The 62,871-nt window shown below is 41.3% G+C and overlaps 1 protein-coding gene across 1 annotated transcript; it reads left to right on the forward strand.

The window, feature by feature from the left end:
* The first annotated feature begins 6,435 nt into the window (after positions 1-6,435).
* LOC132476620 (cytochrome P450 3A28-like) lies at positions 6,436-49,227 on the forward strand. The gene is made up of 13 exons (XM_060078699.1): positions 6,436-6,506; positions 8,938-9,031; positions 10,887-10,939; positions 13,528-13,627; positions 19,553-19,666; positions 19,928-20,016; positions 21,343-21,491; positions 27,092-27,219; positions 31,131-31,197; positions 34,001-34,161; positions 36,832-37,058; positions 45,861-46,023; positions 49,132-49,227. The coding sequence occupies exons 1-13, from the start codon at positions 6,436-6,438 to the stop codon at positions 49,225-49,227; spliced, it is 1,512 nt and encodes a 503-aa protein (XP_059934682.1).
* The last annotated feature ends 13,644 nt before the right edge of the window (positions 49,228-62,871 follow it).

Below are 62,871 nucleotides of genomic sequence, written 5' to 3' on the forward strand. Positions count from 1 at the left end.
TAGTAAACACCTATCTACCACCTTCTGGACTGAATAATTAGCATTTTGCTTTCTCTGTTTCATCACCCATCTTCCCATCCCTCTATCCATCCATCAGTCCATTTCACTTTTTGACTCAATTCAATGTACGTGCAGAATGAGAATACTTTACCCCTGAACACTGCAGCATGAGTGTCATTAACTAGATGAGCCATGATGACTAAATAAAACTGATCTACTGATACTATCTTTCTTTAAAATTTTGATATTTTGTTCTTCCTAGATTTTTTTGCATTAATATTGATTTTTTAAAATAGTAGGTTAGAATATAATTTGTCTTGATCACAGATTTTTGGCAATTTTCTGCTCAAGTGGAATGCCTTACTTTCCTCGCCCTATTCCCTGCCCTGCCTGGAAGTCCTGACTAAATTTTATAAATAACACTGTGTCTGTAAGGAAGGAATGAGCTCTCCTTACTCCTGTTTTTGGTTCCTTTGGGATTTGTTTTTTCTTTGTCAACAATGCACTCACTTTGGGAATTTTTAGAAATAATTTCTGCCCCAGGGTAGGAGGAGGAGAGCGGGAAGGATTTCAACCCAGGGTCTTTGACATCCTACAGGGTTGGGGAGACCTGGGGCTGGAGGGCCTGCTCAGGGCCCTGAGCTCACACAGCTGGACAGACACCCCCAGCCCCAATTAGAATCCAGGAAATGATGTCCTGAACATTTATGACTCAGTGTCTCCACACACAGCAGATGGTAAGAGGAGCCATTTAAACACGATCAATAAGAAGGAAAGGGCTTCCCTGGTGGCGCAGTGGTTGAGAGTCCGCCTGCCGATGCAGGGGACACGGGTTCGTGCCCTGGTCCGGGAAGATCCCACATGCCGTGGAGCGGCTGGGCCCGTGAGCCATGGCCTCTGAGCCTGTGCGTCTGAAGCCTGTGCTCTGCAACGGGACAGGCCACAACAGTGAGAGGCCCGCGTACCGCAAAAAAAAAAAAAAAAAAAGACAAGAAACAACAAGTGTTGGCAGTGAAATGGAGAAAGGGGACTTTCCTGCACAGTTGGTGGGAATATAAGTTGGCCCAGCCACTATGCAAACTAGGATGGAGGTTCCTCAAAAAACTAAGAGTAGCACTACCATATGACCCAGTAATTCCACTTCTGGACATTTATCCCAAGAATATGAAAACATAAATTTGCACACTGCAGCAATATTTACAGTAGCCAAGCTATGGAAGCAACCTAAGTGTCCAACAAGGTTCTTGAGTTGCCACCACAAGGCATTTGGATTTTATCCTGTGGATGATGGGAGTGGTTGGAGAGATTTGAACAACAGAAGAATGTTATAAGTGTAACGTTTTAATGGGTTTTAACAGGTTCTGTCTGGTGGCAGAGTAGGGGGTTCTCAGGACGAGGCCAGCGTAGGGTCAAGCAAAACTCATTAGGTGGTTACTGCAAAAATTAGGAGAGACTGTCAGCCCTTCACCCCCTCTTTTGCAAAATAACCTGCGATGTTCATCTTTCCCTTCATCTGACACTTGCTGTTTCATTAATTACCTTCCTTGTGGTCTTCTGAAATTTGCCTCCTGGCCTGTGATTCCCCTTTCACTCACTGATTTCTTTTTTTTTTCCTTTATAAATTTATTTATTTTATTTTTGGCTGTGTTGGGTCTTCATTGCTGCGCACGGGCTTTCTCTAGTTGCGTCCAGCAGGGGCTCCTCTTCACTGTGGTGTGCGGGCTTCTCATTGTGGTGGCTTCCCTTGTTGTGGAGCAGGGGTTCTAGGCATGCGGGCTTCAGTAGTTGTGGCTCGCAGGCTCTAGAGGGCAGGCTCACTAGTTGTGGCGCACAGGCTTAGTTGCTCCGTGGCATGTGGGATCTTCCCAGATCAGGGCTTGAACCCATATCCCCTGCACTGGCAGGCGGATTCTTAACCACTGCGCCACCAGGGAAGCTCCACTCATTCATTTCATCATTTTTTACTTCCTGCTTCTTGGAAACCCAAATGATTCTGATTGCTACATGTCAGAACTGTTTGCAGCATCCCCTATCTGCTGGCACCATGAGTTCAGTGAATACATAAAATTTAGTAGGCAGAAGGGTGTGCTGTCATTTTTGTGGCCAAAATCACCTCTGTAGCATTTGCACAACAGTGGAAGCATGGTGGGAGGAGTGGAAGGAAATATTTATCCCATGTGATAAGTTATAACCTGCCAAGTTATTTCAGGAGACCCTTTGGAGCCCAACCATATATGCCACTGGCACAATTTTGAATCACAAAATGTGGCTCTATTTCCTGGATTCATGATTTAATTGCTTAGGCAAGAATGCCTTCCCCACCCTGAGCTTCTGTTTCCACATCTGTAAAGTGGGAATTAAATAATCCCAGCACTGCTTATCTCACAGAGATTTCATGAGGATCAACTAAGAGAGACATGAAAGAACTTTATAAACTGTACTTTGCAGTAGAGCTGTTAGTGGTTAGTTTATAATGATAAAAATTCTGGGATTGTGGAGAAAGTGAGCAGCCAGAGGAAGTCCTCCTCCTCCTCTTCTTCCCTTTGCTGTAAAGTCTATGAAAGTGCTTCTGCTTCTGGGCACAGGGGAGGAGGTGTGTAGCGGGGCTTTCTGCATGGTGAGGTATGTGTGGGTCAGACAGAGCATAGCCCTACCTTACCCCAGTCCCCACCGACAGGCTTGCTAGGGGGCCTTGCCTCGTCTCTATGTTGGGGCAGAGCACTGGGTCACTGCCCTCTCAGAGGACCTGGGCTCTAGACCCAGTCGTTCCACTAATTCTTGGGCAAGGATGGGCCTGGTAAAGTTAAGACTTTGGGTTATAAAACTAGAAGATCTAGGTTTGAATCCCAGCTCTGCTAGTAGTTAGTTATGCGTCCTTGGCTGGTCACTTAACCTTTCTGTGCCCCCAGTTTGCTTATTTGTAAAAAAGGGACACATATTTTGTAAGTTTAAGGTGCACAACATGCTGATTTGATACATGTATATATTGCAAAATGATTACCAAAATAAGGTTAATTAAAATATTCATCACCTCACATAATTACAGTTTTCGTGTGTGTGGTGAGGACATTTAAGATCTACTCTCTTAGTAACATTCAAGACTATAATACAAAATTGTTAACTCAACTTTGATTACTCAGGACTGAAAAAGCAGATAAGCCATTTACAGTTGATGAGGATACTGTGTTTCTTATATCTATATAATTACTTTAACTTGGTTGTATTGTACTATAATTACCTGTTTATTTGTCTCTATCTTCAACCTGATTATTGTCTGGGTCTTAGTCGTATCCGTACCCTAAGCACTGAGAACAGAGCTTTGAAAGTACATGCCGAGCCCATTAGTGCACAAATGAGTAGATGAGAAATGTGGGGTGTGGGGTGATCTTCAGGCACACGTCTTCCTTCACAATCTTAGTCTGTCGGACTTTTAAGTTAGGTGTGCCCTGCTGTGGAATGAAGGGGCACAAAGATCATGCCTTCTATTATTTCCCCTTGCAGAGCAGGGCCATTTGCATTGATTAGAACAGGGTACTTGCAAAATTTTAGTCCTAAACAATGACTAGCCTATCGCCTCTGGGATAGATTCCAACCAGCTGGACCAGGTCCTGAGGCGAAAAGGGTAGCAGGTGGTCCTGTGGATTTAGTGAGAAAAATCACTGTAGCCCAGTATGTGTTTTGGAGGAAGATGAAGGCATACAGTTTCCACAATCGTTTTGTTTCCAAGAAGAATAAGAAAGGCTGTGGGTTTAGTTGAGTGAACTAACTTGTCAGAAGTTATCAGATGACACCCCAGTCATCCCATGTGGGATGTATTTTGTGTTCCTCTCAGTTGGGAACATAGAGAGGTGGATCCTACACACAAGACCCTAGTGTCCTCATGACCTGCACCTGTCTTTATTCCTGGTGAGGTGAGATAGAGTCCTTGGTTCTGGAGACCCTTGGGGGAGCTCCTGGGCAGGGGTATCTATGGAGGTAGGAGCCAGAATTTTAACCAATTTGCTGTTGTAGTCTTGGGTCTCACTATTTCACATAGTGACCCTCATCGTGAAACAGCAAACGTTGAATACTGGCATTTCAGTGCAGAAGACTTGCCAATCTATCTTCATGTTAGCTTACATATGACATGTTGTGATCAATAGCTGTTGAGAAGCCACCTTCAGTCCCTGAGCCTCAGTTTCTGTATCTATAAACTGGGGATTGTATCATGACCCTACTTAACAGCGCCCAGAGAAGGTACTGAAAGAGGGCAGAAATGTGTCAGAATTTGTGGGACTTTCTATGCTACTTTTCCTCAGGATCATCTTCCAGCTTCCCAGGCCTGTCCTTTGTTGGTACTCAAACTTGTATCCACTTCTCTCCTTCATCACCTCTCTGTAGGGCTCCATTATCCTAGAGGTTCCAGAGGTATGCTACATACTAATCTTGGTTGTGTGTCTCACTCCCTCCTCTGGGAAGCTGCTCTCAAGGTAGGGGAGTGTATGAGCTTCTAGCCCCCAGCCCAGCACAATACCTGCACCTGACATTCACCCACTTGGCCTTGAATCAATGAGTGGATGAACAGATATATTCAGGCATTGTATTTCCAGTGGCAGCTATGGATTTTAACAGGTGCCTCCTGGAGAAAGTCTGAACCCAAAGTTGACAAGCTATGATGGTGGAAATTTCATGTTGCATGACAAGGTCCCAAGGAAATAAAAATGGCAGGTGACATAGTTGGGACTTACTGTAATTTACCAATGAGACCTCCACCCACTCGGGCCAGTGTTGGGCAACCCTGGCGACTTTCAGGCCAGAGGGATGGAATGTATTGGCAAGAGGTGAGTATTGCTTGCTCCAGAAGGACTGAAAATGAGAAGGATAAAGGGAGAAGGAAGTGCACAAACACAGCTTAAATGTCCTGTGTTTCTATTGAGTTTTAAGAACCTTTGAGGTTTTGTTTTTCATATAATTCACAGTTTCTCAGGCCAAGGAGATACAGCATTTTGGTCAGAGGGAAGACAATGAACCAGTGTAAATTTCAGACCCTCAGTCCTCTAATTTCTCCCATGAGGAATGGGGTGGGGGCTCACAGATGCCACTGACTTCTACTACAGACCTTCTGCTTATTAACACCTTGCTACCCCTTAAATATTTTCCATCTAGTCAATGATAAGGAAGCATCTGCTCTGATCCGCCCCCCCTTTGCCCCATAGAAAAACCTCACGTCATCTTTATGGAGTCTTGTTTGCTGTATGTGCCACATCACTGGTGGATAAGGAGGTTGGAGGTCCACTCGGTCACTGGACTGCTTTCTCCACTTCACTCCCTTCACTCTCATTGATTTTGGACTTGTGGCCTTTCCAGGGAGAGGGGGTCATTCTTTGGTTAAGAATCTGTGTAACTGCTGTCCACTGAAGGACCCTCTGAGGGGCAGGACAGGAAGACTGAATGGATACCCCTTGGTGCAGCCATCACCACATGGTCCATGTCCTGTCTCTCCTTCTGGGGCCCTCTTATCAACAGAACCCTGATGGATCATCCTGAATGTGCAGTGATGGTGGCCAAGGCACAGCCAGGCTCTCTTGTTGTATTAACAATACAGGAAGATGATGCGGTCACCAAATAGCCACAGGAAACAGACACACAGGGGCCCAGAGTTCTCATACTACCAACTCAAGTCCACCAACCTTTCTGATTTCCATACTGCAGAAGGCATTCTGTAAGGTACCAGGGGCATAATGGTGACTAATACTCAGACTGTAGCCCAAACTCTCAATCCGTTAAAGGAAATAGGTGTGGAAACCAACAATGGTTCTGGAGGATAGAAGGACAATAATAGAATTGTGTGTGTGTGTGTGTGTGTGTGTTGGGGCAGGGGGATGGGGCACGATAGAAGTCATCCAGAAGAGGAAGTGGTTATTCCTATTGGTTAGAGAAGTCTCTAAAACAATGTTCTTTGTGAGCTGGGATTTGAAGGATGAGTAGGTGCCTTATGGGAAAACAAGGATATCTAGGCAGAGGAAACTGCATGGTAAAGATGAGTAGACCTAGCATGTCTGAAGGATTTCAAGTTTTGAAGTTCAGGCAGTTACAGAGAAAAGTGCAGTTTAGAGGATATTTGTGGCTAGTGGTTTTATTTGAGTTTCTGTAACCTTTGAAATTACTGATAACACTGATTGAGTTGTTATTGAATGGCCACCGAATATGAAGTCAAGGGAGTTTAAACTGGACTGTCTGTGATGCTTTGCCAACCATCAAGGCAGGGAGGGCTCATGCAGGTGGAGCACAGGTAGCCCTTCTATTGGCTGCAGCTCCAGCTCCACCCCCTTCCCAGGACATAAACATTTCAGCCTCAATGAGCCATCACTGGGTGTGAAAGGAAGCAGGCAGGCAAAGAGTAACACACGCAGCTGGAAAGAAACTCAGAGGAGAGAATCACTGAGGAAAGTGGCCATGGACCTGATCCCAAGCTTTTCCATGGAAACCTGGGTTCTTCTGGTTACCAGCCTGGTACTCCTCTATCTGTGAGTATCTGTGATTCTGATCGCCTCTGTAACCTTGGACTTGGGGTGCTCATCAGGTCCCACTTTCCCTTTACTGTTTTGAGGATCAGTTAATGGAGGGAAAGTTGCTTAAGCTGTGGGTGCTACAAACACCAAAGGGGTTATTATCGATCTTAACCCAGTTCTGTTGAACGAGTAACCAACCAACACCCCCCACCACCACCACCCCGCAAGTTTTTATCTTCTGTAGCTAGGAGGGTTTAGTGACATTATTTGCTCCTGGGGATGATTGACTACCAGTTTCCATGGACCCAGACTAATCAACCAGAATCCACCAGGGGAAGATTTAAAACAACTGGTCCCTGTGCAGTGGGGTGCTGTCCCCTTTCCAAGCTCTGGGGATCCTGGAGACATGAAGTAACTTGGGATTTGTCTCATGACCTTCACCTTCTGGGTTCAGTATCTGCTGCAAGAGTTGTGTAGAAGGAATGGCCCCTGTGTCACTCAGGGGTTCCTGCTTCCTTCCCTCCCTCCCCAGATGTCATTTACACAGGGCACCTTGTCACCCAGGGGCTGGAAATTGATCGCCCTTCACTTCAGATCAGCTCTTCCCCCTTTCCTGTGTCCCTCCTATGGCACCCTCTTCCAAGGCTCAATTCCCCCACCCTGTACTATGCAGAACTATCTACCCCCAAATGAGAACTCTTTAGAGGAGAGGACACTTGGCAGAAATCTTGAAATTATATTCATTTCTTTCAGCTCTTCCTCTCGTCTCTGAGAGCTTTAGCATCAGCATAGAAATGTGAGAGTTCATGTAACACATTGAAAGTTCAGAAAGGGAAATTGATTTGCCTTGGTTGTGAAGGTGATGGAAGGAACTGGGGTTGGAATAGCCCAAGTCACTCCCATTTTGGAAGTTGGTGCTCACACCTCCACCAGCTTTTCTGGAGGAAGGATCTAAACACCCAGCTGGGCTTGGCCAAAGTGCCTCTGCTGCCTCTTCAAGCACAGTTTCTTCCAGGCAGTTTTGGGGTTTATTTGATCACATAAGATTTGATGGGTTTGTACAGAATATTTGGAACCTGTAAGACCTTAAAAACTAAGCTTCAAAGAAGAAAAAAGTCTTAATCAAACATTCTGGAACACTTTATGGTTATTCATTCTGTGTTGCACAATGCCTCTTTTGCTATCTTCAGGGAGGTACCTGAAGTTTGCAAGGCCCACTTTTAGCTAAAAGTGCTTGCAGAGCATGTTGAAGCATTTATACATAGCACACTTTTCAGCCATACCTTTCTAATTTGCCCCTACAGAGTTAGTTTTGGTGGCCTCACAGCTTCATCACTAAAACCATTACCAGCAACCTCTTCCCCTCAACCTCTCTTTTCCTCCACTCTGTCAATTCTCAGAAACACCAGACTGAGAAGACCTGCAAGATTTCAAACCCCCCAGTTGTGGGATTCCACAGAGAACACATGAAGATGAGTTTCATGTACACCAACTGTAGGAAGCACCAGCCTTAATGGCTTTTTGAGGTAGTTGGTGCACAGAGGCAGTAAACAAACTAATCTGTGATTGAGGATCTTGAAAAACATGAGCGTGCCTGGTATTGTGTTTAGCAGGTGAGTATCACAGCTTGGAGGACCAGATACCATTTGAGAAAGAATGGTCTGGAAATGGATCCTTTAGTCATTGGTTCACTTATACAGTTATAGTCAGGGAACATATGGTCAGTCACCCTTCTCTGTAGGGCAAGTCAAGCAAATTGCCTGACAACAGAGACTTGAGTGTAGCTGAAAGGTGCTCACATTTCTATGATGCCAAAGGAAGCCTTGAACACAGTTTGTATTTTATAGAAATAAGGACACTGTTATTCTCTAAGGCTTGATTATGAAGTTGGACTTAAGAAGAATTAAATCCTAAAATGGGGTCAGGACATAGAGGGAAAGAAAAGCATAAAAATCTCCATGCAAATTGTAAGAACAATGTCACAGTAGGCTCTCAATAACTGTTATTTTGCAGACGAAGTTAAGCAAAACCTCATTATTGGAACAGAAAAAGAAATTTTCCCTTTCTACCTAGAATGAGAATCTCCAAATCATCTAAGAGTCAAGTTACTAAATAAATATGAATGAATTCCCTGGAAGAATTCCAGCCTGAACCTCTCAGGACTGCTCAAATTAGAAACATTTATAAAGTATTCACTCTAAGATTGGAACCATGAAGACTTCAGCTGCCTTTAGCTAATCATCATTACCTTTTATGGGTCGCATATTGGTGGTGGGCAAGGAGATGATGAGTGAATGTAATGATTGCTTTTGGAGCTGCTGGTATTATTTATTGCCTACATGTTATCTCCTTAGGTTGACTGTTCCAGTTCTGAGTCAGTGACTGGCCAGCTCCAGCACCAATATTCCACAATTCCTGTGACCTGGTTTCCTCTTTCATTTTATAGATATGGGACTTATTCACATGGACTTTTTAAGAAGCTGGGGATTCCTGGGCCGAGACCTCTGCCTTATTTTGGAAATGTTCTGTCCTACCGAAAGGTGTGTGTTGTTTGAACTCCAGCTTTGTTTCTTATGGTGGCAAATCTCAGCTGAATAGTATAGTAAAACTGTCCCTCCTCAGGAGGAAGTTTTGAGGTTTCACACTTTCCAGAAATATCATGGGCCCCACTCAGCACATGGCCAATTTTACAACACGCCTCTATTTTTAGCTGTTTAGGAGCCTCAGGTTTTGCCGCCTCAGACAGCCCAGCTCTCTAGCTGATTCAGCACAGGACTTGATGTTCCATCTGGTGGGTATTGTGAAGAGGATTTTCTTTCTGCCAGGTGCAGATTCCCAGGAAGGCACCATCCCCTTAGTGTTAGGAGAAAAGCATGAAGAGGGTGCCTGGTCGTGGCTTATTAAGCTGCGTACACTACAGTCAGGCTTTCCCGTTGATAGCGTAAGCTCTGGGTAGCATCTTTTTCTTCCTCCTGGATTGCTTGGTAACTTCAGTTTCTAACGCAGCCTGAGTATTCAGTGTCGGGTAATCTGCACATACTTGAATTATCTCAAGAACTACTAACGCCTGCAGTTATTTCTGTGGTTCTACTCCATTTTTGCTAACCCTGACATCTTTTGTGTTTCGAGGGGTGGAAGAAGAGCTTTTTGCTTTACTTCTGTGTCTCCAAAGAAAGCACCTTATGGATGCATCTGAGCAGTGAGTAGGTGTAATGGAGACAAGATGGTGGTTGTCTAGTTACTTCAGGTATTTAACCACTAAATAAGTTGTGGGGTTTAAAAAAAAAAAAAAGTAAGGCAGAATCACATATACAAAATCACTAGAAAGGATATGATTTGACAAAATTATTAAAAATTGAACTGAACTCAATAGAATGTACTAGGTGGCATATGGACTATGAATTCTGGCCAAGCCTTGATATTAATCCAGCTCTGATGCCTTGCCCAGGGCCTGGCCCCTGAAATGAAGGTCATGAGCTACATCCATGTGTCCAGGGGGCAGAGCCTTGTGTGCAGGCTGCTCTCTGGCTCAGATTTCCTTTCCTGCAGACATAAGGCTTGTTTCTCAGATCCTGATTCTCCCAACTGAGGTCTTCATTGTCTCATTACTGCCTATGAATTTCATGAACTTTTTTCTCTTTGAAAAAGCAATAATTTATTTTCCACCTTTCCCGGATGAACTCCTTAGTAGATGCACTCCAAGACCCATGTTTCTGAGACCTTCACTTTCATAGGTAAACCATCAAATATCACAGCAGAAACTTAGTAACAGGAATATTTTTTTCCTTTAAGCAACAGAGGGAAAATTCAGGGCAAGTGTTTAAATTGGTGTTGTTGTTTGTAGTTGTGGTAACTCTCCATCTTTTCTGTGTTGAGCTGGAAAACTAGAGGTGATCTACTTTGTCATTCATTCATTCACTCATTTATTTTCTCATCAACACACACCCCTTAGACTTATTTAAATCTGCTGGACTAAAAAGGTCACTGGTGTCTTTAACTTCCTAATTCTTCTAGAAATCTAGAGAGGGCTCATGAGATAAACGAAAAGGCTGCTTAACAAGGAGATGAAAGTGTGTACAGGCCGATCTAACTTACCCTTCACTTTAGTTTTCTCACGAAAGACAAGGAGGTACTTAGTATTATTCACAGGCAAAGGTAAGCATTTAGTATCTGTAATAGTTAGAGAAAATGCAAGAGTGATTTAAAATTCTCTGTTCCAATATCTCCTTTTTTTTTCCTTCATTTCCCCTAAGAAGTCTCTGAATAAGAACTTCCTTCCAACTGCCAGTGGAAAATAGTAAGCCTGATTTCATGGGTTTCAAGGTATTTTTGTCCCCAAAAGAGGTAGGGTTCAATACATTTAGTTTAATAATCTAATTTTGTTTCTCCTTGCAGGGTATTTGGGAGTTTGACAATGGATGTTTTAAAAAGTATGGAAAAATATGGGGGTGAGTATTCTGGAAAGTTCCATTGGATAGACTTGTTATGATGTGGCGCCCCCCTGTGGCATGCAAGACAATATCAGTCCAGAGCTTCTTGGGATGAAGTCATCTATTGTAAAGCTTTGGAGTCTTGTTCTTTCTACCAGGGATCCCTGGTGTCAGCCAGGTGTCCAGGTCTACAGTCTGAATTAGGCCTGGAGATTTGCAGGTCATCACTTTTCTCCAGACTTTGAGGCCCAGGGACTCCTAGCATCTCTTTCTGTCCAGAGTCACTCTTCCCCCCTTCTCCATTTTTCTTTCCTTAGGTTGCATTTAATTGCATAAAATGCATTATTCCAGAACATTCTAACATGTGCCCATAAATGCATTTTTTTACCCTTTCCCACATGATTCACTTTTAATTAAAAGCCAAGAATCCTTTATTTAAGTTTTGCATTTAATATGTCCTTTTGGAAAAAGAGCTGGGGGTTACAGGTAAAGAAAATAGGAAACAATTTCTGCTCAGCTTTTTACATTCTCTACAAGTACGGAGGATTTTTTTTTTTTTTTTAATTTTCAGCCAAGACTTTCCAATGTAATTGTATTCAATTATTGTTTTATCTACTACTTTTCTCTGACTTTGAAGAGATGTGGGATATATCTAACCCAGAGTGTGTCATGTGGGCTCACAGATTTTAGGAGTTTTGTAGGTTTGATGAGAGCAGCAGGAGAGGTGTAATGTAGTGATTATTTGCCAAAAGGAAGTGGGAGAAGGCTCTGCCTCTCTGAAACTCTTCATCTTCTCTGATCAAGTCCTCAGAAACCATAGGGCCCTGCTGAGTTGCCATGGCCCCAAAAGTCAATGTGATTGAGTGGACAGAACACATAGCCGTGGATCACTACTGGACCAGCTCCAACTGCCCCTCCAACATTTAATACTTGTGAGCTCTGGATAGAGTCACTTTTTCATCGTGGATCCCAGTTCTCTCATTAGAAAATGGTTCTCATGCCTGGGTGTAAGTGAGAACCACCTGGGAGAACTTGTTATAAATACAGAACTTTGACCCCACCCATCAGCATACTAAATCAATATGATCTGGGATGGGGCCAAAAATCTGAATTTTAACTGGTAGTATAAGAAATACTAAGGGGCCTCCCTGGTGGCGCAGTGGTTGAGAGTCCGCCTGCCGATGCAGGGGATGCGGGTTCGTGCCCCGGTCTGGGAGGATCCCATATGCCGCGGAGCGGCTGGGCCTGTGAGCCATGACCGCTGGGCCTGCGCATCCGGAGCCTGTGCTCCGCAACGGGAGAGGCCACAACAGTGAGAGGCCCGCATACCGCAAAAAAAAAAAAAAAAAAAAAAAAGAAATACTAAGGCTGGAGTGACATCTGAATATAAAGCGTCACCCCAAACCACTATCCCTTCTCCACCCAGGTGTTTTTGAAAAAACATGATGGGAAAAAGGGAATCATCCAAGTAATATGGTCAGTCAGATGGAAGAGCAGATTAAGTGCCTCTTCAATCCCTTCCGTCACTGCTTCAACACTAAATGCACATGACACCCACTTAAACCCTCTGAGTTTTAGAATTTTGGGGGAGGGGGGAAATAATGCACTGGTTCTCATCCATTTTTATATGGGATCACAAAACCATTTGAAATTCCTGTGTGAAGTCAGAGGAATAATAGGTAACATGTAGAAAACCTTCCATTGTGTTCTAGCCATTGCAAACGATTGATAGAGGAGACAAAATGCTGGAAGACAGTGTGATTAACTTAGAGTCAACCTCATGCCAGTGTCCCATTCCCATGAACGGGCATCCTGACAGTCAGGAGATCAGGCCAAATTGGGATGTATCACATCTGAGGAGTTGGCTTTATGTGGTTAGGTGGGTCAAACGTAGGCCTGCCCTGCTGCTAATGGCTGTCACCTACACGGAGCCTGAGGCCCACTTGGGACCCATGTCAAAGAATAAATATAAGTAATGAAAAGAAAATATTTAAAAAATGAATTATACATGCTCTTCTGAATTTCTTTATTCTCTTTGTCCCTTTGTTTCAAATTTTTCTAAACTTGACGCTACCAAGGATATCTCCTTATTAGTTAATATAATATTTCCTTTTAAAAATTATGAACTAGAAAGCAAATTTTAGAAAATAGAGCAGAGAAAATCTTTCATAATCCCACTCTCACTTGTGGAGTATTCCAAATCTTCTTCCATTTGCAGACACATTTTATGTATTTATGATCAGTGTGTCTATAAGTTTCATAGGCCTTTTTCATGCTTTTGATATATCTTCAGAAATGAGTGGGTAGACGCTCCTTAATTAATTATTTTTTCATTCTTAGACAATTTACTTGCCTTCAGTTATTTACTAAGCTAACTTCCTTTTTGATAATGAAATATTTTAAACCTATAAAAGTTATGGAGAATGGCATAGGAAATACCCATGTAAACAACACCTAGACTTAACAAATGTTCTAATGTCATTTCTAACCATGATCTCTAGGAGTAAGGATTATGTGATGTCAGAATGAGAGTCTGGACTTAAGCTGTGACTCCAGCTGCAGAAACCGGATCATTAAATTTAATCACATCTCTTTTCCCTACACAGGTGTTATGAAGGTCAACAGCCTCTGTTGGTTATCACAGATCCAGACATGATCAAAACAGTGCTAGTGAAAGAATGTTATTCTGTCTTCACAAACCGGAGGGTAAGCATCCATTTTTTAAGTTTAAATATTATTTATTTATTAAATATTTATTCTGTAATAATTATAAATTCACAGGATATTGTCAAAAGAGAAAAATACAGAAAGGTGCTGTGAAGGAAACCCTTCATCCTGTTTCCCCCAAAGGTTAATATCTTGCATAATTATAGTACAGTATCAAAGTAGGAAATTGACATTGATACTATCCACATAGCTTATTCAGATTTTATCAGTTTTATGTGCATTCATTTGGTGTGAGTGTGTGTGTGTTACTCTATGAAAATTTATCATAGATGTAGATTTGTGTAACTACCACCACAATCAATGTATAGAAATGTTACTTCCCCATCAATCTCTCTCTAGCCATTCTTTTTTAGTCACAGTGAGTAGCTTGTCTTTTCCTCTTATCAGGGTCTTAGTAGAGCAATTTTTTTGTATTTTTATAGTTTATTATTTTATCCATACTAAAACACTTCATGAAATCCCTTACTGTTTTTCTGTTTTGTTTTTACATCTTTATTGGAGTATAATTGCTTTACAATGATGTGTTAGTTTCTGCTTTATAACAAAGTGAATCAGTTATATATACACATATGTCCCCATATCTCTTCCCTCTTGCATCTCCCTCCCTCCCACCCTCCCTATCCCACCCCTCTAGATGCTCACAAAGCACCGAGCTGATCTCCCTGTGCTATGCGGCTGCTTCCCACTAGCTATCTATTTTACGTTTGGTAGTGTATATATGTCCATGCCACTCTCTCACTTTGTCCCAGCTTACCCTTCCCCCTCCCTGTATCCTCAAGTCCATTCTGTAGTAACTCTGCATCTTTATTCCCATCTTGCCCCTAGGTTCTTCATGACCATTTTTTTTTTTAGATTCCATATATATGTGTTAGCATACGGTATTTATTTTTCTCTTTCTGACTTACTTCACTCTGTATGACAGTCTCTAGGTCCATCCACCTCACTACAAATAACTCAGTTTCATTCCTTTTTATGGCTGAGTACATACATATACATATGTTTCCATTGTATATATGTGCCACATCTTCTTTATCCATTCATCTGTTGATGGACAGTTCGGTTGCTTCCATGTCCTGGCTATTGTAAAAAGAGCTGCAATGAACATTTTGGTACATGACTCTTTTTGAATTATGGTTTTCTCAGGGTATATGCCCATTAGTGGGATTGCTGGGTCGTATGGGAGTTCTATTTGTAGTTTTTTAAGGAACGTCCAAACTGTTCTCCATAGTGGCTGTATCAATTTACATTGCCACCAACTGTGCAAGAGGGTTCCCTTTTCTCCACACCCTCTCCAGTATTTATTGTTTGTAGATTTTTTGATGATGGCCATTCTGACCGGTGTGAGATGATATCTCATTGTAGTTTTGATTTGCACTTCTCTAATGATTAATGATGTTGAGCATTCTTTCATTGTGTCTGTTGACAATCTGTATATCTTCTTTGGGGAAATGTCTATTTAGGTCTTCTGCCCATTTTTGGATTGGGTTGTTTGTTTTTTTAATGTTGTGCTGCATGAGCTGCTTGTAAATTTTGGAGATTAATCCTTTGTCAGTTGCTTCATTGGCAAATATTTTCTCCCATTCTGAGGGTTGTCTTTTGGTCTTGTTTATGGTTTCCTTTGCTGTGCAAAAGCTTTGAAGTTTCATTAGGTCCCATTTGTTTATTTTTGTTTTTATTTCCATTCCTCTAGGAGGTGGGTCAAAAAGGATCTTGCTGTGATTTATGTCATGGAGTGTTCTGCCCATGTTTTCCTCTAAGAGTTTGATAGTGTCTGGCCTTACATTTAGGTCTTTAATCCATTTTGAGTTTATTTTTGTGTATGGTGTTAGGGAGTGTTCTAATTTCATTCTTTTACATGTAGCTGTCCGGTTTTCCCAGCACCACTTATTGAAGAGACTGTCTTTTCTCCATTGTATATCCTTGCCTCCTTTGTCATAGATTAGTTGACCATAGGTGCGTGGGCTTATCTCTGGGCTTTCTATCTTGTTCCATTGATCTATGTTTCTGTTTTTGTGCCAGTACCATATTGTCTTGATTACTGTAGCTTTGTAGTATAGTCTGAAGTCAGGAAGTCTGATTCCTTCAGCTCCGTTTTTTTCCCCTCAAGACTGTTTTGGCTATTCAGGGTCTTTTGTGTCTCCATACAAATTTAAGATTATTTTGTTCTAGTTCTGTAAAAAATGCCATTGATAATTTGATAGGGATTGCATTGAATCTGTAGATTGCTTTGGGTAGTATAGTCATTTTCACAATATTGATTCTTCCAATCCAAGAACATGGTATATCTCTCCATCTGTTGGTATCATCTTTAATTTCTTTCATCAGTGTCTTACAGTTTTCTGCATACAGGTCTTTTGTCTCCTTAGGTAGGTTTATTCCTAGGTATTTTATTCTTTTTGTAACAATGGTAAATGGGAGTGTTTCTTTAATTTCTCTTTCAGATTTTTCATCATTAGTGTATAGGAATGCAAGAGATTTGTGCATTAATTTTGTATCTTGCAACTTTACCAAATTCATTGATTAGCTCTAGTAGTTTTCTGGTAAAGTCTTTAGGATTCTCTATGTATAGTATCATGTCATCTGCAAACAGTGACAGTTTTACTTCTTTTCCAATTTGTATTCCTTTTATATCTTTTTCTTCTCTGATTGCCGTGGCTAGGACTTCCAAAACTATGTTGAATAATAGTGGTGAGAGTGGACATCCTTGTCTTATTCCTGATCTTAGAGGAAATGCTTTCAGTTTTTCACCATTGAGAATGATGTTTGCTGTGGGTTTGTCATATACGGCCTTTGTTATGTTGAGGTAGTTTCCCTCTATGTCCACTTTCTGGAGAGTTTTTATCATAAATCAGTGTTGAATTTTGTCAAAAGCTTTTTCTGCATCTATTGAGATGATCATATGGTTTTTATCCTTCAATTTGTTAACATGGTGTATCACATTGATTGATTTGCTTATATTGAAGAATCCTTGCATCCCTGGGATAAACCCCACTTGATCATGGTGTATGATCCTTTCAATATGTTGTTGGATTCTGTTTTCTAGTATTTTGTGGAGGATTTTTGCATCTATATTCATCAGTGATATTGGTCTGTAATTTTGTTTTTTTGTAGTATCTTTGTCTGGTTTTGGTATCAGGGTGATGGTGGCCTCATAGAATGAGTTTGGGAGCGTTCCTTCCTCTGCAATTTTTTGGAAGAGTTTGAGAAGGATGGGTGTTAGCTCTTCTCTAAATGTTTGATAGAACTCACCTAAGAAGCCATCTGGTCCTGGACTTTTGTTTGTTGGAAGATTTTTAATCACAGTTTCAATTTCATTACTTGTGATTGGTCTGTTCATATTTTCTATTTCTTCCTGGTTCAGTCTTGGAAGGTTATACCTTTCTAAGAATTTGTCCATTTCTTCCAGGTTGTCCATTTTATTGGCATAGAGTTGCTTGTAGTAGTCTCTTAGGATGCTTTGTATTTCTGTTGTGTCTGTTGTAACTTCTCCTTTTTCATTTCTAATTTTATTGATTTGAGTCCTCTCCCTCTTTTTCTTGATGAGTCTGGCTAATGCTTTATCAATTTTGTTTATCTTCTCAAAGAACCAGCTTTTAGTTTTATTGATCTTTGCTATTGTTTTCTTTGTTTCTATTTCATTTATTTCTGCTCTGATCTTTATGATTTCTTTCCTTCTGCCAACTTTGGGTTTTATTTGTTCTTCTTTCTCTAGTTCCTTTAGGTGTAAGGTTAGATTGTTTATTTGAGATTTTTCTTCTTTCTTGAGGTAGGCTTGTATAGCTATAAACTTCCCGCTTAGAGCTGCTTTTGCTGCATCCCATAGGTTTTGGATCATCGTATTTTCGTTGTCATTTGTCTCTAGGTATTTTTTGATTTCCTCTTTGATTTCTTCAGTGATCTCTTGGATATTTAGTAATGTATTGTTTAGCCTCCATGTGTCTGTGTTTTTTACGTTTTTTTCCCTGTGATTGATTTCTAATCTCATAGCGTTGTGGTCAGAAAAGGTACTTGATATGACTTCAATTTTCTTAAATTTACTGAGGCTTGACTTGTGACCCAAGATGTGATCTATCCTAGAGAATGTTCCGTGTGCACTTGTGAAGAAAGTGTAATCTGCTATTTTGGGATGGAATGTCCTACAAATATCAATTAAATCTATCTGGTCTATTGTGTCATTTAAAGCTTGTGTTTCCTTATTAATTTACTGTTTGGATTAAGTCTGCATTTAACTTCAGGTGATATTGTACTTTGTATCTAGTTGTTCCCCATCATGTCCATTGGTGTAAGTGAGGTGTTAAAGCCCCCCACTATTATTGTGTTACTGTCGATTTCCTCTTTTATAACTCTTAGCAGTTGCCTTATGTATTGAGGTGTTCCTATGTTGGGTGCATATATATTTATAATTGTTATATCTTCTTCTTGGATTGATCCCTTGATCATTATGTAGTGTCTTTCCTTGTCTCTTGTAACATTCTTTATTTTAAAGTCTATTTCATCTGATATGAGTATTGCTACTCCAGCTTTCTTTTGATTTCCATTTGCATGGAATATCTTTTTCCAACCCCTCACTTTCAGTCTGTATGTGTCCCTAGGTCTGAAGTGGGTCTCTTGTAGATGGCATATATATGGGTCTTGTTTTTTTTTGGGGGGGGGTTCTTGTTTTTGTATCCATTCAGCAAGTCTGTGTCTTTTGGTTGGAGCATTTAATCCATTCATTTTAAAGGTAATTATTGACATGTATGTTCCTATGACCATTTTCTTAATTGTTTTGGGTTTGTTTTTGTAGGTCCTTTTCTTCTCTTGGGTTTCCCACTTAGAGAAGTTCCTTTAGCATTTGTTGTAGAGCTGGTTTGGTGGTGCTGAATTTTCTTAGCTTTTGCTTGTCTGTAAAGCTTTGGATTTCTCCATCGTATATGAATGAGATCCTTGCCAGGTAGAGTAATCTTGGTTGTAGGTTCTTCCCTTTCATCACTTTAAGTATATCATGCCACTCCCTTCTGGCTTATAGAGTTTTTGCTAAGAAATCAGCTGTTAACCTTATGGGAGTTCCCTTGTATGTTCTTTGTCATTTTTCCCTTGCCGCTTTCAATAATTTTTCTTTGTCTTTAATTTTTGCCTATTTGATTACTATGTGTCTCAGCATGTTTTTCCTTGGGTTTATCCTGTATGGGACTCTCTGCACTTCCTGGACTTGGGTGGCTGTTTCCTTTCCCATATTAGGGAAGTTTTCTACTTTTAATCTCTTCAGATATTTTCTCAGGTCCTTTCTCTCTCTCTTCTCCTTCTGGGACCCCTATAAGGCGAAGGTTGTTGCATTTAATGTTGTCCCAGAGTTGTCTTAGGCTGTCTTCATTTCTTTTCATTCTTTTTTCTTTATTCTGTTCTGCGGCAGTGAATTCCACCATTCTGTCTTCCAGACCACTTATCTGTTCTTCTGCCTCAGTTATTCTGCTATTGATTCCTTCTAGTGTAGTTTTCATTTCAGTTATTTTATTGTTTATCTCTGTTTGTTTGTTCTTTAATTCTTCTAGGCCTTTGTTAAACATTTCTTGCATCTTCTCGATCTTTACCTCCATTTTTTCCCCAAGGTCCTGGATCATCTTCACTATCATTATTCTGAATTCTTTTTCTGGAAGGTTGCCTATCTCCACTTCATTTAGTTGTTTTTTGGGGGTTTTATCTTGTTCCTTCATCTGGTACACAGCCCTCTGCCTTTTCATCTTATCTATCTTTCTGTGAATGTAGTTTTTTTTCCACAGGCTGCAGGATTGTAGTTCTTCTTGCTTCTGCTGTCTGCCCTCTCCAGATAGCTATTTCTCTGGAGCTTCAAGAATAGGCTCCCAGATCTGGTCAGTCACCTTGAGACAGTGCCAATAAGACTCTGTGTTTTGCTTTTGACTCTAGTTTCTTGGTCCAGTGGGAATTATGAAAAATGCCATCTCTTTGTCTGAGGATGAACAATGGAAGAGGATACGAACATTGCTGTCTCCAGCCTTCACCAGCGGAAAGCTCAAGGAGGTAAGAAAAGAAGAGGACTTTCAACTAGAAACTTAAGGAATGACTCTAGGGACAGGTAGAAAATAATATCATAGTCCCTTTCCAAAGAGAAGTCTGCTGAATTTGAGTTTTCTAATGATGGTCTTTTATCTTTACATCCTAGAAGAGACATTTTAAGATTCCTTATAAAATGCCACTTACTGCTCCATGCTTGGGAAAGCCAGGTCCTTCTAGGACTTGAGTCTGCATTTAACTTCAGGTGATATTGTACTTTGTATCTAGATGTTCCCCATCATTAGCCAGATTGGAGACATGTTGGTGAGGAACCTGAAGAAGGAAGCAGAGAAAGGCAAGCCCATCAACATGAAAGAGTAAGTAGGGGTGAAGCTGCTGGTACCTGAGCTCCATTGAGACCCTCCAGCTGCCTGCCATGGAGCCAGATTCACACTGCTGAGTTACTGTAGTGACCAGACAGAAGTAAGTATGTGGTGGTACCACTCCAATGGGCCACCCCAGAATGAGTGGTGGCTCGCCAAAGAAAGCAGGGCAGCCAGGAGAGAAAGGGTCTCCTCCTGTGTACATGAGCCAGGGTGAACTTATCTGCTTAACTGTCACTTTGGATATTCTGGAAGACAAAAACACATAGTTTAGAAAGGAGAAACATTGTTGTGCACAGTACTGAGTGTAGAGGGTGTGGAGCGGAGGTGGGGAAGGCTCTTCATACATATTGGCAGGCAGTGCACTGGGCAGGAATGTTACAGTATGGAACTTGAAACAACTTAAATCTCTTCACAGTTTTCCTGAGGAAAAGGCTAAATATTAATTCTTAACCACCATTTGTTCTTCCTTCAGCCTCAAAAGAGAGAAGGCCCTGTATAGGCTATGGGTAGAGTGATCATAGCATTTGTTGTCTAAACTGAGATTTTTTTTTTAATTCTGCTGTAACAACAGGTATAAACTGAGAATGTCCTGGGAAAACTGAGGACATAAGATCACTTAGCTATGGGATTCCCTAAGTCAAATTTGGAGTAATTTATTATTTTTTTAACTAGAAATATTTTTAGTTCTTACATTTCACAGAAATGAGTCTGCCCTCAGGTCAACCACAGACCACTGAAGTTGAGGAAGTGTGGGTCTTTTAGGATCCTTAGCAGGGGTGTAAGACAGTGAGGGATGATGTTCCTGGCAACTCAGAACAGGGTGCCGCTGTTCTGTAATTCACTGAAGAGGAATCAGCTCTAAGTGCACGTTCTATGGTGAGGCAAGACCCAGATCAACGTCCCCTTTCTTGACTCCCCCAGGATGTGTTAAATTTATACCCTTGGTTCTGCTCAGACACAGTCCTTATACACTTATTATTGCCTGTAGTCAAAACACTACTGTACTTTGTCTGATTACGGGTGTCTATCCCTCTATGACTGAGTTCCTTGAGTTTGTGGGGGGGATGTCTAACTTGCCTTAGTGTCCCCATCCCTCCTGGCACAGGGCCAGCTGCATCACTGGCACCTCAGACACACCTCATGAGTGAGTGATAGTAGCACAGACTCTTCCATGGTCCAACAGGTGGTTCTGAAAGAGTGTGGCTCTTTACCTGCCTTGTCTGGGCATCTGATTTTACATGCACTTCTTGTTATATGTGTTGAGTAAGGAGAGTAAAGAGGTGTTGACTTTAGTTGTTCATATCTTTCTCTACTCAGCTTCTTTGGGGCCTACAGCATGGATGTGATTACTGGCACAGCATTTGGAGTGAGCATTGATTCCCTCAACAACCCACAAGATCCCTTTGTGAAATATAGCAAGAAGATTTTAAAATTTAATCTCCTCTCTCCATTAATTCTCTCAATAAGTATGTGGACTACTTTATTCCTTTTTCTTTATTCCTTCTTCCATCCTTCCTTCCCCCTCTCCTTTCCTCCCTCTCCACCTTTCTTCCTTTATCTTTCTTTTTTTAAAACTATTTTTGTTTTTATTTATTTATTTTTGGCTGAATTGGGTCTTCGTTGCTGCACGCAGGCTTTATCTAGTTGTGGCAAGCAGGGGCTACTCTTTGTTGTGGTGCGCTGGCTTCTCATTGTGGTGGCTTCCCTTGTTGTGGAGCATGGGCTCTAGGTGTGTGGGCTTCAGTAGTTGTAGCACACGGGCTCAGTAGTTGTGGCTCGTGGGCTCAGTAGTTGTGGTGCATGGGCTTAGTTGCTCTGCAGCATGTGGGATTTTCCTGGACCAGGGCTCGAGCCCATGTCCCCTGCATTGGCAGGTGGATTCTTAACCACTGTGCCACCAGGGAAGCCCTATCTTTCTTTTTTAAATAATAGCTTTATTGAGATACAATTCACATGCCATATAATGCACTAGTGTAAAATGTATAATTCATTGGTTTTTACATCCTACCTATCCATCAACAGATGAAATGGACAGGCAAAATATATACAACATTCAATATACACAACTGGATATTGTATGTGCATGTGTGTACATATACACACACATATATATGTGTGTATATGTGTGTATATATATACATATATATATATGAGAAAGCCAGGTTCTTCTAGGACTTGAGTCTCCATATATATATATACATATACATATATATATATACACACACACACACAATTGAATATTATTCACCCAGAAGAGGAAGAAAATCCTGCCATTTGCAACAAAGTGGAAGGACCTAGAGGGTATTATGTTAAGTGAAATAAGTCAAACAGAGAAAGGCAAATACTTATATGTAGAATTAAAAAAAAACTAAACTAAAAAAAAAGAAGAAGAAGAAGAAAACCAAACTCATAGAAAAACAAGATCAGATTTTTGGTTACCAGAGGTGTGGGTTGAGTGGTGGGAGAATTGGATAAAAGTGGTCAAAAGGTATAAATATTCAGTTGTAACATAAAAAGTACTGAAAGTGTAATGTACAATGTGAGTATAGTTAACACTGCTGTGTGATATATTTGTACATTACTAAGAAAGTCGATCATAAAAGTTCTCATCACAAGGGAAGATATTTTTTTGTAACTATATGAGGTGAGGAATGTTAACTAAACTTATGGGGTTAATTTCACAATATACGTATGTTAAGTCATTATGCTGTACCCAAACTAATACAGTACTGCATCTCAACTATAACTCAGTAAAGTTGAAAAAAAAAGCGTTTTAGTACATTCAAAGATATGTGCAACCATCACTACAGTCAATTGTTGCACATTTCTGTCAACTCACAAGCCCTGTACCTGATAACTATAACCTCTCACTCCTCTTAGCCCTAAGCAACCACTAATCTACTTCCTACCTCTATAGATTTGCTTATTCTGGACACTTCGTATAGATGGAATCATATATGTGGGCTTTTGTGGCTGGCTTCTTTCACTTATCATGATGTTTTTCAAGGGTAATCTAAATTGTAGCATATATCAGTACTTCATTTCTTTGTATAGCCAAATAATATCCCATTATATGGACATTCTGCATTTTGTTTATCCATTCATCAGTTGACAGACACTTGGGTCATTTCCAGCTTTCGACTGTTATGAACAGTGCTGCTATGCCCATTCATGTACAAGTTTTCGTTTAAATACCTGTTTTCAATTCTTTGGGTATGTAGTCAGAGGTGAAATTGCTGAGTTATATAGTAACTCTGTTTAACTTATAAGTAACTGCCAAACTGTTTCCCCACAATCTTTTTTAGATAAATGTCTGTTCAAATATTTTGCCCATTTATAGTTGGATTATATTCAATACTTCTGTTGTTGAGTTGTAAGTGTTCTTTATATATTCTAGGTAAGCGTCCCTTATCAGACATGATTTGGAAAGTTTTTTTTTCCTTTCTGTAGGTGTCTCTTCACTTTCTTGATAGTTTGCTTTAAAGTGCAAAATTTTTAATTTTCATCATGCACAAATTCTTTATTTTCCTTTTTTTCTCTGTGCTTTTGGTGTCATGTCTAAGAATCCATTGCCAAATCTGAGGTCATGAAGATCTACCCATTGGTTTTCTTCTAAGAGTTGTATAGTTTTAGCTCACATGTTTAGGTCTTTGATTTATTTTGAGTTTATTTTTGTATATGGTGTAAGGTAAGGGTCTATTTAATTCTTTTGCATGTAGCTATCCAGTTATCCCAGAACCTTTTATTAAAGACTATTTTGTCTCCATTGAATGGTCTTGTAACCCTTCTCAACATGCAGTTTACCATAGACAAGTGGATTTATTTCCAGAGTCTAAATTTTATTCTATTTATCTATATGTCCATTCTTATGCCAGTATGACATTGCCTTGATTATTATAGATTTATGATAAATTTTGAAATCAGCAGTACGAGTCCTACAACTTTATTCTTTTTTTTTTTTTTCGAGATCGTTTTGGCTCTTCCGTGCCCCTGGCAATTGCATATGAATTTTAAATTCAGCTTTTCGATTTCTACAAAGAAGCCAGCCAGAATTCTGATAGGGAATGCGTTAAATCTGTAGAGTTGCTGTCTTGCCAATGTTTACTATTCTTATACATGTACATGGGATGTTTTTCATTTACTTAGATTTTCTTTATTTCAACAATATTGCAGTTTTCAGGGTAGATGTTTTGCACTTCCTTTGTTAACTTATTCCTAAATATTCTTTTTTTATGTTATTATAGAGTTATTTTCTTAATTTCACTTTTGGGATATTTATAACAGTGTATAGAAATCGAATTGATTTTGTATATTGACCTTGTTTCCCGAAACCCTGTTGAAATTGTGTATTAGTTCTAATAGGATGTTAGTGGATTATTTAGGATTTTTTATATACAAGATCATGTTATCTGATGGTAGAGGAGTTTTACTTCATTTTCTATACGGAAGCATTTTATTTCCTTTTGTTGCCTAATTACCCTGGCTAGAACCTCTAGACTGGAAGTGATGAGAGAGGTTTCCTAGTGTTGTTCTTTTTTTTCCTTCTTCAAATTATACATATGTATTTTATTTACACTTTGTATTTGATATATTTCATGATAAACAATTTTTTTCCATCTTAACCATTTTTTAAGTGTGCAGTTCAGCGGTATCAAATACGTTCACATCGTTGTGTAAAAATCACCTCTGTCCATCCCCATAAATGTTTTCATCTTGTGAAACTGAAGCTCTATACCCATTAAACAATAACTCCCTGTTATTCCTTGCCCAGAGCCCCTGGTGACTACCAGTCTACTTTCTGTCTTTATGATTTTCCTAGTCTTGTTCTTAAACTTAGGGAAAGTTTAAGCTTAGGGGAAGCATGCAGTCTTTCATTATTAAGTATAGTGTTAGCTTAGTTTTTCATAGATGCCTTTTCTCAAGTTGAGGAAATTCCCTTCTGTTCCTGTTTGTTGAGTATTTTTATCACAAGAGAGTGTTGGGTTTTGTCACATGCTTTTTATGCATCTATTAGATGATCATGTGGTCATCGTTTTTTATTCCTTTGACATGGTTTATTATAAAACTTTGTATTCTTGGGACAAAGCCCACTTGGTTATGGTGTGTATCACTTTTTATATGTTGCTAGATTCAGTTTGCTAGTATTCTGTTGAGGATTTGTGCACCCATGGTATAAGATATGTTGGTCTGTAGCTTTCTTTACTTGTGCTGGTTTGAATGACTGATTAATTGATTGATTGCTTGATTGACTGATTGAAGCAAAGTATAGTGACTTTATTAGGAAAACCAGTAGACCAGGAAGATGGTGGACTAGTGTCCCAAAGAACCATCTTATCCAATTTGCCTGGTTTTAGTACAGATTCATACAATTTGGAAGTGTTCCAACATCTTCCACTTTTTGGAAGAGTTTGTTTAAAAAAATGGTGTTAATTCTTTAAATATTTGGTAGTATTCACCATTGAAACCATCTAGACATGAGCTTTTCTTTGCCAAACTGTGGGTGGTTTCTTGATTACTAACTAAAACTTTGTACTTCTTATAGGTATATCAGATTGTCTATTTCTTTTTAAGTCAGTTTCTATAGTTTGTGTCTTTCTAAGAATCCATCCATTTTATCTAAATTGTCTAATTTATTGCCATACTGTTGTTCATAGATTACTTTTTTGTCTTGAAATAAAGTTAATTTACAATGTTGTGTTAGTTTCAAGTGTACAGCAAAGTGATTCAGCTATGCAGACACACACACGTATATGTATTCTTTTTTATAATTAATTAATTAATTAATTTTTGGCTGCGATGGGTCTTCGTTGCCACGCACGGGCTTTCTCTAGCTGCAGCGAGTGGGGGCTACTCTTCACTGTGGTGTGCGGGCTTCTCACTGTGGTGGCTTCTTTTGTTGGGGAGCACGGGCTCTAGGTGCACGGGCTTCAGTAGTTGTGGCTCGTGGGCTCTAGAGTGCAGGCTCAGTAGTTGTGGCGCAGGGGCTTAGTTGCTCTGAGGCATGTGGGATCTTCCCAGACCAGGGATCAAACCCGTGTCCCCTGCATTGGCAGGCAGATTCTTAACCACTGCACCACCAGGGAAGTCCCTGTATATGTATTCTTTTTCAGATTCTTTTCCTATAGGTTATTACAAGTTATTGAGTATATGTAGATTTCTTTATAGTCCTTTTCATTTTTAAAATGTCAGTAGCAATTTCTGATGCTAAAAATTTGAGTGTTTTCTCTTATTTTCTTGGCCAATCTATCTAAAAAACCTTTTCAAAACATCAACTTTTGTTTTCACTGATTTTTCCATTGTTTTTTATTCTCCTGTTCATTATAGTTTCTTCACTTATCTTTACTATTTTCTACCTTCTGCTTACTTTATGTTTTGTTTGCTCTTCTCTTTTCAGTGTATTAAGGTGGAAATTTAGCTTCTTGATTTGAGATCTCTGTTCTTTTAATATCTAAACATATAGCCATAAATATCTCTCTGAACACCACTTTTGCTCCATCCCATCAGTTTTGGTATATTGTGTCTTCATTTTTATTTATCTAAAAGTAATTTCTGATTGCCTTTTGATATCTTCTACAACCTATTGGGTATTTAAATGTGTGTTATTTAATTTCTACATATTTGTGTGTTTCCCAATTTTCTTTCTGTTATTGATTTCTAATTACATTCCATTGTGGTGGAAAGACACACACCATATTATTTCTATCATGACTATTATTTTTTAAACTGCATGATTAATTGAAGTAACAACAGATTACAGTCTGGTTTATCCAAAGAGATGCTAGTCCAAGAATTAAAGGCCATGAGGTCCCAGAATGTAACCCAGTTCCTTTGGTTAATCCAAAGATGCAGAAGGGGCCACTGATCTCACTGTTGTAGTGATGGCCCCTATATGTGGACTTGGCCTTGCTCAGTCATTGGCTTCAAAGTCTGAGCAAAGGTCATAGAGGCAATGAGTCATGATCGAGTATCCTGGTGGTTTTACTTTTTTGATTGGTAGAGCAAATTATGATTGCTCCAAGTAAACTTTGCATTTTAACTGTGCTTCCTTTTATCTTTTTCCCTACAGTATTCTTTCCATTCCTCATCCCAGTCTTTGAACTATTAAATATTACTCTGTTTCCAAAAAGTTCTGTGAATTTTTTAACGAAGTCTGTAAAAAGGATGAAAGAGAGTCGCCTCAAAGATAAACAAATGGTAAAGTCTGGTGGTGGTTACATGAGGGTGTTCACTTTTTGATAATTTATTGAGCTGTACACCTATTCCTTATGCATATCTCTACATTTTTTAAAGGTAGGTAGAAAACTATAGAGTTTAGAATCAGAGGGCTCTAAAATTTGGGGGGAATGAATAAGGAGGAAGTTGGGGAAGGAAATAAGAGTATGAGCTAGAGAGCAATATTTAAATATAATAATAGGCATGCCAATTAGTATGTCACTGCATAAATATTATTGAGATAAGGAGTTTACCACTTTTTTTCAATAAATGGTTAAGGGATAAAAGTTACTGATTAAAAATGATTTCACTGGTATTTCACCAAATATTAGCTTGGCAAGAATCACTTCAGTTCCAAGCTTCCTATTTCACAGGTTGTCCAATGGAAGGCCCTGTCAGGCACCTGATGCAGTGTAGTCATTTTAAAAGTTGAGTCCACTCATAGTTGGAGTGGACAGGAGTCTTCTCTGGCCAATGAAGCCACAAGTGGGTTAACCCAGATTTGCCTTCATGAGGGCTGGAGGCCAGCACAAGTATGTCTGCAGGTCAGGGGACAGGGCTGGGTACTCAGGATGTCACTGAAGAATGTGTAGCATTCTGGAAGGGTGAAGGGCTTGAAGATGCTTCTACAAAAGCTGCCAATGAACTCTGCAAATATCAGGGGATTAATTTATGTGGTCATTCATTAAGAATTAAAGTTGCAGACAAGCCTCTTAGACAGCCTCATCTACCAGAGGGCAGACAGCAGAAGCAAGAAGAACTACAATCCTGCAGCCTGTGGAACAAAAACTACATTCACAAAAAGATAGACAAGATGAAAAGGCAGAGCGCTGTGTACCAGATGAAGGAACAAGATAAAACCCCAGATAAACAACTAAATGAAGTGGAGATAGGCAATCTTCCAGAAAAAGAATTCCGAAAAATAATAGTGAAGATGATCCAGGACCTTGGAAAAAGAATGGAGGCAAAGATCAAGAAGATGCAAGAAATGTTTAACAAAAACCTAGAAGAATTAAAGAACAAACACCTAGAAGAATTAAAGAACGAACAAACAGAGATGAACAATAAAATAACTGAAATGAAAATTACACTAAAGAATCAATAGCAGAATAACTGAGGCGGAAGAACAGATAAGTGGTCTGGGAGACAGAATGGTGGAATTCACTGCCGCAGAACAGAATAAAGAAAAAAGAATGAAAAGAAATGAAGACAGCCTAAGACAACTCTGGGACAACATTCTCATTATAGGGGTCCCAGAAGGAGAAGAGAGAGAGAAAGGACCTGAGAAAATATTTGAAGAGATTATAAGTTGAAAACTTCCCTAACATGGGAAAGGAATTAGCCACCCAAGTCCAGGAAGTGCAGAGAGTCCCATACAGGATAAACCCAAGGAGAAACATGCCGAGACACATAGTAATCAAATAGGCAAAAATTAAAGACAAAGAAAAATTATTGAAAGCAACAAGGGAAAAATGACAAAGAACATACAAGGGAACTCCCATAAGGTTAACAGCTGATTTCTCAGCCAAAACTCTATAAGCCAGAAGGGAGTGGCATGATATACTTAAAGTGATGAAAGGGAAGAACCTACAACCAAGATTACTCTACCCAGCAAAGGTCTCATTCAGATTCAATGGAGAAATCAAAAGCTTTACAGACAAGCAAAAGCTAAGAAAATTCAGCACCACCAAACCAGCTCTACAACAAATGCTACAGGAACTTCTCTAAGTGGGAAACCCAAGAGAAGAAAAGGACCTACAAAAACAGACCCATAACAATTAAGAAAATGGTAATAGGAACATACATATAGATAATTTACCTTAAACATGAATGGATTAAATGCTCCAACCAAAAGACACAGGCTCAGTGAATGGATACAAAAAGACCCATATACATGCTGTCTGCAAGAGACCCACTTCAGACCTAGGGACACATACAGACTGAAAGTGAGGGGTTGGAAAAAGATATTCCATGCAAATGGAAATCAAAAGAAAGCTGGAGTAGCAATACTCATATCAGATAAAATAGAGTTTAAAATAAAGAATGTTACAAGAGACAAGGAAGGACACTACTTAATGATCAAGGGATCAATCCAAGAAGAAGATATAACAATTATAAATTTATATGCAGCCAACATAGGAACACCTCAATACATAAGGCAACTGCTAAGAGTTATAAAAGAGGAAATCGACAGTAACACAATAATAGTGGGGGACTTTAACACCTCACTTACACCAATGGAAAGTTCATCCAAACAGAAAATTAATAAGGGAACACGAGATTTAAATGACACAATAGACCAGATAGATTTAATTGATATTTGTAGGACATTCCATCCAAAAACAGCAGATTACACTTTCTTCTCAAGTGCGCATGGAACATTCTCCAGGATAGATTACATCTTGGGTCACAAATCAAGCCTCAGTAAATTTAAGAAAATTGAAATCACATCAAGCATCTTTTCTGACCACAATGCTATGAGATTAGAAATCAATTATAGGGAAAATAACATAAAAAACATAAACACATGGAGGCTAAACAATACACTACTTAATAACCAAGAGATCACAGAACAAATCAAAGAGGAAATCAAAAAATACCTAGAGACAAATGACTACAAAAACATGACGATCCAAAACCTATGGGATGCAGCAAAAGCAATTCTAAGAGGGAAGTTTATAGCTATACAAGCCTACCTCAAGAAACAAGAAACATCTCAAATAAATAACCTAACCTTACACCTAAAGCAATTAGAGAAAGAAGAACAAAAAAACTCCAAAGTTAGCAGAAGGAAAGAAATCATAAAGATCAGATCAGAAATAAATGAAAAAGAGATGAAGGAAACAATAGCAAAGACCAATAAAACAAAAAGCTGGTTCTTTGAGAAGATAAACTAAATTGATAAACAATTAGCCCGACTCATCAAGAAAAAAACGGAGAAGTCTCGGGCTTCCCTGGTGGCACAGTGGTTGAGAGTCCGCCTGCCAATGCAGGGGACACAGGTTCGTGCCCCAGTCCAGGAAGATCCCACATGCTGCGGAGCAGCTAGGCCCGTGAGCCATGGCTGCTGAGCCTGCGTGTCCGCAGCCTGTGCTCCGCAACGGGAGAGGCTGCAAGAGTGAGAGGCCCGTGTACCGCAAAAAAAGACTCAAATCAATAGAATTGGAAATGAAAAAGGAGAAGTAACAACTGACACTGCAGAAAAACAAAGGATCATGAGAGACTACTACAAGCAACTGTATGCCAATAAAATGGACAACCTGGAAGAAATGAACAAATTCTTAGAAAAGCACAACTTTCTGAGACTGAACCAGGAAGAAATAGAAAATATAAACAGACCAATCATGAGCACTGAAATTGAGACTGTGATTAAAAATCTTCCAACAAACAAAAGCCCAGGACCAGATGGCTTCACAGGTGTGGTGTGATGAATTGGGAGATTGGGATTGACATATATACACTAATATCTATCAAATGGATAACTAATAAGAACCTGCTGTATAACTAACTAAATAAATAAAATAATTAAAGTTGGAGGGAAAACAGGGACTGATGTCATGAATCTTTTCCTAAGCAAACAGGTATGACAGGAGAGAGAGCAGATAACTCTTTAGTTAAGAAGCTGTTTCAAAAGCCAGAGAAACAAAAGATCGGAGAGAGTGAGGACCAAAAAGCAGTTGGACATGATGGCTGGGTTTCTCTCAGGGAAACATCATGCTCTCTAAGATTTGTAGGTGGATGTTTTGGTCACTGAGGACTTAGTCAGTACTGGTCAGCCTTCTGCTCTTTAAGGGGCCATATTCTCAGGAAAGAGGTGTGAAATATGCACTCCTGATTTATTTCTGTCTTCACAAGTAACTTTCTGCCATTGACATTTCTCTTTCTGTTTCCAGCATCGAGTGGATTTTCTTCAGCTGATGATTAACTCCCAGAATTCCAAAGAAATTGACACCCATAAAGGTAACCAAGGAGAGCTTACGAGGGGCCACTGTCGGTGGGGCGCAGAGCTAGGGGGTGGTTTTGAAAATGTGCAGGAAGTTTTCCAGGCAGCTGGGGATTTCTGCCAAGTTGAAGGAAGACACATGGTCAGATAGAAATGGTAGCCAGAGATACTTCATAGGTGTATGCAGGCATAACTTTGTTCAGAGCTCGAAGGGCAAGTATAACAAGGATGTCATGCCCATCAGTCAGTCATGGTCTGTGGATCACCTACAGCCTCTGGGGAGCTTGTTTCCAATGTCAATTCTCAGGCTCCTCCAGACGCAGTGAGTCAGAACCTCTGCCTGGAAATTTGCATCAAGACTTCATCCCATCAAGAGTCACATTGCCCCAGTGTTGGTTGCCCCTTAACTTGGAACACTTGGTTAAAGTTGTGTTCACTAGCTTAGTATACGGTAAAGTTCAATTTTTTCCTTTGTCATTAACAAGTACCTTATGGGCGAAGCCTTTGAGACTGGAAATATACTATTTCTCTTCAAACTGTCACCCACTAGTTTTACCATCCATGGATGGTTTTTGACTGAAACCATTGTTACTGTGGTGGTTGCAATATGATGACTTTCTAATTCCATCATTCTTCTGTATTTATGAATTGATGTTCTTTTGTAGGGAGAGCTCTCCATTCTCCCCCAATCATTTATTTGTTTATTTATATCAGCATGATCTCATGTATAACTAAAAGTTACTCTCTTACATCATTCTTCATTTTGATTTTCAGTTTCTTTCAGTTTTGTCCACTGGAGCTTTCTCAAGTGCGATCTTGTATTCTCTTTTCTTTTCTTCTTTCTTCTTTTTAAATCTTTTTTTTAACGGACTATTTTTTAGAGCAGCTAGGTTCACAGCAAAGTTGAGTGGAAAGTACAGAGATTTCCAGTATATACATCCTACCCCAACTACACACAGCTCCCCCACTATCAAAAGATGATACCAGAGTTGTGCACTTGTTACAATCAATGAACGTACATTAATACATTATTATCACCCAATGTCTATAGTTGACCTTAGGGTTCATTCTTGGTGTTGTACATTCCATGGGTTTTTGACAAATGTATAATGAGCTATATCCACCATTACAGCACACAGAGTATCAAGTATTCTTTAATCTATCATTTTTTGGGAACTTCCTCACTTTCTGATGTAAGACAGTCCAGGTTTCTCTTTTATTTCCCCTGAGTAGCCCTGGAATCAGCCATTTTTTCCCAAGGAACTCTGGTTCCCTTTAGTGAGAAATGGTATTTAGAAATCAAAATCTGGGATCTTAGGAAGGCTCGTTGCTACTAGGGTTTCTTTGCTTCTATCCTCTCAATGGACAAAGTTAAGAACATCAGATATATTTATACAAGACTGATGAACATAAGGATTTCTATATCACCCATAACCAGTGATATAAACAGCCTTGCTCTTTCAAACAAGAAGTCCCTGATCTTTAGTTTATTCCATGACATGAATACTCCCATGTGGTTAATTTCAAGCTATGAATGGTTTGACAACCGTCTCACAAGATTCTTGAATTTTAAAAAATTGTTCCTGAGCAGGGACGAGCTGATGCCAGCACACCACTATAAATATATCTGAAACTATGTGTAGATCTTTTTCACACTCATTTTGTATTGTGTGTGTGTGTGTGTGTGTGTGAATTGCTTGGTTGGGGCAGGTACCACGTTGATCTGAGTGCTCTACGTAACTAAAGGTCCTACTTCAGTCCCATCAAATAGATAAGAGCCTGATCACGCTTGGTCTCTTGGGAGAAAATAAAAAGAGAGACCTATTTATAATTACATGGGCTGTTTAGTGAGACTAAAGGAGAGCAAAGAGAGGGGGTGTGTACTGAGAAGATGACATTCAGGCCATGATTGAATAAGCATTGCTAATTCCACTCCCTGGCCCCTATTTTTCTATATTGCGTGCTGACTAATACCCTTCTAGGGAGACATTTTTCCTTCTGCTACTTTAATGCCATTGATTAGACTAGGGTCAATCACAGTTCTTTTAGCTTTTAGTCAATCTCTGTAGTTTCTGTACATATCTGAGATCCCCCAGAGAAGACTTATGCCCCAGGTCTTCCATTGCCTGATGCCTGTCAAATGTATAATCCATGCTTCTCAGGCCAGGTTTTGCTTGCAAATCATCACATATCGTGAAAGTTCTGATTCTGTAGTTCTAGTTTAGGATTGAAGACTCTGAATTTCTCATAAGTTCCCAGATGTTGGTGATGCTCATGGTCCATCAACACACTTTGAGTAAAAACAGCCTTATGTTGTTCTAAGTTCCCACAAACATGTTTAGATAAAAAGTAACTTCATTTTCCCTATAATATAGCCTCAGTCTTGTAAAATCTGCCAAAGAATCAAGTTTTACTTTAGCTAGAATAATTTAAATTATTCTGGAAGAGAATGTTACCCCATATTAATTACAGCTAAAGCACTTTTAGGATTATCCAAGGGACATACTAATAGTACTGTGTAAGTTAGACAAAATTGCTGTCTCTTGAAATTACCCAGCTGTGCCGTGAGGGAGGTGGCATAGTCAGCAGCAGGGGCCGAGGAGAGTATAGACACTGGGGAAAACTGGATTCAGACAATTCTTGCTTTTTTCTGGCTCTTTAAGGAAGACATGAGAACACAAAGCACTACCAGTTTAATTTTCAATTGCTTTTACATTTTCCTGCTAGGGATTTGGCAGTTTCATTTGGATTTCTCATCATCTAAACTGTGATGTTTTATATTGATGTGATTTACCTAAAATGTCCCTCCTCTCCTTTTAGTTCTGTCTGACACAGAACTCGCGGCCCAAAGTATTATCTTTATTTTTGCTGGCTACGAGACCACTAGCACTTCTCTTTCCTTCATTATATATGAATTGGCCACTCACCCTGATGTCCAGCAAAAGCTGCAGGAGGAGATTGATGCAACTTTCCCCAATAAGGTGAGTGATGATACCTGGAGAGAGAGGGGGAAGGTGAAGCCTTAGCAAGAATGCCTACTCATCACTTCTTAGAATATATTTGCAAAAAGCATGAGCCTCAAATCTTTAACCTGTGCTATTTAGGAAGGATCTAAAGCATACAAAACAAAGGGAAAAACATAGGTTATGTGTGGTACACACAGGAATATAGGTACTGTGGAAAAAATGCTGGTACTGGCATATCATACATTACAGTATGCCATGTAAAAATCACAGTACCTCAGTGGCATCTAACAGTAAGCATTTATTGCTCCAGTGTCTGCATAGTTAGTTATCTGTTGATATGGCTGGACTTCCTTGGTTCTGGGTGTTGGCTGATGTAGGCTGGCCTTGGCTATGCAGTTGGGGTGACTCAGCTCCACACGTGCTCCACATGTGTCTCATACTCCACATGTCTGCTTCTCAGGGCAATGGCAGATGGCACGAGCAGGAAGCCCAATCATGTGGGTGACTTTCAAATTTCTGCAAGCACCACACTTAGCCAACTTTCCACTGGTTCAAAGTGAGTCACCTGGCCAACCTGAGTCAGAATGGGAGGCACTACTGGGTTAATTGACAAAGGGCATGGACCCAGGAAGGACTGGAGAACTGGGACCATTAATTCAGTCTACCGCCCTCGGTACACTGCAGACTAGGAGGAGCCTTGTAACAACAAAGGGCTTAAAGTAGGAAACAGAGGACGTGAGTTTGAGCCCTAGCTGTGGTTTTAGACAAGTTTTATCACCTTTCAGAATCCTGAGTCCTTCGAATACAAGATAAGGATAGATTGTAGTGCCTACCTAAGTTAGAGATGATCTGTCTTCTCTGGTAAATCTCACATTGGGATTCTTTTGATGCAATAAGGTGAAAAGGTCACTAAGAGACAGGCTAGCTAAAGCATTGTGTTCTCCCCTTTTTATAATAATACTTATAATAACAACACTATTGGCTAACATTTGCTTCTTACGATATATGTCTATCTAAGTACTTTCTAGTTATAAATGAATCTAACCTTCATAAAATTCTGTATAAGTCAGGAGAAGGTAGGTTATGCCTCAGTAACAGGTTAGCCCTCAAATCTCAGTGGCTTTACAGAGCAGAGGTTTACTTCTAACCCACATCTACATGACAACATGGCTTGTTAGTGGAGGATGGGAGCGGGCAGCTCGGCTCCACAGCGTTACTCGGGGATACAGGCTAAGAGGCTCCACCTTCCTGTAGCTGCCTTATCTGGAGCATGAGGACTTCCTGTTGTCTGGGGAATAAGGGACTCGAACGTTGCTCACTGGCTTTTCAAATGATTTGTCCCCAAACTGACATAATCGCCTCAGTTCACAGACCATCGGCAAAGCTGGTTTCCTGTAACTTCCAGTGGGCTGGGAAATACAGGGACTACGTGGATACTGGGTGAGCAGTGAGTGTCTCTGCCACAGAAGCCTATGAAGTGTCAACTCTAATTATCTCCATGTAACATTTCAGAAACCTGAGCGACAGAGAGATGAAATACTTGCACATACTAGTCGTGTACCTAGTGGTGAAAACGCCAACCTATGTGCCAGGGTGTCTGTCTCCTGAGCCAACTCTTTTTTTTTTTTTCTTTTTGCGGTACGCGGGACTCTCACTGTTGCGGCCTGTCCCGTTGCGGAGCACAGGCTCCGGACGCACAGGCTCAGCGGCCATGGCTCACGGGCCCAGCCGCTCCGCGGCATGTGGGATCTTCCTAGACTGGGGCACGAACCCGTGTCCCCTGCCTCGGCAGGCGGACTCTCAACCACTGTGCCACCAGGGAAGCCCATCCTGAGCCAACTCTTACCCTCTACAATGTTACCCCTTAAATATAACCCCATGTGACAGCCACGTGTCACCCCCACTGGTCTCAGATCTCTGCCAAAAGTGGAATTCTTTGTGGTGTGAGGAGAGCTGGCCTCTGGGGCTGGAGTGGCTTGTTTAGACCTTCAGACCTTACAGTCACCCCTGAAGGGACAACAGGAGACTGTTCCAGCAACAGATGCTGTGGCTGAGGGTAGTGTTCTCATCCTCTTGTAACTTTCCCTGGATCTGAAATTGTGTTCCTTGTAGCACCCAATCTTGCTCTTTGTTTTTGTATTTGGTGTAGAAAGGAACTCGTTACTCCCCAAATCATTTATAGAGTTTTCATATAATATAATGCTTCCAAACTTTATATGTATAATGAAAAGAATTAGCAGTCAGGAGTTTTCAACTAAAAACCTTTATGTTGAGCAGGGGATTTGCTCTTTTATGCATTTCTTTCCTTGGTACAAATGTAGTGGCCTCACTTTCAAAAGGAAACAGTGACTTTGGCCTATTTCACTTAAGACTAAGGGTCATAGTCTATTGGTCACGTTTGTTCTCATGAGAAAGAAAATACACTAGACGATAACGTGCAGGATTTCAGGCCCTGTTTAGGGCCTTGTCCTAACATCTCCCATAGTCATAACTACGCTACACACCTCTGTGGGCCATTGAGCAGGTCAGAGCACATGATAGATATTAAAATGTCTATAAATGCTAAGGTCCTCTACCAATTTAAATTATTCCCTGGAGCTCCTAACATTTCAGTAGGACTACACAGATGGAGTTGAAGGTTGATCCGAAATCTTAATTTATCAAAATCTCTTTTTCTCTTCCCAGGCACCTCCCACCTACGAGGCTCTGGTACAGATGGAGTATCTTGACATGGTGTTGAATGAAACTCTCAGAATATTCCCAATTGCTGGTAGACTTGAGAGGGTCTGTAAGAAGGATGTGGAAGTCAATGGGGTGTTCATTCCCAAAGGGACAACAGTGGTGGTGCCACTCTTCGTTCTTCACAACGACCCAGAGCTCTGGCCAGAGCCTGAGGAGTTCCGTCCTGAAAGGTACAAGATCCTGAGGAAAGAACACCCACCCTGATCCTTTTTGGTGCTTGCATATTTTGACAACTCTTATTATAGTTGACAAGTGGGTGATCATGCAATAATTTATTTGTATATCTTTTTATTGTTGGAAGGTTTTTCTCTTTAAGGGTGTTCATTATATGAGTCAAAATTATACAAAGTATAGACTAGAAAAAGAAAATTATAGCTGTCTACCTTCCTAATACCTTAAGATAGGCCTCATTAATAATGTCATATATATCCTTATGGACATTTTTCTATGCATATATAGATTTTAAAAACAGGATGGTATTATACTTTATTTGGTTTTGAACTTCTTACTTTATTTAACAGTAAAGTATAAACAACATTCTATGTGTATATGTTTGTATGCATATGCCATAATTTACCTAACCACTGTCTTTTTATTTTCTTTAAGCCTTTCTCTCTGCTCTCTCTTAGCTCTCTGAATTCACCCCATGTTCCCACATTCCATATTTTTAAACATTGGCTACATTTCCTCTAGCATTATTGTGAGAGTGCAGGCTGGGGACCTAGAGGTCTCATCCCTGATGGTTCAAGCAGCTTCACTGAGGACGGATGGGCACACAGGTGCCCTGGTTCTGTCTGTGGCTGCACACCTGGGTCAGGTCCCTTCTACCTCAGTATTTGGTGACTTTCCAAAGTGAAGTCATCTGTTCTCTACATGTCTGAGATTTCCTCCTTGGACGGGTCTTGAGCATCCTCTTCTGGGAATTCAGAGCCAAGATCTGGTTTGGGCACAGACTGGACCCTGGAAAGAGTTAATGCTCTCCCTTTTAGTGTATGGTAAGCAAAATTTGGAATGAACTTTTTAGGCCAGTAGCTGAGATCTAGACCTTTATTACACCGTATCAGCTCCCTGATGGCCAAGAGTTGTTTTGTTTGCCATGGTGTCCCGAGTGCTAGCACAAGGGTGACACATAGCACTTATTGACAGAAGAGTCAGAGTGGACCAAGTCCTCTGTTTTCTGGGCCAGAGAACCTCTGCAGTTCTTCCAAGCTCAGTAGCTCCCTGTCCTGCAGCTTCACGAGCCTGGAACCAGAGACCACTCACTGTACTTCCCTTTGATTCATTCAGTCGTTAAGCAGAGAATAAATGCTCACCTGTGGGTCAGGGACTGGGCCAGGCAGTGAGAAATCCAAAGGTTAGGAAAAAAGCCCATTATGGAAAATTTTTAAAATATTCACAAGTATGTGTGATTTGACACATACACTGGAATACTTTATAGGCACAAGCCTATGAAATACTTTTTTTTTTTTTTTTTTTTTTTTTTTTGCGGTACACGGGCCTCTCACTGTTGTGGCCTCTCCCGTTGCGGAGCACAGGCTTCGGACGCGCAAGCTCAGCAGCCTGTCTCATGGGCCCAGACGCTTGGCGGCACGTGGGATCTTCCCGGACCGGGGCACGAACCCGCGTCCCCTGCATCGGCAGGCGGACTCTCAACCACTGCGCCACCAGGGAAGCCCCTGAAATACTTTATTTAAGAAAAATTTTCAACATCTTTATTGGAGTATAATTGCTTTACAATGGTATGTTAGTTTCTGTTTTATAACAAAGTGAATCAGCTCTACATATACACATATCCCCATATCTCCTCCCTCTTGCGTCTCCCTCCCATCCTCCCTATCCCACCCCTCTAGGTGGTCACAAAGCACCGAGCTGATCTCCCTGTGCTATGCGGCTGCTTCCCATTAGCTATCTATTTTACATTTGGTAGTGTGTATAAGTCCATGCCACTCTCTTACTTCGTCCAAGCTTACCCTTCCCCCTCCCCGTGTCCTCAGGTCTGTTCTCTACATCTGCGTCTTTATTCCTGTCCTGCCCCTAGGTTCTTCATAACCATTTTTTTAAAGATTCCATATATATGTGTTAGCATACGGTATTTGTTTGTCTCCTTCTGACTTACTTCACTCTGTATGACAGACTCTAGGTCCATCCACCTCACTACAAATAACTCAATTTCGTTTCTTTTTATGGCTGAGTAGTATTCCATTGTATATATGTGCCACATCTTTTTTATCCATTCATCTATTGATGCATGCTTAGGTTGCTTCCATGTCCTGGATATTGTAAATAGAGCTGCAATGAACATTGTGGTACATGACTCTTTTTGAATTATGGTTTTCTCAGGGTATATGCCCAGTAGTGGGATTGCTGGGTCATATGGGAGTTCTATTTGTAGTTTTTTAAGGAACGTCCATACTGTTCTCCATAGTGACTGTATCAATTTACATTCCCACCAGTAGCACAAGAGTGTTCCCTTTTCTCCACACCCTCTCCAGCATTTATTGTTTCTAGATTTTTTGATGATGGCCATTCTGACTGGTGTGAGGTGACACCTCATTGTAGTTTTGATTTGCATTTCTCTAATGATTAGTGATGTTGAGCATTCTTTCATGTGTTTGTTGGTAATCTGTATATGTTCTTTGGATAAATGTCTATTTAGATCTTCTGCTCATTTTTGGATTGGGTTGTTTGTTTTTTTGATATTGAGCTACATGAGCTGCTTGTAAATTTTGGAGATTAATCCTTTGTCAGTTGCTTCATTTGCAAATATTTTCTCCTTTTCTGAGGGTTGTCTTTTCATCTTGTTTATGGTTTCCTTTGCTGTGCAAAAGCTTTGAAGTTTCATTAGGTCCCATTTGTTATTTTTGTTTTTATTTCCATTTCTCTAGGAGGTGGGTCAAAAAGGGTCTTGCTGTGATTGATGTCATAGAGTGTTCTGCCTATGTTTTCCTCTAAGAGTTTGATAGTGTCTGGCATTACATTTAGGTCTTTAATCCATTTTGAGTTTATTTTTGTGTATGGTGTTAGGGAGTGTTCTAATTTCATTCTTTTACATGTAGCTGTCCAGTTTTCCCAGCACCACTTATTGGAAAAGCTGTCTTTTCTCCATTGTATATCCTTGCCTCCTTTGTCATAGATTAGTTGACCATAGGTGCGTAGGTTTATCTCTGGGCTTTCTATCCTGTTCCATTGATCTATATTTCTGTTTTTGTGCCAGTACCATACCGCCTTGATTACCGTAGCTTTGTAGTATAGAATTCAGGGAGCCTGATTCCTCCAGCTCCGTTTTTCTTTCTCAAGATTGCTTTGGCTATTTAGGGTCTTTTGTATTTCCATACAAATTGTGAAAATTTTTGTTCTAGTTCTGTGAACAATGCCATTGGTAGTTTGATAGGGATTGCATTGAATCGGTAGATTGTTTTGGGTAGTAGAGTCATTTTCACAATGTTGATTCTACCAATCCAAGAACATGGTATATCTCTCCATCTTTAATTTCTTTCATCAGTGTCTTATAGTTTTCTACATACAGGTCTTTTGTCTCCTTAGGTAGGTTTATTCCTAGGTATTTTCTTCTTTTTGTTGCGATGGTAAATGGGAGTGTTTCCTTAATTTCTCTTTCAGATTTTTCATCATTAGTGTATAGGAATGCAAGAGATTTCTGTTCATTAATTTTGTATCCTGCTACTTTACCAAATTCATTGATTGGCTCTAGTAGTTTTCTGGTGGCATCTATAGGATTCTCTATGTATAGTATCATGTCATCTGCAAACAGTGACAGCTTTACTTCTTCTTTTCCGATTTGGACTCCTTTTATTTCTTTTTGTTCTCTGATTGCTGTGGCTAAAACTTCCAAAACTACATTGAATAATAGTGGTGAGAGTGGGCAACCTTGTCTTGTTCCTGATCTTAGTTGAAATGGTTTCAGTTTTTCACCATTGAGAACGATGTTGGCTGTGGGTTTGTCATATATGGCCTTTATTATGTTGAGGTAAGTTCTCTCTATGCCTACCTTCTGGAGGGTTTTTATCATAAACGGGTGTTGAATTTTGTCAAAAGCTTTTTCTGCATCTATTGAGATGATCATATGGTTTTTATCCATCAATTTGTTAATATGGTGTATCACATTGATTGATTTGCATATATTGAAGAATCCTGGCATTCCTGAGATAAACCCCACTTGATCATGGTGTATGATACTTTTAATGTGCTATTGGATTCTGTTTGCTAGTATTTTGTTGAACATTTTTGCATCTATGTTCATCAGTGATATTGGCCTATAGTTTTCTTTCTTTGTGAAATCTTTGTCTGGTTTTGGTATCAGGGTGATGGTGGCCTTGTAGAATGAGTTTGGGAGTCAATCTCCCTCTGCTATATTTTGGAAGAGTTTGAGAAAGATAGGTATTAACTCTTCTCTAAATGTTTGATAGAATTCACCTGTGAAGCCATCTGGTCCTGGGCTTTTGTTTGTTGGAAGATTTTTAATCACAGTCTCAATTTCAGTGCTTGTGATTGGTATGTTTATATTTTCTATTTCTTCCTGGTTCAGTCTTAGAAAGTTGTGCTTTTCTAAGAATTTGTCCATTTATTCCAGGTTGTCCGTTTTATTGGCATATAGTTGCTTGTAGTAATCTCTCATGATCCTTTGTATTTCTGCAGTGTCAGTTGTTACTTCTCCTTTTTCATTTCTAATTCTATTGATTTGAGTCTTCTCCCTTTTTTTCTTGATGAATCTGGCTAATGGTTTATCAATTTTGTTTATCTTCTCAAAGAACCAGCTTTTAGTTTTATTGGTCTTTGCTATTGTTTCCTTCAGCTCTTTTTCATTTATTTCTGATCAGATCTTTATGATTTCTTTCCTTCTGCTAACTTTGGGGTTTTTTGTTCTTCTTTCTCTAATTGCTTTAGGTGTAAGGTTAGGTTGTTTATTTGAGATGTTTCTTGTTTCTTGAGGTAGGCTTGTATAGCTATAAACTTCCCTCTTAGAACTGCTTTTGCTGCATCCCATAGGTTTTGGGTCATCGTGTTTTCTTTTTTTTTTTTTTTTTTTGGATTGGAAAACCTAATATTGTTTATTTTTTTATTTTTTTATTAGTTTCTGCTTTATAACAAAGTGAATCAGTCATACATATACATCTGTTCCCACATCCCTTCCCTCATGCATCTCCCTCCCTCCCACCCTCCCCATCCCACCCCTCCAGGCGGTCACAAAGCACCGAGCTGATCTCCCTGTGCTCTGCGGCTGCTTCCCACTATCTATCTACCTTACGTTTGGTAGTGTATATATGTCCATGCCTCTCTTTCGCTTTGTCACAGCTTACCCTTCCCCCTCCCCATATCCTCAAGTCCATTCTCAAGTAGGTCTGTGTCTTTATTCCCGTTTTACCCCTAGGTTCTTCATGACATTTTTTTAAATTCCATATATATGTGTTAGCATACGGTATTTGTCTTTCTCTTTCTGACTTACTTCACTCTCTATGACAGACTCTAGGTTTCATTTTCATTTGTTTCTAGGTATTTTTTGATTTCCTCTTTGATTTGTTCTGTGATCTCTTGGTTAGTAAGTAGTGTATTGTTTATCCTCCATGTATTTGTATTTTCTACAGATTTTTTCCTGTAATTGATATCTAGTCTCATAGTGTTTTGGTCAGAAAAGATACTTGATACAATTTCAATTTTCTTAAATTTACCAAGGCTTGATTTGTGACCCAAGATATGATTTATCCTGGAGAATGTTCCATGAGCACTTGAGAAGAAAGTGTATTCTGTGGTTTTTGGATGGAATGTCCTATAAATATCAATTAAGTCCATTTTGTTTAATGTATCATTTAAAGCTTGTGTTTCCTTATTTATTTTCATTTTGGATGATCTGTCCATTGGTGAAAGTGGGGTGTTTAAGTCCCCTACTCTGATTGTGTTACTGTCTATTTCCCCTTTTATGGCTGTTAGCATTTGCCTTATGTATTGAGGTGCTCCAATGTTGGGTGCATAAATATTTACAATTGTTATATCTTCCTCTTGGATTGATCCCTTGATCATTATGTAGTGTCCTTCTTTGTCTCTTATTATAGTCTTTATTTTAAAGTCTATTTTGTCTAATATGAGAATTGCTACTCCAGATTTCTTTTGATTTCCATTTCCATGGAATATCTTTTTCCATCCCCTCACTTTCAGTCTGTATGTGTCCCTAGGTCTGAAATGGGTCCCTTGTAGACAGCATATATATGGTTCTTGTTTTTGTATCCATTCAACCAGTCTGTGTCTTTTGGTTGGAGCATTTAATCCATTTACATTTAAGGTAATTATCAATATGTATGTTCCTATTACCATTTTCTTAATTGTTTTGGGTTTGTTATTGTAGGTCTTTTCCTTCTCTTGTGTTTCCTGCCTGGAGAAGTTACTTTAGCATTTGTTGTAAAGCTGGTTTGGTGGTGCTGAATTCTCTTAGCTTTTGCTTGTCTGTAAAGGTTTTAATTTCTCCATCGAATCTGTATGAGATCCTTGCTGGGTAGAGTAATCTTGGTTGTGGGTTTTTCCCTTTCATCACTTTAAATATGTCCTGCCACTCCCTTCTGGTTTGTAGAGTTTCTGCTGAAAGATCAACTGTTAACCTTATGGTGATTCCCTTGTATGTTATTTGTTGTGTTTCCCTTGCTGCTTTTAATATTTTTTCTTTGTATTTAATATTTGATAGTTTGATTAATATATGTCTTGATGTGTTTCTCCTTGGATTTATCCTATATGGGACTCTCTGCACTTCCTGGACTTGATTAAGTATTTCCTTTCCCATATTAGGGAAGTTTTTGACTATAATCTCTTCAAATATTTTCTCAGTCTCTTTCTTTTTCTCTTCTTCTTCTGGGACCCCTATAATTCGAATGTTGGTGTGTTTAATGTTGTCCCAGAGGTCTCTGAGACTGTCCTCAATTCTTTTCATTCTTTTTTCTTTATTCTGCTCTGCATTAGTTATTTCCACTATTTTATCTTCCAGGTCACTTATCTGTTCTTCTGCCTCAGTTATTCTGCTACTGATTCCTTCTAGAGAATTTTTAATTTCATTTATTGTGTTGTTCATCATTATTTGTTTGCTCTTTAGGTCTTCTAGGTCCTTGTTAAACATTTCTTGTATTTTCTCCATTCTATTTCCAAGATTTTGCATCATCTTTACTGTCACTACTCGAATTATGTTTCAGGTAGACTGCCTATTTCCTCTTCATTTGTTTGGTCTGGTGGGTTTTTACCTTGCTCCTTCATCTGCTGTGTGTTTCTCTGTCTTCTCATTTTGCTTAACTTACTGTGATTGGGGTCTCCTTTTTGTAGGCTGCAGGTTCATAGTTCCCATTGTTTTTGGTGTCTGCCCCCAGTGGCTATGGTTGGTTCAGTGGGTTGTGTAGGCTTCCTCGTGGAGGGGACTAGTGCCTGTGTTCTGGTGGATGAGGCTGGATCTTGTCTTTCTGGTGAGCAGGACTGCGTCTGGTGGTGTGTTTTGGGGTGTCTGTGACCTTAGTATGATTTTAGGCAGCCTCTCTGCTAATGGGTGGGGTTGTGTTCCTGTTTTGTTAGTTGTTTGGCATAGGGTGTCCAGCACTGTAGCTTTCTGGTCATTGAGTGGAGCTTGGTCTTAGCGTTGAGATGGAGATCTCAGCGTTTGATATTACGTGGAGCCGGGAGGTCTCTGGTAGACCAGTGTCCTGAACTTGGCCCATCCACCTCAGAGGCACAGGCCTGACACCTGGCCTGAGCACCAAGACCCTGTCAGCCACACGGAATTATCAAGATAGTGGTCACTGGCAAGTGAAACCACAAGAGAAGAGGCCCGTGCTGTGCCTGGTCTTGCTGAGCAATTTTCAGACTTCAGCTCATTCTGGCAAGAGGGCGACTGGATCAGTGAGGCAGGGTGGGGTCCATGAGGCGGGCGGCGCTCAGCTGGTACGCGGTCGAAGCCCTCGGGGAAGGCTGACATCGGCCCAGCCTCTGGCCTCCTGTAGCTGGGGCCTCTTTGCGGTCTCCTTCCCGGCGTCAGCTCGCTCTCACTCCTGCTTTGGCGGCTGTGCCTTTACCCTGAGCTTCTTCACTAGGCGAGCGCTCCCTGAGGTGATGCACAAAAAGCACAGGCCTAGCTGAAGCATGAGAAACAGGGGTGGAGCCACCTGAAATACTTTCAGTGTACCTGTATGTGCACATTCCCTGCTTAACAACCATCAGCCCACGTCTCTGTCCCATCCACATGCCACTGCTGCCCTTCTCCATGTTATTTTAAGTCACAGTGTCTGTAAATATTACAAAATGTTTTGAAAAAATACATAACTGCAATGCCATTATCACTTTCCCCAAATATACATTTTTTTCCTTGACATATTCAAATATCGAGGAGTCAAGTTTGAATAGAACAGAGGTCTAACCATCAAGGAATTTATAGGCTAGTGGAACAGATAGACAAGGAAATCAGTGGTTATTCTGGAGTAGAGTCATATGCCCATGTACATATTCTGACCTAAGCATCCCCTGTGTGGGGGAGAGACAGAGAGACAGACAGAGAATGACACAAAGGAATTGGAAGGGATAGGAGAGGAAAACAATTGAAAAATAACAATTTAAATACTCAGAGACGTTTCTCCAGCTTCCTTCCCCCATGAGCACATGACCTACATAAGTGTGCGTGGAGATGGGAACCCATGTTTCCTTCAGCCAGTCTCATTTCCTAACTGCCATTCAGAGTGTGAACATCTCACCACCCTGAATGTAATTTTAGTGTTTAAAGGTAAATTTTCTTTAAACAGCATTTATCTCACCCCTGTAGAGTCAGGGGAATGGGAAGGATCCATTCTCACACAAAATAACCACAGCAGGATTCAATGACTAGACCACACAGGTATCTCTTATGCTACTGGTCCAAGAGTTAAGTTAAAACCTCAGATCTGGAGCTCTTGTGGTTTTTCTGTTTCATTAACTTGTTTCATCTACTTTTATGGTTACAGGTTCAGTAAGAAGAACAAGGACAGCATAAATCCTTACACATACCTGCCTTTTGGAATTGGACCCCGAAACTGCATTGGCATGAGATTTGTTATCATGAACATGAAACTTGCTCTCGTCAGAATCCTGCAGAACTTCTCCTTCAAACCTTGTAAAGAAACACAGGTCAGTAGTTAATTTTCTGCATGAATAACATTTTATTGGGAGTTTTTTTTTAACTGATGGGTCTCTATATACCTAAGCATGTTATCAATTCAAAGAATAATTTATTCTATTAGCCAGAGAATCTGTTTGGAGCCATCTGAAATCTTTCATTGTCAATCATCCATGGAGGGCTAAGTCTGTGGCTTTATAAAGCCCCAACTATAAAGATCATCTAGAGTCAATGCAGTTAGCATGAGATGATTATATATGGTGTGTTGAACTTCAGAAACATCTTAAATTTGGTTTCAAGTCCACTGGAATGAAGGGAAGTGTGTGCACAGTCATGAGAGAACACACTGAAAAGTCATGGCTCTCCAGTGATGCCCTTCTCCACCAGAACTTACAGCAGCTCTCCTGACCTGGTTCTCAGCCTCTGCTTGTATAATGAAATTGACGGGGAGCTTTAAAAAAGCCCTGATGCCTAAGTCATCTCAGACTTTCTAAAATAATTCACCCGGAGTGTGGCATTCAAAGCGGCCCCACTGATTCTCCTGTGTAGCCACAGTGAGAACCCCTGCTGGAAAGCATTTCTGCCAGATGTGAAGGACTCCCACAGCCCCCTCACCTTCCAGGGGTCCTGCTGCCATCAAGCTGGGCTCCCTTTACCTTCTAATAATAACTCTATGTGTGCTTTTCCCCGCCCCCATTCTGTTCTTCCCCCTTCAAGTTCTAGTTTAACCCCAAGCCCCTCCGTGGAGCCTTCCCCACCCAGTCCACAGCCCACTCTCCCCTCTGCTCTGTTATCAGTTACCACAGGCTGGCATCATGGATCCTACCACCTAACTTAACACTTTGCCATGGAACCATCCAGTTTGGTTCTTACGTTTTCTTTGCCCCTAAGAATACCCTTAACTCTAGCTTCTCATTTTATTCCTTTAATAAACTCCCAGTGCTGCCTTGCAGTCATCCGGTAAATGCTTGAAGAGTGACTTTCAGTTGAGTTAGATTTCTGGGACACAAATTATGTTCAGTTTGAACTTTTAAAATATTAAAAAAAATGACATGTAGGGCTTCCCTGGTGGCGCAGTGGTTGGGAGTCCGCCTGCCAGTGCAGGGGACGCGAATTCGTGCCCCGGTCCGGGAGGATCCCACGTGCCGCGGGGCGGCTGGGTCCGTGAGCCATGGCCGCTGAGCCTGCGTGTCCGGAGCCTGTGCTCCACGACGGGAGAGGCCACAGCGGTGAGAGGCCCGTGTACCGCAAAAAAAAAAAAAAAAAAAAAAAAAGACATGTAAGTACATGCTTAGTGTGTGTGTGTGTCTATTTGTCTGCAGGGGAAATATATGTATGTCATATGAAATTTTAAAATACAAGGTGTTACATATATAGAAAGATCTGGAATCTCTCCTCTGAGGAGCACAAAGAACAGTTACCATTGTTCATTCATATCAAGCACGGCCCTGTAATAAGGCTTTTTTTCTAGGAGTCACACATTTAGTAAGCAGCTACCCCACTTGAGTAGGCTTTCTCAGGGAAGAGGAGGATAGAGACGGTTTCCATTTTACTCGTGGGCGTCTGTGTGTCCATAGTGTAGGTGTGTACAGACAGGGGACTTAGCCCTGAGAGAAAGGGGGCCTCTGGCACACCTGGGAAGGGCAGATGCTCCCTGAAGCTCCACCCAGGCATCCACAGGCTGGGGCTTCTCTCCTCCATGACAATTTGCTTGCCCTTCAGTCAACTGAGATTAGAAGGTCACTGTTGGTTCCCCCAGCTCTGAAGGAGCAACTGGGTGAAAAGGGGCTAAAAGTCTCAGACCAAACACTGTGGCCATCAGAAGTTCACCATTTGCGCTACACTTGGAGCCAGGAGGTGTTAAGAAACAGACATAATGCTTCACAACGACCTCTTCCCATCATGAAACTGGGTGGATTCTACTGGGAGAGGTGATTGGACGCTTTAGAAGTTGAGGAATGTGCTTACAATTAAAATTGTAATACCTACGCAGGATTACCTTGTAAGTTCCAACATACACAAAATTACCTCTATATCCTTTTCCGAGAAATTTTGCCATAATGCCTAAGAATCTGATATGGTTTTTGTTTGTTTGTTTTGCGGTACGCAGGCCTCTCACTGCCGCAGCCCCTCCCGCCGCGGAGCACTGGCTCCGGACGCGCAGGCTCAGCGGCCATGGCTCACGGGCCCAGCTGCTCCGCGGCACGTGGGATCCTCCCGGACCAGGGCACAAACCCGCTTCCCCTGCATCGGCAGGCGGACTCTCAACCACTGGGCCACCAGGGATCCCCTCTGATATGTTTTTAAAACAGTATTTTTGCTTAAAATTTAAATCAATAAAGAACACAGGCCAACCTGATTTTGTATCAAGCCTGGTACAGAATAGGTGCTCAATAGATATTTTGCTGAATGAATGATGGATGAATTCTTTCACTATCCCTCTTGACACAGCTTATAGAATAAATATAAAGAATCAAAGATAGGTAGGGAAAATTGAATGGAGGTGTGCAAAAGGTACAAACTTCCAGTTATAAATAAGTACTAGGGCTATAATGCAAAACATGATGACTATTGTTAATATTTCTGTATGGTATAAGAGAGTAGGTCCTAAGAGGTCTCACAAAGGGAAAATAATATTTCTCTTTTCCTTTCCTATCTATATGGGATGATGAATGTTAACAAAACTGTGGTAATAATTTTATGATATATGTAAGTCAAATCATTATGCTGTACACCTTAAATTTATGCACTGCTGTAAGTCAACTATATTGCAATAAAAATGGAAGTTAAATTCTGATAGGACATGAAAAGGGAATACCGTGAACAACTGTTTTCCCATGTTTTATAATATACGTTAAATAGACCAATTCTCTGAAAGACACAAACTATTAACATTCAATCAAGAGAATATAGACATCCTGGCTGTCCCTATATCTGTCCCTCTATCTATCAAACATATTGAATCGGTAGTTTAAAAAAATCAAATATACATGATGCTAAAAGTAGCTTTTACATGTTTGTAAAGCATTATTGTCCATAATGTATCTCGTCTACTTTGCTTTTTTTTTGTTGATGGGGCTCCATTAATCGGTTCTCATGTGTTTGTTTAAATGTTGCAGATCCCCCTGAAATTTCTCACTCAAGGACTTACACAATTGGAAAAACCTGTTGTTCTAAAGGTTGTGTCAAGAGATGCAAACATAAGTGGAGCCTGACTTTCTCGAAGGACATGGGCTTTGATCTTCAAGGAAGCTGTATCACCTGAGACTTTATTTACTTTGTGATAAAACCATTAAATGAAGATAGGCTTCACCTACTGCCCTTGATGGATGACTAGGTATTCTGCCCAATCATTTAGCTTTCTCACTGTCTATGTGGAGTGTTATATATTGCGTCATATAAAGGAGATGACAAGTAAGTGCCGGATACTCAACTTCATGGGTTCTCCTAGGACCATCTGCATCCACCTGCAGTTAGTACCATCTACTCCTCCTGAGCACTGGTCAGAATGAAAATTTCTCGACAAACTCTAATGAAAATAAGAATGATTGTGGTGACTGAAGTAGTGACATTTATGTCACAGATTTTATTTTGAATATTCTAAATTAAATATTACATTGAGCAAGTCAATAAATATCTCTTTACAAAGTATTATCTGATGCCTTTGTGCACATTAGGGGGAATGTATACAGCAGAATCAGAGAGACTCAGGGACTAAATGCTTTTGACCATCACAATCCCTGGTGGGTGGGGCCTTTTAAAAACTACAGGTTGACATATTAAATAGATAAGAGTTCATTGACTGTGACTTTGCCCAGTGCTTAGAAATCTGCCTTTTAAATCTACCTTTATAGTTTAAATCTACCTTTTTTGGAGCACATATGTTTTGTTTCTTTCTTTTTAAAAATTTATTTATTTATTTATTTATTTTTGGTTGCATTCGATCTTTGCTGCGTGCGGGCTTTCTCTAGTAGTGGCGAGCGGGGGCTACTCTTCACTGCAGTGCACAGGCTTCTCATTGTGTTGGCTTCTCTTGTTGCAGAGCACGGGCTCTAGGTGCATGGGCTTCAGTAGTTGCAGAATGCGGGCTCAGTAGTTGCAGAATGCAGGCTCAGTAGTTGTGGCACACGGGCTTAGTTGCTCCATGTCATGTGGGATCTTCCCGGACCCAGGGCTCGAACCTGCATCCCCTGCATTGGCAGGCGGGTTCTTAACCACTGCGCCACCAGGGAAGTCCCGGAGCATGTATGTTTTCATACCTCTTTGTATTCCATCCTCGACTCCCAACTGTCTTAATGCAATGAACATGGAATAAAGGTGGCTGATTGGTCAGTTGATTGGGCAGAAAGGCTACAAGCACTGGTCAGTTTCATTTGGTATCAGAAGCGGTCCAGGGCTCTTCCTTTCCCTTTTCTGCCCCTTCCCTCCCTTTTCCTTCCCCTGCCTTGCCCTCCTGGATAATCCAGCCCTAAACCAGTAAGTGGGACACAGAACGTGGGCAGCCTCACACTGCAGGGCAGGAACAGAGAAGGGGGCACAGTGACTCCAAGTCAGAGACAAAGTAGGGAATAGAGGGTATCCACAGGGATGGCAGCCGGCATGGGTGTGGGAACCCAAAATACCCACTCATAGGGGTGGCCTGTAACAGCATCCAGAGCCTAAATAGGGTGTGGAGAACCAAAGTAGGGTAAGGGGAGGGGGCATCATGAGTGGAAAGGGATGGAACATGGATTCGGGTACATAAAGGAGGGGTGATCAAGTAAGTAAATATATAAAGGATGGTGGAAAGCAGAATTCTCACTGCTGGAGAAGAGAGTCACTGATTCAGAGAGGGAGAAAACCAGAATAAACCCTGTGGAGTCAGCGATTGAAACGGAATGTATCAGTGTAAATCCATGCTTTTCTTTTTTAACTTTTTATTTTATATTGGAGTATAGCTGATCAACGATGTTGTGAGGGCTTCCCTGGTGATGCAGTGGTTAAGAATCCATCTGCCAATGCAGGGGACATGGGTTCGAGCCCTGGTCCGGGAAGATCCCACATGCCACAGGGCAACTAAGCCTGTGCACCACAACTACTGAGCCTGCGCTCTAGAGCCCGCAAGCCACAACTACTGAAGCCCGTGCACCTAGACCCCGTGCTCTGCAACAAGAGAAGCCACCACAATGAGAAGCCCACACACGGCAACAAAGAGTAGCCCCCGCTCACCACAACTAGAGAAAGCCCACGCAGCAACGAAGACCCAACGCAGCCAAAAATAAAAAAATAATAATAATTAAGTAAATAAATTTATAAAAACAAAACAAAACAATGTTGTGATAGTTTCAGGTGCACAGCAAAGGGACTCAGCCATATATATAATGTATCCATTCTCCCCCAAACTCCCCTCCCATCCAGGCTGCCACATAACATTGAGCAGAGTTCCCTGTGCTATACAGTAGGTCCTTGTTTGTTATCCGTTTTTTTTGTTTTTTTGTTTTTTTTTCGGTACGTGGACCTCTCACTGTTGTGGCCTCTCCCATTGCGGAGCACAGGCTCCGGACGCGCAGGCTCAGCGGCCATGGCTCAACGGGCCCAGCCACTCCGTGGCATGTGGGATCCTCCCGGACTGGGGTGCGAACCCGTGTCCCCTGCATCAGCAGGCGAACTCTCAACCACTGCACCACCAGGGAAGCCCTGTTATCCATTTTAAACATAGCAGTGTGTACATGTCAATCCCAAACTCCCTGACTATCCCCCCCCCCGCCCCGTAATGATAAGCTTGTTCTCTAAGTCTGTGAGTCTGTTTCTGTTTTGTAAATAGGTTCATTTGTATCATTTCTTTTTAGAGTCTGCATATAAGGGTTATCATACGATATTTCTCTTTCTCTGACTTACTTCACTCAGTATGACAATCTCTAGGTCCATCCATGTTGCTGCAAATGGCATTATTTCATTCTTTTTCATGACCGAGTAATATTCCATTGTATATATGTACCACATCTTTTTTATCCATTCCTCTGTCGATGGAAATAGGTTGCTTCCATGTCCTGGCTATTGTAAATAGTGCTTCAATGAGCACTGGGGTGTATGTATCCTTTTGGGCCATGTTTTTCTCCAGATATATGCCTAGAAGTGGGATTGCAGGGTCATATTAAATCCATGCTTTTCTATGCAGATAGATGATAGCAGGCTGGATGATATAGACAGACAGATAGATAGATAGATAGATGATAGATAGACAGATGACAGAGAGTTACAGATATAGATAGATAGGTACATGTGTGTGTTTGTGTAGCTACAAAAACACATAACACCTACTGCTTTCCACTGATATAGTGTAGAAACAGTAACACCCTAATAGCAATAAGCATACCTTGTGCCCAGATCTTGGATTATAAATATCACTTTCCACTGAAAGGAATTGGGCTCCTTAGAGAAATGGCTGATTCCAGGGCTGGGAAAGTACATGATGACAATGGACCGTCTTGGGCTAGAAAGCAAGGAAATGTAAACATTGAGGGGGATGTGTCCAAAGGACCCAGAAGCCAGCCTGAGGGGCTTCCACTGCCCAAATCAGAGACCATTTGAGCATCATAATAAATAAGGAGAGTAAGAGCTATTAAGCCATTCAAGAAAATAGGAAAACATGAGTACATACAGATATATGTAAATAAGTTCATGGATAAATTGCAATTTGACAAGGAAACTTACATAGCTTCAGAGTAGTGCTGCTCAAAATACCCATTAATCATAGAGCAGAAGGGGTAACTTCAGAGTGGAGGAACCTGGCAGGCAGCCCTTTCCTCATCAGAGAGCAGCATCAGGAATGGGCTGACTTGATCGTGCTTCACCTGATGGGACTCAGTGAGAAGAACGCATCTCACCTGTGTGATATTCCTGCCGAGGAGGCAAACCTGAAGGAAATCCTGAAAAGAGTCAAACCCCAACGGAGGAACATTCTCCTCCTTGTCTGTAACTGGTTTGGAATCTTCGAAAGAGTCAACGTCTTGAAAACCAAAGATAGACTGAAAATGTTCCAGACAAAGGAGACTACAGAGGGGTGACATCTAAACACAACTCGAGGGCTGGGTCCTTCTGCTACAAGGACATTGTTGGGACAGGTGGGGAACTGGGGGCTCTGAGGTTAGACGGCAGTGATGTGTCAGCGTTAACTTCCTGACTTGGAGGTCATATTGTGGTCATGTAGAGATGTCGTCGTCTGTGGGAGCCTCAGGGGGTGTGAAATATGAGGTTGGCCACTTACTCTGAGAAGGGTCAGGAAAATGGTTCTTTCAACAGACACTTCGGTAAGTTTGTGATTGTTTAGGTTGGTGGTCACAAGGGTACCTTTTGGCTTATACAGCTCTCCCCTTCTCTCACCTTAGTTTTCTTTGTCTTGTTTTTTTCTAAGGAGGTAGCACTACACCGTGACCGTGACCGAGGAGTGGCTCTGAAGCTGGAGCTCCTGAGTTTAAAATCCCAGGACCGTCTGTCCAGGACTGAGTCTAGACTAATCAGTGGCTTTGGGCAAATCAGACGAGCCCCTCCATTCTTTGCATTGCTTGGCCCACAGAGTTTGGGCTGAATATCAGTGCTTCTATGCCCCTCAGGTGAATTCCACTGTGCACACATTAACTCTGGCTCAGCCACTGTCTTAGGTCTGGTTCCCTAAAAGCAGGGCCTGAGGGCTCTGGCACAAATAGTTTACTGAGAGAGTGATCTCAGGGGAAGGGAATGAGGAGAGCTGGGTGGGCAAGGGGAAAAGCTGGGTGAAGATGTGCTCTCTGTGGAGACTGATTCCACAGGAAGCCTGAAAGAGATTTGTAATACAGAGTAGATGCCACTTGGAGGCACAGGCCAGCCTTTTGTACCCCATCATAGACTGCTCTTCTTATCCCCCAGGAGGCACAAGCTCCCAGGTGAAGTGGCTTCAATTTGGCCCGGGGGGAGATTCTCTAGAGAACAGGACAGCCTTTAATCAGTAGCAGCCAATACTCCCAGTAACTGGGGGAGGAACGTGCAGCTCAGGGTGAGGGATCTGGTAACTGCCTGGAAGTCCTGGCTGAATTTCCTGAATACACCTTGTCTGTAAGGAGGGAATGAACTCTCTTGATTCTTCTTGTTTGTTTGTTTTTTTCCCTTGGGATCTGTCTTTTCTCAGCCAACAATGGACTCAAGTTTGGAAACTTTTCAGAAACAATTTTTGCCCTAGGGTAGGAGCAGGAGAGTGGGAGGGACATCACCCCAGGGGACTTTGAGGTCCTACAGGGGTGGGGCAAAGTGGGGCTGGAGGGCCTACTCAGGGCCCTGAGCTCACACAGCTGGACAGACACCTCCAGCCCCAGTTAGAATCCAGGAAATAATGTCCTGAACATTTATGACTCAGTGGCTCCACACATACCAAGTAGTAAAAAGAGCCATTTAAACACAATAAGGAGGAAAGAAATGAAGAGTTCACATTCAGCAAACTCCCAACATTTTAATGATTTTTCACTACAGCTTGAGCTCGTCTCCTCCTCTTGCTGACAGAAGATACATTCCATAATTTGTGATTATGCTATAATTCTTGTCCTTTTTAGCACTAGTTGAACAGTTTATGAGCTCATAAGAGTGAACATTTCTAGAGGGTCTGCTGAGGGTCAGGTATATGATGGACAAGGTCACATGTTCTCTTCACTCAAAGCCACCAGGAGGCCGACTTGCAGATCAGGCCCCAAAACCTTCAGGTCACGGACCAGGGTCTGGTCTGATCTTGGCTCCTTTAGGAGGGAAAGACATAATTATGAATGCTCATTTTATAGATTAGGCAACTGAGGTTGAGAGGGTTTAAATAAGTCACCCAGCGCCTGCATATCAGCCACATTTTGTGGATCCCTACTAGCCAGCTGTCTACACAACAGGAGCACAGATGTCCCTGGAGTCCATAGAAAGCTAAGGGACCTCCTGGGGCAGGTTCCCATCCATACTCTTTCCTCCCCGCTTTCCCCCTCTATCCTTGGCAAATTCTTACAGATTCTTAACCATTTGGACGTTTTGATTTTGTGGTTACAAAAAGTCAAAATTTCAGAAATGTTACTGTATCACAGCCACTAGGACGGCTATAAAAAATAAGGTAAAAAGCAAGTGTTGGTGAGAATGTGTAGAAATTGGATGGCTCGTTCATTGCTGGTGGAGTTGTAAAGTGGTGCAACAATCATGGAAAATGTTTGGCCACTTCTCAGCAAGGTAAGCATAGAATTACCATATGACCCAGCAACTGCACTCCTGGGGAGATAACAGAATTGGAAACAGTTTCTCAAAACCAGTACATGTATCTTCATGTTCGTTGCCACACTATCCACAAAAGCAAAAGGTTGGAAACAAGGAAAATCCATGGATGAATGGATAAACAAATGGTTGTATATGTTGTATACAATATGATGAAACAAACTTATTTTTAAGGCAAGACAAGAAAAAAATTTTTCATACATTAAATTCCTCTCTGCCGGGACTTCCCTGGTGGTCCAGTGGTTAAGACTTTGCCTTCCAGTGTAGGGGGTGTGGGTTGGATCCCTGCTGGGGAGCTAAGATCCCACATGCCTCGCGGCTAAAAAACCAAAACAAAAAGTGAAGCAATATTGTAACAAATTCAATAAGACTTTAAAAATGGTCCACATCAAAAGAAAAAAAATCTTAAAAAAAAATTCCCTCTCTGCCATTTGGGCCACACTCCCCCTTTACAGTGCATTGTGCACGTGCATTAACCAGACCTCCTTAGAAGACACAGGAATGCCTGCTTCATGGTCAAGAGCAATTTTCTCTGGTGCCAGCAAGATAACTCCTTAGAGATAACAATCCTTTTAGTCTTGTAAGGGGTTGCAATGTGCAGATCTAGCTTGTGTAAACTGTCAATATGTCATTTGATGTATAACCCTTTGACTCAAAAACTTACATAACTGTGCTTTGACCTCTAATGGTTGGAATGGTCCTCAAAGCTTTCTGAAAGATTGTCTCCCAGGTTATAATACTCAGATTGGCTCGAATAAAATTTTCTATTTCTTTCTTAGATTGACTATTTTTTTAAGGGAACTTTTAATTTTTATTTATTTGTTTATTTTTGGCTGCTTCCGTCTTCCTTGCTGCACAGGTGTTCTTTAGTTGCAGTGAGCGGGAGCTACTCTTCCTTGCAGTGTGCAGGCTTCTCATTGCGGTGGCTTCTCTTGTTGCGGAGCATGGGTTCTAGGTGCGGGGACTTCAGTAGTTGTGGCTTGCGGGCTCTAGAGTGCAGGCTTGGTAGTTTTGGCACATGGGCTTAGTTGCTCTGTGGCACGTGGGATCTTCCAGACCAGGGCTCGAACCCATGTCCCCTGCACTGGCAGGCGGATTCTTAACCACTGCGCCACCAGGGAAGCCCTAGATTGACTGTTAATTAATTTTTTCATAAATAAATAGAATAGTATTCAGCCATCAAAAGAGTGAAGTACAGATGCATGGTGCAAGAGGGATGAACCTTGAAAACGTGAATGAAAGAATCCAGACACAAAAGGCCACATATTACATGAATCCATTTATATGAAACATCTAGAATAAACAAATCCATAAAGAGAGAATGTACATTGGTGGTTATCAGGGCCTGGGAAGAGGAGAGTGGAGTGTATGCGCTTAATGGGCACAAATTTTACTTTGGTGTAATGGAAATACTTTGGAACTAGATAGTGGTGTCGGTAGCACAACATTGTGAATGTGCTAAATGACACTAAATTGTTCACTTGAAAATGGTTAATTTTGTGCCATATGAGTTTTGCCTCAGTTAAAATTTTCAAATCCCAGGAATGTACCCTAACAAGTACAAGACAGGTCATTACGGTGCCTGCAAAGCCCAATAACTCTTTCCAGAGGCCTTGCACACTCTCCAGCCCCCTGTTGACCAGACCAGGGTGAGACATTGACCCTAGAAGCAAAGGATCCCTATCTTGGCCTGGGATCTGATCACTCCTTTATTAGCAGTAAGAAAGTTGGCTTGATTTAGAGCCTGTCTTTTTCAACCAAGAAATGAGAAGCATACTCAACAATGATAATGAAGTGGGCCACTCTCACATCCTGAAATGCCCTCTCCCCTTCTCTCCTTCTGGCCAAATGCATGAGGAGATGGGATCAAGATAAGTCTGAAGGAGCCACTCTTGGCCAGATGAAGAAGAGTCTTCAGATACTACCCTGAGGCACTTAGATTTTATCTTGGGGATGATGGGAGTGGTTGTAGGGATTTGAACCACAGAGGAATGTTACAAGATCTGTGTTTTACCAAGCTCCGTCTGGTGGCTTAAGAAGGGAATTCCCTGGATGAGGCCAGCACAGAGTCAAGCCAAACTTGTTAGGAAGTTACTGCAGCAATGAGGAGAGACCAATGCTTTTCCTTTCTTTTCCAACATGCCCCAAGACCCTCGTTTTTTTCCTTCATCTTACACTTCCTGTTTCATTCATTCCTTTCCATATGGTTGTCCGATATTTGCCTCTATTCTCTGATTCCTCTTTTACTCCTTTTCATCACTTTTTACTTTCTGCTCTCCTGGAAACCCAAATGATTCTGATTGTGACATGTCTGAACCATTTGCTACATCCTCTAACTGCTGACACCAAAAGTGCAGTGAATACCCAACTTAGTAACAGGTAGAAGGATGTGCATATCGTTTTTGTAGTCACAACCAGCTGTGCAGCATTTGGAACAAGAGTGGAAGCATGATGGGATGTGTGGAAGGAAATATTTATCCCATGGGAAGATGACATAACCTGCAAAGTTATTTCAGGAGGCCCCTTGAATCTAAGCAAACAAGCCATAGGCACAATTTAGAATCGCAAGATCTGGCTCTGTGATCTGGATTCATGGTTTAATTGCTTGGGCAGGACTTTTCTCCACCCTGAGCTTCTATTTCCACATCTGTCAAGTGGGAATTAAATTATCCCAATACTGCTTATCTCACAGAGTTTTCACAACGATCAATTAAGAGAGACATGAAAGAACTTTATATGGTGTACAGGGTGGTAGAGATGTTAGTGGCTAGTTTATCAGGAAACAGACCCTCCAGGATGGAGTAGAAAGTGAGCAGCCCTGAGGATGTCCTCCTCCTCCTCTTCCCTTTGCTGTGAAGTCTATGGCAGTGCTTCTGCTTCGGGGCATGGGGGAGGGGCTTTCTCTATGGTGCAATGTGTGTGGGTCTGAAAAAATTTTCTCCTACCTCACCCCAGCTCTCATTGATGGGTTTGCAAGGGGACGTCACCTTGTCTCTGGTTTGGGTCAGAGCACTGGTCACCACCCTCTTGGAAGATCCGGGTTTTAGTGATAGCCGCCCATTAAATTCTTGGGCAAGGCTGAGCCTGGTTTAATTTAAGACCTTGGGCTCTAAAGCTAGATAATCTAAATTTGAATCCCAACTCTGTGAGTAATTAGTGATGCATCCTTGAGTGGTCACTTCACCTTTCTTCGTCCCAGCTTGCTCTTTTTTAAAAGAGGGATCATAACAACACCTACCTCATGGGCTTGTCGGGGAATTGAATCACTTAATGAAGGCTGAGTACTTACAACAGCAAGAGGGAAGAGATATGGGAACATATGTATATGTATAACTGATTCACTTTGTTATAAAGCAGAAACTAACACACCTTTGTAAAGCAATTATACTCCAATAAAGATGTTAAAAAAAAAAAAAGAATTGTTAGCTTTCCTTGCCTGAGGTTAGGTCTTGCTCTATGAGTGGGTGTGGTGTGTGTGTGTGTGTGTGTGGTATATGCCCCTCTCTGCAGCCCCAGTTGAGAAACCACTCTAGAATTTAGAGCTCAAGACCTAAATGGTTGGTTGTATTCTCCCAGGTCCATCCTATTCCATCTTGGCTCTCCATCTTGCCCTCAAGAACCCTTGGTTCCTGACTGGGCTGGGGGACTTGGGGACCCTCAATGACATATAAGGGAAGAAGAATAATGGAGGGAATGTTTAGAAAATCCTCCACAGACACAGAGGCTGAGAGAGGCAGGCAGTGAAGGGACCACCTGGTTGAAATAAGTTCCTTTTAGATGAATTCTGGTCAAATTCCATCACGGACAGATGAGGAAACAGACCCAGGGATGCCCAAGGTCACACACTCCCAATGCATCAAGTCCTGCTTATTCTGTTGCCTTCATATCTTTCAAGGAGAACAGAGTTTAAGGAAAGAAAGAAAAGTCAACTATATCAATGATAAGGGAGCTTAAGTAAGGGGTTCTTCTACTTCATAATACATGTCCTGATGTGTAACTCAATACTTATTTGAGAAGTTATTTGTTTATGTCTCTCTCCCCTTTAAGTGTAGGTTTCATGGGAGCAAAGATTTTGACTTTTTTATAATCAGGGCTTGACATGTGGCCTGAACACAGCAGGCATGGATCCCAACCAACATACAGTGACACTAGAGTGAGGTGTCCACCTCCTCTAAGGCCAGGACAGAATGTCCTGTCACTATCTCCCCACCCTTGATACTAGGAGACCCTGAAAAGTTGTCTACTCACCTCCCCAAGCCACCAAAACTTAGCTATCACCTGTTACCCTGAAATGGCATGCTCAAGTTTTGCCCTGCTGAGAAGAATGAGGGCATGGGAGCAGAGATATAATACAAACACATAATCTTGCTTTCATTGTTTGTACACTCCAGACTGTGACCTGTGAAATTTGAGTCTAACACACAAATCACTCCACAGCAGCACTGCCTCCCTATATGGTGGGCAATTCTTTCAGCCAGTGGACGTCAGGACAGGCTTCCCAGAAGGGGAGCCACCTGGGCAAACAATATAAAAGGACAGGAATAGCAGACTGACAGTGCCTCTTGCATCACTGAGCCCCTGACACCCTGTTCACCTATTAGTGAGCCTAACGCCTCCCTGAGTGTTATTTGATTTTCAACTCCGACTCATTGCTAAGGGCTGAGAAGATAAGCCATTTATAGTTGATGAAGACACTGTGTTTCTGAAACTTGTATAATTAGTTTACCTTGGCTGTACTATAACTACCTATTTGTCTCTGTCTTCAACCTGAATACTGTCTGGATTTTAGTCATATTTGTGCCCTAGGCATTGAGAAAAGAGCTTCAAAAGTACATAACGAGCCCATTAGTACACAAATGACTAGATGAGAGACGTGGGGTGTGGGGTGATCTTCAGGCACACATGTCTTCCTTCACAATCTTAGTATATACATCGCTTCCTGTTAGGTCTTCCTGGCTGTGAATGAAGGGGTACAAAGATCATGCCTTCTATTATTTCCCCTTGCAGAGCAAGGCTATTTGCATTGTTTAGGACATGGTACTGGCTACATTTTATTCCCAGAAAATGACTATCCTATTGCCATTGGGATAGATTCCAACCAGCTGGACCAGCCCTGAGGTGAATAGGGCAGGTGACGGTCATATAAGGCTTAGTGAGAAAATCATCATAGCCAAGTATGTGTTTTGGAGGAAGATGAAATCATATAGTTTCTATAAAAGGTTTTGTTCCCAAGAAGAATAAGAAAGGCTGTGAGTTTAGTTGAGTGAATTAAGTTGTCAGTAGTTATCAGACAACACCCCAATTATCCCATGTGGGATGTATTTTATGTTCCTCTCAGTTGGGAACATAGAGAGGTTGATCCTACACACAAGACCCTAGTGTCCTCATGACCTGCACCTGTCTTTATTCCTGGTGAGGTGAGATAGAGTCCTTGGTTCTGGAGACCCGTGGGGGAGCTCCTGGGCAGAGATAGCCATGGAGATAGGAGCCAGATTGTAACCAAGTTGCTGCTGCAGCCTTGGGTCTCACTATTTCGCATAGTGACCCTTATCACGAAACAGCAAACATTGAATACTGGCATTTCAGTGCAGAAGACTTGCCAATCTATCTTCATGTTAGCTTACATATGACAGGTTGTGATCAACAGCTGTTGGGAAGCCACCTGCAGTTACTAATCCTCAGTTTCTACATCTGTAAACTGGGGGCTGTAACACGACCCTACTTAACAGCACCCAGAGAAGGTACCGAAAGAGGCCAGAAATGTATCAGAATTTCTGGGACTTTCTATCCTACTTTTCCTAGGGATCATCTTCCAGTTTCCCAGGTATGTCCTTTGTCTGTATTCAAGCTTGCAGCCACTTTCCTCCTTCACTACCTCTCTGTAGGATTCCATTTTTTTTTCAGAGATTCCAGAGGTATGCCACATACTAAGCATGGTTGTGTGTCTCACTCCCTCCACTTGGAAGCTGCTCTCAAGGAAGGAGACTATATGGCTTCTAGCCCACACCTCAGCACAATACCTGCACCTGACATTCACCCACTTGACCTTGAATCAATGAACGAATGAATAGATGTATTCATGCATTTTACTTACCAGTGGCAGCTATGGATTTTAACAGGTGTCTCCTGGAGAAAGTCTGAACCCAAAGATGACAAACTATGATGGTAGAAATTTCATGCTGCATGACAAGTCCCCAAGGAAACAAAAGAAGGCAGGTGACATAGTTGGGACTTACTGAATTTTACCAATGAGACATCCACCCTCTCAGGCTGTTGTCCAGGAGCCCTGGGGACTTTCAAGTCAGAGGGAGGGAAAGAGTTGGTGAAAGGTGGGTATCACTTTCTGCAGAAGGACTTAAAGTGAGAAAGGATAAAGAGAGAAGGAAGTGCACAAGCACAGCTTAAATGTCTTGGGTTTCTGTTGAGTTTAAGAATCTTTGAGATTTTGTTTTTTATGTAATTCATGGTTTCCCAGGCCAAGCAATCCAAGGACCTGGGTCAGAGTAATGACAATGAGGCCATGTAATTTCCAGACCCTCAGTCCTCAGGTTTCTCTCATAAGGAATGGGGTGCGAGCTCACAGATGACACTGACCTCTAATATAAGCCTCCTCCTTGCCAGGTCCTCATACCCGTTATAAATTCCCTACTTGTCAAAAAGCAGGAAGCCATCTGCTCTGGCCCCACTTTGCCCCATAGAAAAACCTCATACCGTCTTTTTGGAGTCCTGTGTACTGTGTGTGCCACATCACTGGTGGATAAAGAGGTGGGGCCCACTTGGCTATCAGGCTGCTTTCTCCTCTTTACACCCATTGATCTTGGACTTGCAGCCTCTCCAGAGACAGGGGGCCATTCTTTGGTCTAGAATCTGTCTAACTTGCTGTCTAATGCAAGACCATCTGAGGGCAGGACAGGAATCAGCCTGAATCAATACTCCTTAGTGCGCCATCACTATGCCCTCCATATCCTGTCTCTCCTTCAGGAGCCCTCTTGTCAATAGAATCCTGATGGATCATCCTGAATGTGCAGGGATGGTGACCGAGGTGCAGCCAGGCTCTCTTGTTGTATTGATAATCCAGGAAGATGGTGTGGTCACCAAAGAGCCACATGAAAAGGACATAGAGTGGCCCAGTGATCTTACCTCCACCAGCTCAAGTCCACCAAACTTTCTCATTCCCACTTGGCAGAAAGCACTGTCTTGGTTCCAGGGACATGATGGTGATGAATACCCAGACTGTGCGCAAGCTCTCAATCTGGTGGGGGAACTAGGTAAGGAATCCAACAATGGTGATGGACATATTAGGATTGTGTGCAGAGGACAGAAGTTTGCCAGATGAAGAAGAGGTTATATCTGTTCAAGGAAGTTGGTTAGGAAAGTCTCTAAAACAGTGGGTTCTGTCTGAGCTGGGATTTGAAGGATGAACAGGAGACTTATAGAGGAAACAAGGACATTTCTAGGCAGAAGAAACTGCATGGGTAAAGATCTGTAGACCTAGCTTGTTGGAAGAATTTCAGGTATTTTAAAGTGTGGGCAGTTATGGAGACAAGGGTAGTTTAGAGGAGATATGGTCAGTGGCTTTATGTGAGTTTCTGTAATGGTTGGGCTTACTG

Source organism: Mesoplodon densirostris, chromosome 16, assembly GCF_025265405.1.
Source record: "Mesoplodon densirostris isolate mMesDen1 chromosome 16, mMesDen1 primary haplotype, whole genome shotgun sequence".
NCBI classification, from domain to species: domain Eukaryota; kingdom Metazoa; phylum Chordata; class Mammalia; order Artiodactyla; family Ziphiidae; genus Mesoplodon; species Mesoplodon densirostris.

Coding starts and splice junctions, on each gene's coding strand:
- LOC132476620 (XM_060078699.1), top strand. CDS start 6,436: ATGGACCTGATCCCAAGCTTTTCCATGGAAACCTGGGTTCTTCTGGTT. Junction 37,059..45,860: donor GAGGAGTTCCGTCCTGAAAG/GTACAAGATCCT, acceptor TTATGGTTACAG/GTTCAGTAAGAAGAACAAGG. Junction 46,024..49,131: donor AACCTTGTAAAGAAACACAG/GTCAGTAGTTAA, acceptor TAAATGTTGCAG/ATCCCCCTGAAATTTCTCAC.